The sequence below is a fragment of the Nicotiana tabacum genome, chromosome 11 (genome assembly GCF_000715075.1).
Source record: "Nicotiana tabacum cultivar K326 chromosome 11, ASM71507v2, whole genome shotgun sequence".
Taxonomy (NCBI): domain Eukaryota; kingdom Viridiplantae; phylum Streptophyta; class Magnoliopsida; order Solanales; family Solanaceae; genus Nicotiana; species Nicotiana tabacum.
The window spans coordinates 18,726,957-18,798,596 of NC_134090.1; the positions used below are offsets into that span (position 1 = coordinate 18,726,957).

At 36.8% G+C, this 71,640-nt stretch overlaps 6 protein-coding genes and 1 long non-coding RNA gene across 71 annotated transcripts in view; 4 read left to right on the top strand and 3 right to left on the bottom strand.

The window, feature by feature from the left end:
* Positions 1–12,171: 12,171 nt before the first annotated feature.
* LOC107766563 (putative bifunctional TENA-E protein) lies at positions 12,172–14,625 on the bottom strand. The gene is made up of 3 exons (XM_016585359.2): positions 14,333–14,625; positions 13,876–14,099; positions 12,172–12,810 (listed from the first exon to the last, which is right to left on the bottom strand). Exons 1-3 carry the CDS (start codon positions 14,501–14,503, stop codon positions 12,501–12,503), a joined length of 705 nt encoding a protein of 234 aa, XP_016440845.1. The 5' UTR covers positions 14,504–14,625; the 3' UTR covers positions 12,172–12,500.
* A 1,265-nt stretch (positions 14,626–15,890) lies between these two features.
* On the top strand, positions 15,891–17,945 carry LOC107766561 (uncharacterized). The gene is made up of 2 exons (XR_012696435.1): positions 15,891–16,420; positions 17,628–17,945. It is a non-coding gene; the product is annotated as an uncharacterized LOC107766561 (long non-coding RNA).
* Positions 17,946–21,229: 3,284 nt separating this feature from the next.
* On the bottom strand, positions 21,230–23,085 carry LOC107766564 (protein LURP-one-related 8-like). Its single transcript, XM_016585360.2, has 3 exons — positions 22,856–23,085; positions 22,433–22,698; positions 21,230–21,781 (listed from the first exon to the last, which is right to left on the bottom strand). Exons 1-3 carry the CDS (start codon positions 22,956–22,958, stop codon positions 21,335–21,337), a joined length of 816 nt encoding a protein of 271 aa, XP_016440846.1. The 5' UTR covers positions 22,959–23,085; the 3' UTR covers positions 21,230–21,334.
* Positions 23,086–25,714: 2,629 nt separating this feature from the next.
* On the bottom strand, positions 25,715–27,121 carry LOC107766562 (uncharacterized). The gene has a single exon (XM_016585358.2). It carries the CDS (start codon positions 27,119–27,121, stop codon positions 25,715–25,717), a length of 1,407 nt encoding a protein of 468 aa, XP_016440844.2.
* Positions 27,122–31,896: 4,775 nt separating this feature from the next.
* On the top strand, positions 31,897–34,330 carry LOC142165757 (uncharacterized). Its single transcript, XM_075224129.1, has 6 exons — positions 31,897–32,069; positions 32,636–32,798; positions 33,181–33,263; positions 33,354–33,432; positions 33,536–33,916; positions 34,037–34,330. Exons 1-6 carry the CDS (start codon positions 31,897–31,899, stop codon positions 34,328–34,330), a joined length of 1,173 nt encoding a protein of 390 aa, XP_075080230.1.
* Positions 34,331–35,618: 1,288 nt separating this feature from the next.
* On the top strand, positions 35,619–53,007 carry LOC107772567 (uncharacterized). 33 transcript variants are annotated; one of them, XR_012696445.1, is made up of 10 exons: positions 35,627–35,910; positions 35,989–36,039; positions 36,956–37,007; positions 37,677–41,315; positions 42,556–42,647; positions 49,355–49,515; positions 49,606–49,874; positions 51,016–51,056; positions 51,537–52,530; positions 52,687–53,007. XR_012696445.1 is itself a non-coding variant. In XM_075224859.1 (10 exons), coding segments are annotated over exons 4-10 (462 nt in total). In that variant the 5' UTR covers positions 35,653–36,039; positions 36,956–37,007; positions 41,040–41,315; positions 42,556–42,592; the 3' UTR covers positions 52,688–53,007. The 33 variants fall into 33 exon arrangements, 20 of the variants coding, with proteins under 20 accessions (XP_075080958.1, XP_075080947.1, XP_075080948.1 ...); XR_012696437.1 differs by having other exon boundaries at positions 35,628–36,039; positions 37,677–37,739; positions 37,825–41,315; XM_075224859.1 differs by having other exon boundaries at positions 35,653–36,039; positions 41,040–41,315; positions 49,462–49,515; ... (1 more) ...; positions 51,537–51,552; positions 52,326–52,552.
* A 6,582-nt stretch (positions 53,008–59,589) lies between these two features.
* LOC107797763 (uncharacterized) overlaps positions 59,590–71,640 on the top strand; it is a 17,390-nt gene continuing 5,339 nt past the window's right edge. For 4 of the 33 annotated variants that reach the window (XR_012696453.1, XR_012696449.1, XR_012696455.1 and 1 more), the window contains exons 1-4: positions 59,600–60,011; positions 60,928–60,979; positions 61,649–65,287; positions 66,528–66,619. Coding sequence is in view for 4 of the 33 variants with exons in the window: in XM_075224880.1 (XP_075080981.1) it covers positions 66,565–66,619 (55 nt within the window). In the remaining 29 variants the exon portion in view is untranslated. Of the gene's footprint in view, positions 60,012–60,927; positions 60,980–61,648; positions 65,288–66,527; positions 66,620–71,640 lie in introns of those variants that run through there. The other 29 variants (XR_012696459.1, XR_012696460.1, XR_012696456.1 and 26 more) reach the window with 24 other exon arrangements.

The following is a 71,640-nucleotide window of genomic DNA, read 5'->3' on the forward strand; positions in this document are numbered from 1 at the left end:
TGCAACATGATAGAGGAAGAAATGGATGGCGAGCCGTGGTTTTATGATGTCAAGGAGTACCTCAGGATGGGGATATACCCGGAGCAGGCCACCGGAGATCAAAAGAGAACCATTCGGCGATTGACCAATGGATTTTTCCTTAGTGGAGGAGTGTTGTACAAAAGAACACCAGATTTGGGATTGCTGAGATGTATAGATGCTAGTCAAGCCACGACAGTTATGACAGAGGTACATGCTGGAGTTTGTGGGCCACATATGAGCGGATATGTGTTGGCGAAGAAGATTCTTCGAGCAGGGTACTATTGGCTCACTATGGAGCGTGATTGTATCAGTTTCGTGCGAAAATGCCATCAGTGTCAGATACACGAAGATTTGATTCATTCTCCGCCGATAGAATTGCATACAATGTCAGCACCGTGGCCATTTGTCGCTTGGGGCATGGATGTCATTGGACCTATTTAACCGGCAGATACCAACGGTCATAGGTTCATTCTGGTGGCCATCGATTATTTCACTAAGTGGGTTGAAGCTAAAACTTTCAAGTCGGTAACCAAGAAGGCAGTGGTAGATTTTGTTCATTCCCATATCATCTGTAGATTTGGGGTCCCAAAAGTAATCATCACAGACAATGGTGTTAATCTTAACAACGGTTTGATGAATGAAGTATGTCAACAGTTCAAGATTACACACCGCAACTCCATACCATATCGTCCCAAGGCGAATGGAGCGGTCGAGGCGGCCAACAAGAACATAAAGAAGATACTGAGGAAGATGATAGAAGGATCCAGACAATGGCATGAGAAATTACCATTTGCATTGTTGGGTTATCACACTACTGTTCGTACTTCAGTAGGGGCTACTCCTTATTTGTTGGTATATGGAACTGAAGCAGTAATACCGGCGGAAGTTAAAATTCCATCCCTTCGGATTGTCGCTGAAGTTGAGATTGATGATGACGAGTGGGTCAAAACCCGTTTGGAGCAGCTGAACTTGATTGATGAAAAGAGACTGGCAGCTGTGTGTCATGGCCAGTTATATCAAAAGAGAATGGCAAGAGCATACAACAAAAAGGTGCGTCCCTGGAAGTTTGAAGTGGGCCAGCAAGTGCTGAAACGCACCCTCCCACATCAAGCTTAGGCAAAGGGCAAGTTCGCCCCGAATTGGCAAAGGCCATTCATTGTAACCAGAGTGTTGTCCAATGGCGCTTTATGCTTAACATATATCGAAGGGAAATGCATCGACATGGCTATCAATTCTGACGCAGTTAAGAGATATTATGTATGATTTCTTTTAGTTGTAATTGTTGTTTGTTTGTATTTGGCATTTATCGGAGAATGAAATGACGGAGGCAATTCCTTCTTCTATCCAAACACTTTAACCTTTGCTTCCCCTTTTGAGCCTTATTTGTTCTTTCATACCCCTCTTTTTGAAACATTAATGAAAAGGAAAGAAAAGAGAGGAGAAAAATAATGATAATAAAGATAAAAGAAAGTCACAAGAAAAATAAAGGAATTGGGAACTACGTTTGACCTGATTCTTCAAAGAAGGATATGTAGGCGCCTCACGACTCGGTCATAGTGTAACATAGCGCGCGTAAGGTAACATAGTGTAACAAAAAATAAAAATCCCCAAGCAAGAAAATACAGGGGCAGAAGTTTGTGTTTGTAATTTTGGAAAGAAAGTGTGATTCCAAGAGTTGTACTGTTTTACCCATCAAAATTATTTTGAACTCTTGATACCCCATTTCTTTAGCCATACACGAAACCTATATTGATGTCCAAAAAGACCTTCCGATCAGTATCCGAGAGGTGACAAGTCATGCAAACGAAAGTCAGGGATAACACCCCGATCCCCAGCAGAGAAGAGGAGCATGAACTGAAAATGAATTGATAGCCGAAAAGAATCCCCAGCAGAGAGAGTCATATCGGTAACACTCCGATCCCCAGCTGAAAAAAATAAAAAAAATAAAAAAAATAAAAATAAAAAAATAAAATAAAATGAGAGAGTCTTATCGGTGAAAACCTCCACAGGCACCAAAAGGCGACGTAAGTTGAGAAATTAAACAAGAAGAGTCTTATCGGTGAAAACCTTCACAGGCACCATAAGGCGACGGGAGTTGAGAGAAATGAGAGAGTTTTATTAGAGAAAACCCCTCGAAGGGCACTATGAGGTGACAAGACAAGATTAGCGGGAAGGATCCGCAGTTGGCAAAGAGTTGAATGCCTGTTTATCCCCAGCAGGATGAGGCCATCCGAAAGATTGATTGATACAAATAGACTAGGTTGATTAATCCGGAATGCACGACATGATCGTTGGGATCGGTTATATCATTCAGATAAGTTCTTTTCTTTCTTTTTCCCCAGCATTTGTTCAGAAAGACTTCTTCTTTTTCTATTTTCTGAAATCATCACTTTTTCATTTCTTGGTTTAAAGACTTTACCTCCCAGCAGTTTGTTTTTGAAAAGGATTTTCAGAGCTTACTACCAGTCGCCAAAATGGTGCAAAACAAAATGCGAATAGGACAGGCCAAAGATAAGGCGACAAAGCGAAAAGAAGTTGGTCGCAAGATCAAATGATGGATGGGTCTAGATCCCAAGAGGACCAAATTTCCAGGGGAAGTTGAAAAAAAACGGAAAAGCAACAGTTAAAAGGTTATGAGGATCCCCAGCAGATTTGCGAGATACAGGAACAACTCCGACAGATTCACGACCAAGTTCCGCAATACACAGAGCGGGGAAGGAAGAGAAAAGAAAAACCATCCCCAGCAGGAATATCATCCCCAGCAAATAATATCGTCCCCAGCAAGTTCTGTAGCAAAGAAGGGAAAGGAAAAAGGGAGAAACCATCCCCAGCAGAAGTGGCACGACCACTCACCACATTTTAAACTAACAAATTTTTCTTTGATTTGAAGCAGGGAAAGGAAATATTATTGACAGTAGGAAGACATGGCCACAAAGAAGATTATCAAACTGGGGCAGAAAATTTTCTCTCATTGCGAAAATTTTCTTGAAATCAGATACCCACTTGGGGAAGATGGAAGATAACACAAGTTTTGAAGGAAGTGGAATTCCCCGCAGTTTACGGGAGAAAGAATACAAGTTTTAAAGAAAGCAATCTTGGAAGAAGCAAGATAACCCAAGTTTTAAGGGTAGTGGTCTTTGAATCAGTATCATCCCCACCATTGTTAAAGGGAGGAAAGTAACTAGTCTTAAAGAAGGAAGATAATTCCCCAGCAGTGTTATCCCCGACAGGTTTCAGAGAAGTGAAAACACCAGCTTGAGGAAAGTAGCTCCAAGTGGAAGGAAGGCACCAGCTTTAAAGGAAGTAGTCTGTGAAGAAGGAAAATAACATATTTGCGAATAAAATATCGGTGTTATCCCCAGCAGTTTTCAGAGGAATAAAACACCAGTTTTGAGGGAAGCAGTTCTGAAAGAAGATGATTCAAGTAGTCAAAGTTAGGAGCCCACCTGGAGAATGGAGGTGTTACATTTTTAGAAAGTTGTTGAAGTCAGGAGCCCGCCTGGAGAATGGAGGCTGAATTATTTTTAAGAAGTCGCCTGGAGAATGGAGGCTGAATTATTTTTAAGAAGTTGTTGAAGTCAGGAGCCCGCCTGGAGAACGGAGGCTGAATTATTTTTAAGAAGTTGTTGAAGTCAGGAGCCCGCCTGGAGAATGGAGGTGTTACATTTTAAGAAGTTGTTGAAGTCAGGAGCCCGCCTGGAGAATGGAGGCTGAATTATTTTTAAGAAGTTGTTGAAGTCAGGATCCCGCCTGGAGAATGGAGGTGTTACATTTTAAGAAGTTGTTGAAGTCAGGAGCCCGCCTGGAGAATGGAGGCTGAATTATTTTTAAGAAGTTGTTGAAGTCAGGAGCCCGCCTGGAGAATGGATGTGTTATATTTTTAAGAAGTAGTCGAAGTCAGGAGCCCGCCTGGAGAATGGAGGTGTTATATTTTAAGAAGTAATTGTTGTTGAAGTCAGTAAAGCAGCGGGAAACAACAAAATCCCCAGCAGAGGAAGGCAGTTCAAGATTCGAAGGAAAATAACGCGAAGCTCACAAGAAGGAAATAAACAGTTCGAGATCGGCGATCAAGGGAGAATACAAGTCAAGTCAGAAGTAAAAGCAACATCAGAAGAAACACAAGGCAACGAGGCAACACCAGTCACATGGCCAAGTTTGAGAATAAAATTTTGTAATGCATAGATCATAGCTTAGTATAACTTCTTTATCCTTCAACAATGGTGTAATAAGGAGGTCGGTAAGCGGTAACATCAGCAACAACAGCAGTAACAACAAAATTGTGGTCCCATGGTAGTCCCAGCTACCAAAATTACCCGAACTACATTAACCTGATTCCCTTTTAGCCAGAGATATGTAGGAAACCTTTGAAGCAAAGGTTCAGTTAAATCTTTTCAAAAAATGCTTCGCACGGAGTATTCCAACGGGCAAAAAATCGCTCATATCCGCTCACTTTATCTTTGCACGAAAACTCTTCGTATTTCCGGACAAAGAGGGGCAGCTGTGAGCACGTGATTTTGCCTCATACGAATTACTCCAAAATAATTCCCAAAATTAGGTCTTTTCTTTGATTATGTGTTATTTTTAGGAAATATTATGCGATTTTCCTATTGGTTTGCATGGATCTGTGTGCATGTTTAATTTTATTAATGCATCAAAAATACAAAAAATATAGCATTTGCATTTAGGATTGGATTTTTATATTTTTTGAATTAATTAATAATTAGGTGTTTTACAAAAATGAAAATTCACAAAAAATAACATATTATTTGCATTTTTGTCAAATTGTGTGATTTTCTTTTAATTTAGTGTTTAATTATTTGTGATAGGTATTATTTAAAGTTAATTACTATTTTCAAGCTAATTTAGGTCTTTTATAATTTAATTAGGATTTTTATTTCAAATTTTGAAAAAAAGGAAGAAAAGAAAAGGGAAAAGAATTCTTGGACCAATCCAATCTAATCCTCAAGCCCAAATCAAACACACCTAATACCCAACCCAAATCAGCCCAAACCCATGCCATACCTGGTCCATTCAGTTCAGACCTCAGAGGCGACTCAAACGACGTCGTTTCAACGTCAACCAATCTCAACCGTCCATTCCCCACATCCAACGGCCAGGACATAACCCATTACCCGTTTAACCCGACCTTGAACCGTTTCCCCTTGAACCCGATCCGGCCTCTAACCTTAACAAACGACACTGTTCAAACCAATCAAACAATCCAAGCCATTGATCTCGTTTGATCGAACGGCCTGGATTTAACCTCACCCTCAGTATATATTTGTCCAAACGAACCCCGCCCCCAAACCAAGCCCCCTCTCATTCTCTCCCAAACCTCGTCTCTTTCAGAGACGAAGAACCCTAGCAGCCGCCACCCCTCCCCTTCGCCGTAAACCCGGCGGCAACGATGCCGGTGACCACCAAAAACACACCGCTGAACCCCCAGACCCTCCCCTCTATGAATCCACAACCCTTTCTCCGCGAATCATTACCAAACGTCTCGAATCTTCATATGAAGAATCGGACCAAAACCTTAGTTCACCCAATCGCCCCCAAATCAACACCCAACGTCCACCTGACTTCCCTCGTCACTAATCCCTGACCAGATTGGCTCGAATCCGAGTAAAAACTCATCGAATGGCGGATCTAGGGTTCGACAGTTCGAGATTGTTTTGAAGCTCTCAGGGTCGAACGGTTTCTGGTTAGTATTATAAGTCTATTTTTGATGAAATAGACGTATAATACTAACTGGAAATCAAGTTCGAAAGGGCATATGGTTGAAATCCGAGAAAAGAACAGTGAGTTCTTCTTAATTTTTTTTTCTTTTTCTATGTATTTGTTTGTCTGTGTGATTAGTCGTTTCTTTAGGGTTTTTAGTTTAAGTTAATCTAGTATGTATATTCTGTTTCTTTTTCTGATTTTGGTTAGATTAAATATTCCAATGTTGTTTGAGTAGTTCAATCAACTCTTGGTTTACCTAAATTAGGTTCATCGTAATTCATCTATTGTCCGTTATTTTCTCTCTTCTCCATCAGTTTATGTTCTGTCGATTAATAACATAGGTTATAAATAGTTTCGTCGATTAGTTTGTTCTTGTTTGTAAACCAATAAGCTCGTCAAATGGTTGTTGTGTATGCTTGATCTGTGGACATTAGCTTCAGGGCATTGTCAATAGGCTGACAATGAACATGCATTCATGTGCATTTTGATTCAATTTTCAATTTCAGTTTAAATGATTTTGTGGAGTTCTGTGTGGTGGTTTAAATTTAGTTCATTTGTTTCAATTGGAATTCAACCTTAGTCATTTAGCTGTCAATAAGTTTGGTTATAGTTGTTAGTCAGATTTAGTTTTTAAATCTTTGTTAGCTTGAACAGATTTTAGAATTAAAAGTTTTAATACAGTTGAATAATTGTATTAGGGGAAGTAATATTAAGGGATTTCAGGGGTGATTTGGTAATGAAACAGTTAGGATAATATTTTAATGTTAGTGTTTTGATTAGTGAGATATTAGTATCTTTAAATTAATATGGTAATGGGGAACAAAAGGGAATAAGGGGCTGAAAATAAGGAAAAGTTTTCCTTAGTGGGATTTAAAGTGAAAAAATTCAGATTTTTAGTGGAAGAAGGGGGTCGGGCAGTAAGTTGGAAAGGAGGGCAGGTCTGTATAAGAGGGCAGAGAGAGGTCTGTAGAGGAGGACGGGAATTGAATTCTGAAAGATGAAAAAAAAGTTGAAAAAGAATAGCTATTCTTTTATTGCCTGGTTTAGGATCTGAAATAGCTAGAACTTTCTTCCTTTTACTTCTGCTCTATACTTGGGGAAGTTTATAGTTGCTGGTTATTTGTTGTTGTACTGCTATTGCCACTTCTGTTTGCTACTACTGCTGCTGCTGACTCTCTTCTTCTTCTTCTTCTTCTTGTATTGTCAATACCAGGTGCATATTTCGAACTCCCTTGATGTAGTTCCTTGAAGCTCACAAAAAATGGAAATATTCACAGATTTGGGTTTAGTAGTAGGCTGTCTGTTGTTGGATGAATTGTTAGTCAGTTATACCTAGTCAATATTGGTTGTGTGTTTTGTATTATGTGAACAGTGGAGACATACGGATTGTAATTAAGAGCTAACTAAACTGCTATGTTCATGTTGACATGCTTTTTAATTTACAAATTTGAACTGCTATGTTCATGTTGACATGCTATTAGTTTACAACTTTGAGCAGCTAGGTTGTCAGTGCGCCTTACCTAAACATGATTTGAGCTAGAGTTTGTGGTTATAACTGCTGCACCAGTATTTTAGGAGTGAGTTTACTTAAAGGATGATTTTGTAATTGTTGGTATTAGAACGTATTCAGCCATTGTTTAGCGTATCTGTTTATTGGTGATCTTAAGGTAGAACTCAATTGTTATAAGGTTTTGTTGACCTTCTTGATTAGTTGGAAGTTTGATTCCTATTATGGCTCCACCTTGGTGACTGATTGAAATATGTTTGTGATTTATTGCTTACTGCTAATTGACAAAGGGTACAATCTATTGCTTCTATTTCTATACCATGTTCTTTCCAGAAGTCCAGGCAACAAAATCCATTAAAAAGGAAATATAACAACCCACTTCTTTATGCTTGAATACTAGTTGGTTATTGTTAAAAAAAAGCTCATGTCTAATAAGCTTCGAAAATAGAGGCGAACGAACTTGAGATTTTGAATGATGTCATATAATATTTGTTTGGTTGCGCTGATTTTGGTTTCGAATTATTCTGTTAATGAGCCGTTTCGAAAATAATTTAAGCCATAAGGCCATTGTGAAACAAGGAATGTATAGCCTTGCAACTCATTTGGGCCAGCTGCCAGCCCAATGCCATTTCAGCTGAACGCTTAGCTTCAATTTAACACAAGCCCAATAGTTATTAAGTTAGCTTGAACATTAGCCTAAAATAATTAGAATTCCTTTAAGCTCTCCTTAATTAATCAGGCTCTTGCGATTGGTTTGAGATGTGCCATATTAGCCAAGCACAATTATGGCCCTCACTTAATTAACTTTAATCCTTTAGAAATCGAGGTGTGCCATTTAGTGAATTTTCCATGGCCTCGCAAAGTTAAAAATGCGTAGTGGCTTTTAAGGGCAATATTTTAATAAAGTTATTTTCATAAATTTGGGTGCGCATTTATGTGACCCAAATCCAAATCTCAACAAAGTCGAAATATGTCGCTAATCACGGGTACATTGATTGTGACGTGGTTCGAGATGCATTTCCACGACGTTGCAAATTCCTTTTAAAAATAATGAATGAGACGAGCCTCGACAAACAAAAATACACAAGTTGCGGGGCCCTCTATACGTGTTGGTAAAGTTACTTAGACTTCAGGATGGGCCGTTTATTAAAATTTCACGGCCCTACCCAAAATAATGACACACTAGTCGCTTTAGGCGCGTATTTAATAATGTTATCTTCTTAAACTCGGGTGCACATTTATGTGACCCAAATCCAAATCTCAACAAAGTTGAAATATGTCAATAACCACGGATGCATTGATGTGACGTGGTTCAAGATGTATTTTCACGATGTTGCAAATTCTCGGTAAAAATAATAATAATAAAAGCGGTAAATAGTTAAAATTTTCACATAGGTTCAACATGTATTAAAACCAGATAAATAAGTCGAATATGACAGTTGAGCGACCGTGCTAGAGCCACGGAACTTGGGAATGCCTAACACCTTCTCCCGGGTTAATAGAATTCCTTACTCGGATTTCTGGTTCGCGAACTGTAATACAGAGTCAATATTTTCCTCGATTCGGGATTCAACCGGTAACTTGGGACACCATAAATCTCCCAAGTGGCGACTCTGAATCTTTAAATAAAATCCCGTTTCGATTGTCCTTTAATTGGAAAAACTCCCTTTTACGCCCCTTTGCGACGACGCGGGTAAAAAGGAGGTGTGACAAGGAGTTTTGCCTGTTCTTATATGCGGTATTCTATTTTGTAAGTGACATGCAGATAAAATAGCTTCACCCCACAAATTATCAGGAGCATTAGAACTAACTAATATAGAGTTCGTCATCTCTTTCAATGTTCTATTTTTTTTTTCTTTCAGCTACTCCATTTGACTCAGGTGAATAAGACGGAGTTACTTCATGAATAATTCCATTATTTTCACAAAATTCATTTAAAGATAAATATTCTCCACCTCTATCTGATCTAATTCTCTTGATTTTTCTACTAAGTTGATTTTCAACCTCAGTTTTATAAGAAATAAAATCATTAAATGCATCATCTTTATTTCTAAGCAAATACAACTTAGTATATCTAGAAAAATCATCAATAAAAGTCACATAATATCTTTTACCACCTCTAGTCATAGTCTGCTTCAAGTCGCCTAAATCAGTGTGAATCAAAGATAACAATTCACTTTCTCTATTTACGAAAAACAAGCATTTCTAGTACTTTTAGCTTCATCACATATTTTACACTTGTTAATATTATTTGAGTCTAGACCAGATATTAATCTTAATGACTGTATTTTCTTTATATATGTGACATTAACATGTCCTAGTCTAGCATGCCATAGAGAAATAAACTCAACCATATAAGTAGAAGTAGATACATTTCCATTGATAACATCAGAAATATTAAGTACAAAGAGTCCTTGGCTACAGTATCCCTTCCCACAAACACATTATTTTTGGTCATTATGATCTTATCAGATTCAAATGACACTTTCACTCCGGCTCTTCTCAACAAGGATACAAAGATCAAGTTTGCCCTCATAGTAGGAACATGCAGTACATCAACAAGGGCTAAATTTTTTTCCGAAGTGAGTTTCAGGATAACTTTACCCTTACCCAAGACTTTGGTAGTACTTGAGTCTCCAAGGTAGACCTCTTCTCTAGCATCTTCTACAGGAGTATAAGAGGAAAATGCTTCTCGATTTGCACAAATGTGCTGAGTAGCCCTAAAGTCTATCACCCATTCTTTTGCATGTGTTACAATGTTTACTTGAGCAATGACAGCTGCAATAATATCACCTCTTTAGGCTAAGTTAGCCTTAGGAGTATTAGTTTTTCCTTTGTCATTTCTTGCTCTGTACCTGCACTATGAGGCATGAAGGCCCGATTTTCCACAAACAAAACAAGAGCCTTTTTTTCTTTTAAGATTAGAATTTTTTGGCTTGCAACCTTGAGACTTATTCTCGTACCTTTTGCGGTTGTTGTTGCTGCTTTGCACTAAGTTTGCTTTAAGAGCTGTCATCCTAGCTTTGGCAGATTCTTTCTGTTGGAATCTTCAATTAGGATGTGGGTCATAATTTCCTCAATGGTGAAATTTTTCTGTTTGTGCTTTTAAATTATTTTTGTAGTCACTCCATGAGTCAGACAGCTTCTCAATTAGCACTCCAGCAGCAAACTTCTTTGGTAAAGATATCCCCTCGGCATTCAAGTCTTCTAACAATTTTTGAAATTCGTTGATTTGTACGTTCATCTCTTTATCATCTCTCATCTGCCACTGATAAAATTTTTCTACTATTAATTTTGTTTTGTAGCATCTTTAGCAGTGAATTTTTTAATTAAGGCTTCCCATATAGCCTTTGCTTCTTTATAACTGCTATACACGTCAAACAGTTCATTAGAAATAGTTTGCAATATGGTATAACGGCATACCTTGTTGGCGTGTTGCCATGATTCCACTATTTTATTATCATCGTCTGCACTAGGTTGTGGATGCAGCATTGCATGTGCAACACCATGGACATCAAGCAGTGAGAAAATACGTTCTTGCCAACACTTGAAATCTTCATTGGCAATAATTTCAATATTTGACACATCTGGAAATGGCCTGGCATATGGCAGTGCAACTGGGGCTGGAGCAACAGACGTAACGCCAATATTGGCGGTATCAATAGTATTTTCAGCATCAGTGTTATTTGCCATAGTTTCTTAGATTGTAGTAATTGAGAGCAAGAATTTCAATAACACTGTTTCAATATTCTTTGTAAGTAGATACACAGATTAGCTTGATCGTGCTGGGCACTGTCCTAAGAAACTATTTCAGCAGTGTGAAATATTTCTCCAGGATTAAACAAGTTTACCTCTATTTTATTTAGAGGATACATGAATCAGAAAAATATTTATATTATAATAATCTAACAAGATTGGAAAAGAGAATAGGACAAAGAAAATTAATAAGAAAAACTGGAAATAAGAGAAGCTGAGAGAGAAAGAGAAGAATGCTAAATAGAAAAGCACTTATGATGGAATGATTATTGTGCCGCCAAATGATAGCTTTTTATACTTGTAATTGCATGTACATTTGTTGTGCATGGCAAGAAAGTGGCTAATCAAATTTGCCACGTGGCATAGCCTTCTAGGGATCTGACTCCTCTCAATTTCCCTTCTCTCCATTTTTCCCAAGTTCTAGCTTAGATTAGGCACATATGGCATAAATTAAAATTATAACAGAGATAGTTTACACTATAAACATTAACCAATGCTACAATGCTTCTAGGAATAGATATGATCACTTCCTGATAAGTCTAACTTCCTTGGAACTGTTTTACCTGATAAGTAATGAACTTTTATATTCATGAACTGTTTCACCTGATAAGTCAACTTCCTTGGAACTGAATTTTCTCAGGTAAAACAGTTCATGAATATAAAAGTTCCGTAACACTGGAAAAGACTGATATGGCTGTGGAAAAAAATTAAATAGGGGAGAGAAAAAGTTTTAATTTGTTTATTAACGGACAAGTTATTAATTATCTAAATCATAGTTAGGCTTTGTTTTTAGTCAAGTTAAATCTTAGCCATTAATTTTAACTTATGACATATGTCCCTAATCTAAATTAGAACTTAGGGAAAATGGAGAGGAGTCCGATCCGCCTTCTAGAAGGCTAAGACACTTGTCTTTAAAATATTGACACACCTTCATTTGGTTCTTGCTAACATGAAGTATGAGAAATTTTGTTTAACTCTAGTGAATTGAATTTTTAAATTTTTTTTTTTCGCCCACATCCTTAATGGTGGGCTCGCTACCCCTACAATCAAAATAGAAACTGAACATTTCATGGTTCAAAATTTTCAATCCTTGTCCTAACCCAGTTTAAATAATAAACTATTTAGTTTAACCATTGTTTAAACTAAATTTATTGGAAAAACCAAGGGAAAATGATGAAAAGGGAAGCCACAACCTCACTATTAACCAACACCACAGTACACTAGTAGTATACTCATGCTCTAGTACATTAATTATACACCAAAATACATTCATTTTTTGACACGATTTGTACATGCTCTACAGGGAAATTAGTAGATCAACATATTAAGTAACAACAACTCGATAAACATTGGACTATAACGACGGCAGGGATAAGGTCTAAGGTCTGCATGCACACTACCATGGCCAGACCTCACTCGTAAATTTATACCGAGTTTGTCGTTGTTGTGAAAACCCCATAAACGTTGGACTAGTACTGAACAAAGAACTTAAATTTCACCCAAGTTTCAAACTCCAGAAACCAACAACATTCTCAAGAAACTCGAGGAATAAAACTTCAGCTTTTGAAACTTCTTCCTCTGATGCCTGTTCTAGCTTGTTATTAGCTACGGTTTCAAGGGATTGACAATGTTGTTTGAAACTCTCATTACCCCATCTCTTACAAGCTGCCTTCATTTCTTCTGGAGTAGTATTGTCTTCTTCCAAACAATGCGCAAAACCATAGTGATATACTGATTCCACTGCCCATAAAATGGTTACTGCCTCTGTATACTTCACGTCTGAGCTCGTCAAACGTTCAAAAAACCTGTCCCATAAATTTAGATGAAACCATACTTAACAAACAAAAGATGATAAAATTAACCAAGAAGTGAGTGACACATACACCACTTACTACTTATAGCCTATGTTGCACGGATTCTACATGTTGTCGGATCCTTCTAAAGTAGTGTATTTTTGGAGAGGATTCGACACGAGTACGACATTATTTTAGAGAGTTCACGCAACATAGCTAATAACCGCTACCAGTGGATAAACGCACACCACTTATCATGCCATTTGATTGTAGTTTAATAAGTTATGATAATTTTCGCCTAATTAACAGGAAATACAATATCTTGTGTTTTTAGCCTGCCCTCAATTTGAGAATGCAAATTTCAAATCTTATCCTGTAATGTCTTTCGAGTTTTTATTTTTTTTTAATTTTGTTTATTATTTTGCATTGATGTTGCAAAAACTATATAGATAATCAAATACATCACACTTATCAATTAGTTATAAGTAAATTTCTATGCCAAACATGAGTGGATAACCTGATCACAAATAATAACTAATCCACTGTCACGCTAAACTATAAGCTTTAGGTGTATATGATGTAATGCATTTCTCTTAATAACATATAAGAGTTATAGTTTTTGCCACTAGCATACTCACTCCATCCGCCATTGATACTTTTCGGATTTCAAGAGTCAAGCTTCTTAATTAAAACGATGGTGAATTCGAACATAGAATCTTTAACTTATTTAAATATAATTCATATATTTGAAATCTATATAAAAAGTAAATATTATAAGCCGTATATAAAAAGATCATAGTTTAACTTTTTGGACGGAGGGGAGGGAGTAATTATTAATATTGTTGCTGCAAGATTTCTAGTATAGTATCTTTAAGCACAAGAAGGGGAGCCTTCACGTAACTGGTAAAGTTGCTGTCATGTGAGCAGGAGGTCACGTTCAAGGCGTGGAACAACTTCTTGCATTTTTGCAGGGTAAGACTACGTACAATAGAGCTTGTGGTCCAGCCCTTCCTCGCATAGCGGGAGCTTAGGGTACCAAACTGCCTTTTTTTTAATGTTTTAAGTACTAATACATACCTAAAGTAATCAAGGATGGGCTTGTGATCAACAACGACACTGGTCAAGGAAACGTGCCACATGGGAGCTTCTTCTTTTAACCATGATATCTCGTCATTCAAATAGGGTAACCCAGCCAATATGACTTCCACATCTGAGCTATCAACCGATTCTTTCCAAGCTTTAAGCAATACACTAGCTGCAAATGGTGCCAACGCCGTTTTCACAAACACATATTCCCTTCCCTGCAGTTTAATTTGGTTCAATTTACAAAACTATCAATTTAATCATCACACACATGGGAAAAAGAAAAGGAGATAATTTTAATATCTGCTTTGATCCAAATTCACATGATTGTCTCGCATCATTAAAAGATATCTACATTTTATAAGTAGATAAACTATACTCTACTAATAATGCAAAAAAATAAAAAAAATCACACAATTATTAATATATGTAAGTTGAATTGTTAATTTACCAGCCATATCTTGAAGGAAGAGAAGTCGATAGAACCATCATGTATGCTATTAATAAAAGGGTGTTTGGTGGCTGCAGTGTACTGCAATTTGTGCTTCCTTAGCCACTTCTCTATTTGTGTTAGTTTCTCTTTTGGTTTCTCAATGGTTAATGCTTCATTCGTTTTCTCCATCTTCCTCTGTTTTTTCCTTCCTACTAACTTGGAATCTCTCGCAATTATTTTGCTCTGTTTATTCCTTGTTCTAATTGCACTCTTTACTCGTTATTTTTTGTTTTGATAAATGAGATGTTGAATGCTTCTTTTGACAAGTGACGAGCATATATAATCGGCACGTGTTATAGAAAAATTAGTGTTGGCATCTTTTTTCGAGAAGTGTCCAGCTTGCTGCTAGAGATGGGAGCTTCTAATTGCTTCTAGTTACTTCGTGCAGCGGCGGAGACAGATTTTTCGTTGAGAGGGTTTAAAAAAAAATTAAAAGAGATTGTAGTTAGAAATAATTTTACAAAAGTTTTGAACTCCCGGACTACTAAGTTATGCTTTTAGATTGTATTAAGAAAATTTAAAATATATTATATAAAAGTAAAAAATAAATTTCACCTTATATATACAGTCTATTTTTTCAGCAAAGGGGGTCGAATGAACCCCTTCCGCCCCTAAATTCGCCCCTGAGTTCGTGTTGCCATTTTTGATGATATTTTTTAATTTAAAGGGTTAAATTAAATAATAATTTGAACATCTGTAAAGAAATAATTATCTATTTTTTGGGGGGTCAGAATAATTAATGCTCATAAGTGCGGCAAGTTATTTTATCTTTACATACGAAAAGTATTTTCAATCACATCAAACAAACATTGAAAAACATGTTGGTCCATAACTTTCTTTTAATTTCTTAAAGATTTTTTTTGGTATTTATTTTATGACATAATTTCTCATCTTAAAAGGATATGATCTTTTACAGAGGACGTGAAAGTCGAGTATTAGGATTGAAGGTTAGCGGGTAGTTAAGCGTATTTTCTTTCTACACTAGTAGTCTTAGTATTCTTGTAATATTTTCTTATTCTTAGATTTCTTTTACCACATGTTGTTGCTTTTGCTTCGGCTATCTTATTATCTAGCTATTGTTACTACTTCCTTTTCTATAACTTTAACACTATAGTATTTCTATTGTATAATTGATGTGATTTTTCTTTTCTTGAGCCGAGAGTTTATTAAAAATAATCCCTCTACTTGAATAAGGTATGGGTAAGGTCTACATAGAAGATATAATCAAGTAAATAAAAGTGTATTTTCTCTAACATCTTTAGATGAGATGGTAATATACTTCAACAAGGTATCAGAGCAAGCTGCAATAGGTTCACATCTCAGCGCCACCCAATATGAAAAGTAATTTTCAAGTGCTTGGCTCATTAGAATCAAACCCGCACGTGAGGAAGCGTGTTGAAGACATCATTAAGTAAATAAAATGTGTTCTCTACGACAGCTTAAACTTTTAGATGTATGCTGACACACACTTCAACACATATTTTCCCAAACCCACTTGTGAAATTATTGTTGCTGTTAGAAGCAACATTGTAGAAAGTTATGAGGACCAAAGTGCTTAAAGAAATAATTAAAGAGGCGAAGTCGTAGTTTTAGCTTACAAAAAAGCGCATTTTTGTTCGTTCCTCTCCATTTTTCCCTGTACCTCAAATACGAGGTCCTCAATCAATCTGCTGTATTTTCATGGCAGTATCAATATCACCCTCGTATTCAAATTCACCCCCAATTCTACCAACCCCATCAATTACCAAATCCTTTTTTCCCATTTACCCCCTTCACAGTCTCAAATTTCCATTTTCACCCCTCAAATCTCAGCCCTCAAAAACTTACCCTAGAAGAAAAACCATTCTTGTTTGTGCAGCAGAAAATGAAAATAGCAATACTGCTAGCTCAGATAAAGAGGTAAAGGAAAAAAGTGATAACGGTGGAAGTAATAATAGTAGTGGTGGAAGGCCCAGATTGAATTTGAGATGGGTGGATCTGATATTGGACCCGGACCCGGATAATATTGTGGCAGTTGGATTAACGGGTCTGTTGACATGGGCTAGTGTAAGTATATTGTGGCAGCTGTTTGTTATAGCATTGGCTATTCTTCTTGCTGCTCTTAAGTACTCTTTTATTGCTGCTCTTCTTATTTTTATCCTTATTACCCTTCTTTGATCACTAGTTTGTCCAAGTTATTTAGCCATTTGGGTTATTCCCTTTTTCTGCACTAAATTTTTAGTGTAAAGCATAGTATATTCAATAGTATTTTCTTTTGTTTAGCTAAATTAGTTTGCACTCTCAAAAGTAAATTGAAACTCCATTGTATTTTTTGCACTTGCAACTTGGTTACGGAGTGAAACCATATCCATGTTTGTTACTCCTTATTTTAATAAACGGAAAAGGGCCAGAAATGCCCTTAATGTATTATAAATGGCTTAAAATTGCCCTCCTTCCACCTATTAGTTCAAATTTACCCTTAATGTTACTTTTAGGCTCGAAAATATCCCTCTCTTAACAGAAAGATGACATGAAATTGATGGGTGTTTTAATTGAACATGTGGCATTTATTTAGTGGTCAATGGAAACCAACTCATTATAGTACCGAGTTTCCACAAACTCTTCTTGCTCCGAGCTGTTATTACTTTCAGAACAGATACTACCGGTACCACCCTGATCAAAATTCAAAAGAACTTATCAGAAAGATTATAATTATAATTAATTCACATTCTATTAAAGGAATGCAAGGGTAATTAGCAGAAGGGTAGGGGCAGAGTACTTGAGATTGAAGAGATCGGTGATTGTCAAGTTCTGGAATAGGTTTACTGCGGGTTTACTTGAGACTGAATAGGTTTACTGCGGGTAGGTTTGGCGAGTCTTTTTGGTGCTTGAGCATCGAACATGGCTTTGACTTGGTTGGTGATTTGGAGCTGCTGATGTTCTAGATTTTTTCTAACCCAACCCAAAAGATCTAATCCATCTTTTAATAGTCCATCCTTCTAAAATAAACCAACGTTTCTGAAAACCCCATTGGCAATTATTTTCTTCTCTTTTGTTCCAAATAGAGTTTTTCCTCTTCTTCTTCCTTCCTTGATTTTCCATCTGCTTTCTGAGTGCAGTTTTTGTATATTTCAGTTCTTCTAATGTTTTGATACCAATTCTTTTAATTCTTTGTCTTAGTTCTTTTAATTCTTTAATTTAAGTTAATTTTCTGGTTTCAATTCGTTTAATTTTCTTTTTTAGTTCTAATATTAATGTTGCTTAATTGTGACAGTTGTTGTGTTGGTTAAATTGTGTTTAATGTATGGCTGGTTCTATTATGTTGATGGAATATCAAGGAAGGAAGAAAGAGATACTGGGTCAGAATAACGAAGCTTTTGCTTATGTTACCAGGCGAAAAGAAAATTACTGTCAAGTTCATATGCTCATTGTTTTGTTGCAGCCAAGATGTGGTTTTGATTATCTTAAAAGGATGGATTATTAAAAGATGGGTCGGATCTTTTAGGTTGGGTTAGAAAAAATCTATGTGGACCCCTAAATAAATGCCACAAGTTCAATTAAAATGCCCATCAATTCCATGTCATCTTTCCGTTAAGATAGGGATATTTTTGAGCCTAAAAGTAACATTAAGGGCAAATTTGAACCAATAGGTGGAAGAGGGCAATTTTGAGCCATTTCTAATATGTTAAGGTCATTTTTGGCCCTTTTCCGTTTAATAAATGAGAAACCTCTAGTGGCGCACGCTTCGAAAGTCGGTAGGTAATGAGCTCGTCCCTTTACACTTCTCTACCTAATTTCCAGGTTGTGATAGTTTTCGAACCCATGACATGCGCCTAATCCAAATATCACAACAAACGGACACTTACCACTAGACCTAAGCCCCGGGTTAAAGTTCTTTTTTCAGCCTCTTATTTCTGTCTTTGGTAGTAATATCATTCTCAGTTCTGTACTTGTTATTTTTTTGTTGTTTGTTTTCGTTAATTGCAATTTTACAACCAATCAATTGTTTAACAGAGGAATTACTAATTAGAAGGGGCAAATAATGGATCTCTGAGCAACCACCTTAGGAATAAGAACTCAATGACTGTTGCATGATGCAAAAAAGCATACATAAATCAGAAGAAAGCAAATATTTTAGGGTTGTTTTAATATCTGGAGAGAATACTGCAATGAGCTTCAAACAATTATGAGTTAACTAAGAGAAATAAGAAGCTTTCTTTTATCGATCGAAGATTACAACTCTGAATCATTGCAAATCATATTGCAAATTATTTTTTTATTACTACCGGCTGTTTCCCTTGCTTCGGTTATCTTATTGCTTTGTTATTTTGCCGTTGTTATTGTTCTTTATCTTCATTAATCTCAACATAGCTTCTTCACAATTGTTTTTCCTTTTCAAACCTGCTGATGAATGCTTTTCTTGAGCTGAGTGTCTATTTCAAATCGCCTCTTTACCTCCACAAGGTAGGGGTAAGGTTTGCGTACACACTACCCTCCCCAGATCACACATTGTCGGAATGCACTGGGTGTATATAACTATACGTAGTGACCTCCTGTCTGCTGCAGCATTTTGTGAAAGAAGTGCATGAATTGGAGTTGCAGTGTCGCTGTTCAAACAGGTTGTGAGCAGTGACTGCATATATTCTTATGATGCTTTCACCTTTGTATCTATTAGTACTACAACTAAGGTAAAAATGAATTGGTTGTACTACTAAGGGAGTGGGAAAATTAGTACATTTAAGCTAAAACATCACCTCAACTCGAGATAATAGTTCCATTTCTTATTCCAAAATGCAACAGAAGACCTATCTCTTGCTGAATTTAATTCAGTATGAAGTTCACTGGTCATATGAACATGTTAACATAACAAGTGAGCAAATGCTAGCTAGAAGAGTTTAGTAGGTAAACTTTTGTTTTACCCAAACCTTGGGTTCTAGCTTCTTTAAAGTCTTGATCACAAATTTATCAACGGATAAGGGTCAAATATATCCTTCTACTATGAGAAAAGGATCAAGTTTATCATCCGTTATACTTTCTATCTAAAAATACCCTTACTGTTATACAATTAGGTCAAATATACCCTTCATCCGTTAAGATTGTCCAAGGTGGATGCCCAATCCCACGTGGCACTGACATTTTGGCCACGTGGCATGCCACCTCACTCCCCTAAACCCATCTTACCCCTCTCTCTTACTTCTTCTTCTACCACTAGAAACTCCTACTCCTCCCCAACTAGTGTCACCAACAACATATGCTCACCATAATTTTGAAATAAAAAACCAAGTTGAGATTGAAAATTGTTTCCGTGTGTGAACACGTTATATTTTAATTAGTACCAAATGTAATTAAGTGGGTCACAACTTTTCTAAACAAGTTAAATGGAAATTGAACCATTTTTCCCGTCTTTCTTTTCCTCACAATTTTTCTGTATTTTTCCCTTTTACAAATTTTCGGTTTTCTGTCCTTTCATTTAAATTTTATAGACGTTCTATTTAAATTTTATTTTTTTGATAAAAATGACACATTTTATATTATAGAAACTTTTTAGATTTAATTTTTTCAATTTACCTTATAACAATCAAAACATTACGGTGTGTTAAGATCACAAAAGCTTTATAGTAATACTTTTAGCAGGTGTTAAATTCTTATATTTCTTAATTTTCATACACAATCAAAACATATTTTTAAGAAAATAAAAAAAGACGAAGATGTGAAAATTAGTAGGTAATAACGCTACTGCTACTAATATATCTTGAAAATTAAAGTTAGAAAAAATATATCATAGACGAATATATTATAAAAATAATATATAATAGTAGTGTTGAAAATTAAGATGGGTTGCTTAACAATATAGAAAAAATATATCATACACGAATATTTTCAAATTTTAATTTTCAAGATATATTAGTAGTTACTATTTAGGTTTTGGACTCAGTGTTAATGGTAGTAGTGTGGTCGAGGGGTAGAAGGTGTTATTGGAGGAAGAAGAAGTAAAAGAGAGGGGTAAGATGGGTTTAGGGGAGTGAGGTGGCATGCCACGTAGCCAAAATGTCAGTGTCACGTGGGATTGGACATCCACCTTGGATAACCTTAACGGACGAGGAGTATATTTGACCTAATTGTATAACAAGAAGGGTGTTTTTAAACAGAAAGTATAACGGAGGATAAACTTAATTCTTTTCCCATAGTAGAGGAGTATATTTGGCCCTTATCCGATTTATCAATTATCATCACGAGAAAGATAGAAAATGCTGCCACTTTTTCCAGGAGAGGAAAACTCTCTCAGACCATCATCACCACAGATGGACATATCATGTACTCTATAGCATCCAGTTTGAACGAAAAAAAATTCTATGGGATAAGGCTCGGAAATCCTACGGTGGTTGGGGTTGAAGGCTAGCTCACTTGGTGAGCTTCTTGCCTTCCACAGTTGAGGTGGAAGATTCAAATCCCATCAGTAATTTAGGCATTCTCTTCCCCTGCCCTCCTCCATGTAAAAAAAGCAAAAAAAATCCTACTCCTTCCGTCCCAATTTTTGTGGCGGAGTGTGGATTTCGAGAGTCAATCGAGTTTTTCTTTGACCCTAATTTTTTCATATGCTTTTTAGATATTTTGAATATTAATTATTGTGACTTATAGTATTTTTTATGTAGTTTTCAAATATATAAATTTTGTTTAAAAAAATTTAAAGATTCTATGTTCGAATTCACATTTAAAATTAAGAAATTTGACGTCCGAAATCCGAGCTCGGCCATATAAACTGGGGCAGAGGGGAGTACAACGGTTTTGTCAACAAACCAGATTGACTAACGTAACCCATCCTTAAGGAGGCTTTTTCCAAAATTCACTAACCAAGATAAGTTTTAGAGGCAAGAATAAAGCGAACACAAAAATTACATTGTATTTGAAGAAGCTCATTAACAGTAAATTCTTTTCTTTACAAAACCCCTTGAAATATTAGACATGAAATTCAATTACTAATTAAGAACAAACAAGGGGAGCATATGAGTTAGGATACATGCGATCCAAGATAATAACAAAAGCCATAAAAATGTGAGGTTCAAAGCCTGGTTGTACCACCAAGCTAAAAACGTCGTCGCTAATCAAAACGGTAGTGCGAGTAGTAGCGTTGGCTACTTTTCTTGATATATTGGCTACAATATGACCAGTAGAATTGGTTATGTTGCAATTTCGCCTACGGAATGAACCCTCTACCCTGTAATCGGGACGACTGACATTATCATTCTCTCCATCAGCAGTAAAGACTTGAGCCTGGCATGAGTTTGTCGCAGTTGTTCGCATCATCATAAGCAGTGATAATGGAGGTTTTCTCATTACGAACAAAGGAGGAGAGTGGTTTCCATTGTTTTCATCTTCTTCCCCTCCGCTATATACTTTCCATTCGTATTGTAATTGCATGCTCCTCATCTGTAAAATTTTTGGGATTAAGTATGATTATGTAATTTGTAATTAGTTAATAGAAGAAATATTGAGATGATCGAAGAACTGACTAATCCTAAGTCAAAGGGTCGAGAAACCCAATGTCACTATTCTTGATCAACTTGGAGTTGGGCTTTCGTTTCACACTATTACAGTTTACGGATATGAAAATAATGGTCAAAATCAAATTCACCTATTGTGATTCCTAATGCTAGAGTCAAAATAGGGACAAACATCCATATGATCCCCATAGACTTTTTTAAGGATTTCAATTTGGAAAAAGAATTAATAGTTTCTATTCTTGTTGTATTAGTTATCATTTTAACGATGAATTTCTCCCATAATGATATCTATGCTATCTGATGCGCTACAACAATGATTAATAAAGAGCCTAATATAGCTAATTTAAGAGATAATTGAGCATGCCATGATGTCGTTAGGATCTCATATAGGCCTTTATGCCCTGACCTGTAAATGGACCTTTTCATTCCTGAAGAGGTGCATAGCATGCCAGAATCCTCTTCAAAATGGTAGGAAATAATAAAATCATTGGAGTAGATACACAAATCACCTTAAATCTAAGAAGCCGAGTTCGTGAAGATATAAAAAAATTAAAGCATATGTACATGTAATTAATACCTGAGGTCTCAATGTTAAGAGAGGTTTACCATTTGCATCCATGAGTACAAGTCCACCAACACCAGATCTTCCTTTGCCAGCAGCAATGGAACGATTCTTTCTTCTGGTGTAGTTGTCTACCCGGAAAACTAATTGTCCTAGTTTATCAAACACCGTGAATCCATCTGTCCCTTGGAAACTCATACTCGATCTCTTCCACACTGTGAAGATAGACGCCGCGCAGGCAGCAGCCGGTGGCGGCCTACTTATTAAGCGACTTGCAGGAGCTGGAGGAAGAACACATGAATAATCATTTCATGATCAGGGACAGAGTTAAGAGTGCAGGAAGTAGGTTTGGCCGAACCAGTAATTTTGATTCAAAGAAATTCATGTAATATGAACAAGTTATTTATTCGATAATGCAAGAGGACTAAAATTTCGAACCTATAAGCTTCAAATTCTGATTCTGTCTCTGTTCATGATCGTCGTGTCTACAAGGTTTGCTTCGCTTTCTATGATGATCTGCTGCTGGATGAATCTTAGACATGTATTCCAATGAGATAATTTAATTAGATGATGGTTAATTTCTCCCTTTGCCTTCCTCTTAATAACGTTAGAACCAATAAAAATCTTGGAGAATATAGTCGGATAATTATTGTTTAATATGATTAATTAATCTTTCTATTTGGTTTTGATCAATATGCATAGTGGAATATGACGAGCCTTTGTCGCCTCCGTCTTCCTTGAATGGGTTTCAAACATGGTACCACGCAAAAGATTAATTATAGTTTTATCTATTAATTAATGGAAATGCTACGAGATTAATATTGTATATATGTGGAAAGAGAGACTTTTCTTTCAACTTATCATGCTTGCTTCTCTATATTGTCTTTTTGTTTAAGTAAAATTAAGAATTGTTAATGGAGGGTAGTATTAATTAGTGGTTATTAACATGTTACACATCAGGATCAGTATGTCAGGTAGGGGCGGATTGCCTGTGTCCACTTACATTCCTCGTTACATAAAATAAAAATATTCCGGTAAAGATTTTATGAACAGTTGCTATTAATCAACTTGTAATCAGGAGTAGCCCACTGGAAGAGTCATGTATATTTCAGTCGAAGAACAAAAAATCATATTTCAACGCGATGAAGGGTGGGCGTATCCCCAAAAATTTTGCTTTGTATAAATCAAATAGTATTACCTTTTATACATATATATTAAATAGTGCCAAACTTAATAAATTTACATACGTAATTATAAAAAAATTAAATAAGTATTGAATAAGCACCCATCACTAAATTTATTTTTCCTTTTCTTCTGATATTTTTACCGGTAGACATCCATAACTTTGAAATTTTGGATCCGCCACTAATATTAAATCTTGAACGCTCTTAGAAAAATTTCTATTTTCACCGTCGATTATGCCCATATGCACGTTGGTGGAGGAAAGAATGAAGAAGAGCTTTCTTTACCTAATAAATTAACCAATGAGCCAACAACCACCCTGAAGGCTAGGGTCCTGCTTTCATATTGTACCAACTCCAATTTGGATTTTATTTAGGGATGGTAATGGTGCGTTGTGAGTGCGGGGCGGTACGGGTTTGAGCTTATGCGTGACGGTGTGGGTTTAGGCATGTGCAGGTGCGGTGCGGGACGGGGCGGGTTAATTTTTCTGAAAAGAAATTTTTGCGGGTTGCGGGTCAATTTTTTCCTACTGTATATTTAGTTACTCGCATGAATCTCGTTTTCAAGCTTTTCAATATGTTGCTTATACCATTTTTAAAAGATATTCATGTGGATCATTATACTGTGTTGTCTTTAATTTCCAAATATTTTTATTTATTTTTCATGCTTCAATCTAAATACCTTTGATTATTGTATAAAGCTCGAAATGTTCAAAAATGACATTAAACATTGGAGGAACTTCACTACTCCTATATATAAACTACTTTGACTTTTTTATTTGACCCTCTCAAAATTTAAAAATAATAATATTTTCCTCTATTCTCCATATCGTGAGACTTGAGAGTTGAGAGTGCTCTTCGTCAACCATAAAAATGCATCTCTGAAGCTTTTCATGTTATGGAGAAGGTCTATATATATAGGATTACTGTTATTGAAAAACCCAGTTATGTTAATCTGTTTTGCATTTTTTAGTTATGGGCATTAAATTCCTTTTTCTTACTCTTTTGGGAGTTTCATTTGATTCTTTTCTTTACCAATGTTCTATATTGATCTTGTGGTACAACTGATTATTTTCATTATCTGTAAAGTAAATTTTGATTTAACAATTTGAGCATGAATTGGTTCTTATCTTAGCTATACTCATATAATATCCGTGTGAATATCACAATTTATTTTTCTAGTTTTCTAATTATCACATTATCGAAAATATCACAACCTTGGGCCTTGAGACAATATGAAGATGCTCCAACTGGTGTATTGAAAGTTTCTAAAAATAAGACAATTTGAAGAAAAAATGTACTGAAAAACTTAGTGGGGCGGGTGTGAATACAGGTGGGGGAACGCGGGTGAAAATGCTATGCGGAGCAGGGCGGGGCGGGTTGAAATTTTGCGGGTTAAGGCAGAACCCGCCCTGCCTCGCCCCGCTCCACTTGCCATTCCTAATTTTATTATGTTAGGGAGAAATACGAAGGATTTTTTCTGGTTCGCATACTAATTATGCGGAGATTATAATGCAATGATTGTTTATGCAAGAAGTAGCAATGAAAGGATTGTTATGCACTTATTACGAGTGAAGGATTGTTATACACGAATTACTTACTTTAAAGGACATTTTTTATCTTTAAATAGTTTAACGTAATCTTATTTCACATGTTATCCTTATAAATAATGGAGTAGATAAATTTTCACATATCTTGATGGAGGTACTATTTAATACTGCCAACCAAAAGCTTGATTACTTTTGCTTATGCCAAAAAAGCAACCAAACGCTATTGTCTTTATGAGATTTTATATGATATCAATTGTTCCAATACCATCAACAACTCCTAAGAAAACGACAAATAGAGAGCTGTGGGCGGCTTTCTCTACTTATGAGGAGGATTTGTTAACTGTTGACTCCAAATTTCAAAGATTAAAGAAGTAGTAATTAATGCAAAAACAACCAATTGGAAATCAAGAATCATGCTTGTAATCCTCCAAGATACCAACAAATGAACTATATACAATTGGATCCCTATATCGGCTAAAAATATTAGATTCATCTTTGTCCTATGACTCATCCTTTCTGCACACTTTCACTCAGTTATCTGTAAGAGCTTAGCTACTAAGAAGCCTTCAGATCATTCTTATAGAGTCAACATAAGATCCTGCTACTTGTTTCAACTTACTTAGAAATTTACTTTGATGATGACAGGAAACATGTCCAGTTTCTGAGGTAGAGGCAATTAGAACAAAGTTCTCTCCATTCCCAACATCTATCTCATACAGCCCTGCAAAAACTTCTTGAAATTCAACAATGACTGACTTGTAAGACGACTGGTCTGAAGGAATCACATTTATGATAACAACACCATCTTTTCTAAGCAATGTCCTCGCGGCCAATAACACTGACTTTTGCAAGAAATCTAAAGGAGGAGCACTCGTACCCATACTAGCATTGCTCGAGTCTAAATCAACCATGATCACATCAAACTTACCATGAAATTTATTCAAACAATCATTCCCAGTGAAATCACAATAACCACGAAAACTATCATTATCTACTTGAGTCGCGAATTTCTCAATCATTTCTATAGCATCTCCAACACAGACATGGACCAAGTCACCATGTACCAACCCGAAAAATCTCCTTGCAACCTCCAAAATAATATGATCAATCTCAACACCAAAGACTAGAAAACCTAAGTGGGAACTCAAAAAACCAAGAAGCGCCCCTCCACCAACACCCAAACACAAGGCTTTTGGCTTTATCCCTTTTCCAATTTGCTCGTCCAAATATGAAGCGATTACTGAAAGACCAGCCACCATTGGAGTCAAATAAGGATGAACTAGATCCCCATCATCAACCACCTCAAATTCAACGCCTTCCATATCAACAAAATCCACTTTCTTGGGACGGATTCTTATCTGAGTTTGTACCAAATTTGGCATTCTCTTGAATCTCAGTCTCCTCCTAAACTCTCTATCCCCATTTTCCAATTCCAACTCCACATCTTCTACCAGCATTTCTCCAACACATTGTCCAACACATCTTTCCAATACCAGACTCCGAATTACCCCATCTTCATAGCTCAAGAACGGAATTTCAGGTATTTCAGGTAGCCCATCACCTGTTCGACGAAATGCCGATGTGGGTGTCAACTCAATCAACAGAGGCAACAATTTTTCTTCAAGAACAGATGAATCAGCGGTACAATTGGAGTGCAATGTGGGATTATACGAAGTGGGGTGTGGGGAATTCGGTGAATTGCCGATGATTATGAGGCGAGAGAGATGAGAGAAAGTGAGGAGGATTTGAAGATGACCTTGTTCTGTAGAAAAAATCCAGTCTGATTCGCGGTTAATTGGAACTAACATTGCTGCGATTTGAGTCGGATTTGAAGGGAGAGGTGAATCAAGAATTGAAATGCGGAGTTCTTGAGTATGGAAGTGATTGAGATGAAGCAATGGGTTTGGGATTGTGAAGGTAATGTAGCGAGATGGGACTATGGATTTGAAGATAGTTGGATTCAGTTGCGACATTTTTGAGAAAATGGGAGGGAAGACGAAAGCTGCAATAGGAGAATGGGAATTTACCAGAATTCGTTGGGTTTAAATATTTTAAAGCAAAAGATCTCAACCATCCACGTCACCGCTGCTTCGCCTTTTTAAAATGGTTGTTAATTTCGTTAATCTGACTAATCCCTTTTTCACCAAACGACGCCGTCTTATTTCATAATACTGAAAACTATGTCGTTCGCTTCTCTCTTTCCCTATTTTAAGTACTTTGTGATGATTAAAGTAGACTGTAGACTGTAGAGTTGAATGGTGTTCACCCTTCTGTTTTCCAAATAGCCACTCCAAAATAATACGTACTATTTAGCTTTGAGAAAAAGGACTTAGATTACATTGTTTAAAGTTTAAACCCAACTTCTGTGTAGAACTCAATTAGCTCTTTGTACTGATTAAATAGGGCTTTTAACACGTTTAGTCACTCCATCAAAATAATTACAACTGCTAACCAAATATACACTGAATAACAAACGTATGTATATTCTACATCAATACACAAAAAATATAATTTTTCGGCTATTATTTTGGCGACAACCTAGACTATGTAAACCCCCATTGAAATTGGCATGGCCCCTTTTATTTCTTTGATCAAAATGGTTTATGTGGTTGGTCCTAGGATAATTGAATCGTCGGCAAGTGGCAGGTATAAAAAAATTTTTAAAAACACAAATTTGTGGGGATGAATCACAATTGCAAAACTCAAACGAGATAGAGAATCGTGATTTTTAGAAGCATGAATTATAATTTGTAGAGCATGAACTATCTTGAGTTCTAATGGCGAAATTTCAAAATATGTGGAGCATAAAATTAAAATTTAGAATCTGCCTCTTGAAACGGTGAAATCTTAAAGGCTGAACCCGTCACATTCAATATAAAATCTACCTCTGCATGCATATTGAAGTTGAGCCACTTAATACAAAAAGATCTTGAACCTCATCAGAGTAACAACAATAACAATATATATACCCAATATTATTCCACACCGTAAGGTCTGGAAACCTCATCAGAGTACAATGTACCAAAGCATAGCCTACAAAGCAACTGAAGTTCAACTCAATCATCTGAACGAATGAAGAGACTATCAGGTGGAATAAGTTACATGTTGCTTAAATTCTGAGAACACTAACAAAACTGCACAGAAACAACCTCTAATTTTGGGAAACCAATACTGTGCCAACAGAAAAACGACCAATGCTTAAACCTTAAAGGGTGAAATCAATTAGCTTGCTAATTTAGCTTAGTACCTTAGTTTTTTTTAAAAAAAAGATGCATAACTTATTCAGCTGGCTGTTATAGTTAAATGCAAGATAACCATCTAAAACATTGACTAAAGACATAAGTCACGTGAGCTAATGGAACAACTTATTACCTTGAAATAGTTAAAAAAATTATCGTTTGCTACTTGTTCCGGTTAGGGATATAGTAGATTTGCCCTAGATCCATTCTCATATTTGATGATTTGAACATATTTTTGTGAATGTTATTTGATATAAAAATATATGACATTCTTTTATCATAGTTATTATCAATTGTTTGATTCATTTGATAAGGTCCTTGATTAAATTTTGAGATTTGTCATCGTGATAAAGATCATGATAATGAGAACAAAGTCTCTTATAATTTAATCTAAATTTGTTCTTAATCGTAGGATTATTAATTTGGACATTAGTAATCCGGTTAGATCAATATTTATGTGATCGTCTTTATTGGATAAAGATTAGTTGATCTCATTAACTAAATCACATAGATAGATGATACATATAGAGATATGATCATTGAACCGACTCATTGGATAATTCCTAATGATTAGAATTACCATAACTGTCAATAGGATATTCTCTTGAAGAATGTGATGTAAATATTTTCTTTGATCTGATATCGTCATAGTAATTGACAAGTTATTTATTGTGCTTTGATACTAGATACCTATGGCCCTAGGGCGATAGTTGAAAGGATATTGGGTACGATTAAATACTTGTAAAATTTGTGATTGATCAAGATGGAATCTGTCAACTCTTGGTAATGAGTTTAAGCTCCATGTTGTCATGAATTATAAACGACCAAATTAAGACCTTGGCCAGGGCAATTGAATGAAAGAAGAAAAGAGTTTCTTAGGTCATTCAATGGTCGATTATATTTGACATGAACACATAGTTGGTCGCCTATTAGGATTTGACAGTTGAACCATATCCTAGGGTGATCCAGAGCTATAAGGACAGAAGGAATTACTACATTATTCTTCTACTGGTTCTTGAGAGTAAATTGTATACTTCATACTATCCGGTCGTTAAGGAGTGTTGCTAGACGCCACCCTTGATTAGTATATTGATGTGGTCAATTTACTACCGGCTTAGTATTGAACCTATGAGGTCACACACTAACGAGTGTTCTGATCTTTGCTAAAGGGTTAATTACTTTATTATTTGATAATTAAATTAAAGAATTTAATTAGTCAAATAAATTTAGTTATTAGTCCAAATGAAATATTATTATATTCTTTGCTAGCAAAGAGATTATAATTAATATTGTGAACAAATTAAAGTTTCTATTTGGAATAGAAAATAAATTATTTTTCTTGGTTGAAATATATATGATATATATATATATATATATATATATATATATATATATATATATATATATATATATATATATATATATATATATAATATGAATTAATATTGATTTATCTCTTGGTTGAAATATATATATATATATATAATATTAATTAATTTACCAATTTGGAATTGGAAATATAAAGTCCACAAAGGACGTATAGAATGAATCCAACATTAAGTTGGATTGACGAGAATCTAATTTTAAGTTGGAGGAATGGATTCGGCAGTCACTTTCTCATGAAGACGTGATTTATCAATTTTCCATAAAATTCGATTGAAGTTTATTTTTGGAATAAATTTTTATCCTAAGTAAATCATTACCTCAACCAAATACGTAAAGGGTTTATAGGTAATGCTATATAAAGGGTGATGAAGAATATTTGCCGCATTAAATTCTAGAGAAGAAAAACACTTTGTGAAAGTGAGAGTGCAATACAAAGCCAAGAGAGAAAATATAATTACAAGAAAAGTGTTTCTTGTTCTTCTAATTTGAGTTGAGATTTTTGAGAAAAATTTCAGCACAAGTTTTTCGTTCAATTTGTTCGCGGGTTTCATTGATCAAAGATTTGATAGCAAGGATCGGTCTCGGTGTGGATACACATAGAGTCTTTGCACTATCGAAGAAATTTTGAAACGAGACTCTCTTCACCAGGTACGTCTTTGATCCGATCTTTGACATGTAAATAAATTTTAAACACGAAAAGATCTGCCTAGGATTGTTATTGTCTTCCGCTGCGTGTTACGAACACCTATACGCAATTCTTCAATTCCATATTAGGATTCCTGTCAAGGCGAACAAAAGGGTTCAAAGAAAGGAAATCAAGCAATAACCGCCAACATTTGTTGAGGATAAAGGAGTGACTTGATTATGAGAGTAGTTTAGCTTATTTATGTGTGGTTGATTAGTTAGGAAGTTAGTGAGGTTAATGAGGTACTTAGTTTGTTACAATAGTGGTTTGTCACACGTGTGTATATATGTGTGTAAGTGTAAGAGATGCACAATAAGTGGTAAATACAATTTTTTCACTGTTTTATTCATTTCTCTTCCTCAAATAACTTCTTCCTTTTCTCTTTCTCTTCTCCCTCGTAGCTAGGGTTTCTACAGGTGATTAATCACCAAACTTCAGCATGGTATCAGAGCTCCGAGCTCGGAATTGTAGCTCAGATATTGATTATCAACTTCTTCTCAGTCTAATTTCTGGAACAAATTTTTTTGGTTCAAAATCTATTTTTTTAAAAAAAACTTGAAATTGCTCAACAATGGTAGTTGATGATTTGTTGAGAGAACACAATTGTTACTACTGAAAATGCTTCACATGCATCGTCAGATGATAAATTTGAGTAAAGAGTGACATTAGCAGTCACTCATCCTCTGTACTTAGCTCCCACCGATACAAGTGGAATCTCCTTGATCTTGTTTCAGTTAACCGGTACTAACAATGACTCCTTATGGCATCGATCTATGTGAATCGCCTTACTTGGCCGTAATAAGCTTAGGATTGTTGATGACAGGTGGCCTAAGGAGCGGTTTCGTGAGAAGTACTGGTATACATGGGAGAGGTGCAATGCAATTGTGTTGTCATGGTTGATGATCAATGGCCCCGACCTTAATTAGTGGCATTGCTTACGCTACTAGTGCACATGTAGTGTGGATAGATCTTCAAGAACACTTTGATAAGGTGAATGATACACATTGCTACAATTTGCACAAGGAAAATTGCCACCTTAAATCAAGGTACTGCATCTATCTCTGTTTACTAATCGAAGCTCAAAGATGAGACTTAATCTGTAGTACCTACTCCTGGCTGTGATTATGTTAAGACAAAAGAATTTATTGTGCATCTACGAAAACAGAAGGTGTACCAATTTCTAATGGGCTTAAATGACTCTTACTCTTAAGCTCGTAGTCAAATTCGTATGATGAAACCCCTACCTACGGTGAATCAATCTTATGCTATGCCCATGAGTGATGAAAGTCAAAGAGCTGTAGAAACCACTGCTGGAGTGTTAGGATCTGCTCCTAATGTAAACACAAATGCCTATCAGTCTACTGCTTTGTATAGTGCTAAGCCTAATTTCAATCCAAAGTTTAGGAAGAATTACAATATTTAGTGTGAGTTCTATAAAATGAAAGGCCACAGTAAGGAAAACTACTACAAAATCATAGGATATCCACAAGACTATAAGTTTAACAAGGAAATGGGAGCTGGAACATACAATGCTATAATAGAACCTAGTCATGATGTGCCTTTGCACACAAATCATGTCTCTCAGAACATGTCAATGACACCAATGCTAATGTAATCCATGTCCATGCATCATGACCATCAGTATGTGAGCCAAACTACTAAAGGATTACAAGGTCAAGGAAACTCTGGCACTCAAACTCAAGTAGGTTCTTCCTTCTCACAGCCTTAGGGATCAGCAAGTACTACTTCACAAGGAGGTGGTTTTCCCTTCACCAAGGAACAATATGATCAAATAATGCAGATTTTGAATAATAGCCCAACTCCTCCTACTCAAGCAAATGCAGCAGGTATTGATACTACCTTATTAGCATCCACTAACTCAAAAGATGGATAATTGATATAGGTGCCACCAACCATATTGTGTCAGATGTTAATTTACTGACCAAAACCTCTCTAATCATACCTTCTAAGTGTAAAAAAGTTCTACTACCTCATGGAGATATCACTCAAGTTACTCAGATTGGAGATAGTCATATTTCAGATAGAAGCACTATTAAAGAAGTGCTCTATGTACCTCAATTCAGATTCAACTTATTGTCTGTCTCTAAAGTGACAAGAGATCTAAGATGCTTTACTTCCTTTTATCCTGATTTATGTATATTTCAAGATCTCTTCAGTGGCAAGGTGAGGGAGATTGGTAGCGCAAGAGATGGGCTATATTTCCTGCAGAAACATGGGTCCAAGAAGCTTACTGCAGTCGCTTTAGTTGCAGCTGGAATAAAGTCAAGAAATACTGATATTGCTTTGTGGCATAAAAGACTAGGTCATGTCTCTTGTATGGTACTCAGAAAACTATTTCTTGCTAAACTAGCAAGTATTACTGACACTATAAATAAATGCACTATATGCCATGTGCTAAACAAACCAGGTTGTCATTCCCTACTAGTTGTATTAAGAGCACTGATGCATTTGATCTGATTCATGTGGATGTTTGGGGTCCTTATAAATATGCAACTTTTGATGGAAATAGATATTTCTTGACTGTTGTTGATGATTTACTAGAATGAATTGGTTATTTCTTCTGAAAATAAAATTTGATGTATGTGTTGTACTTGCACAATTTATTGTGTTTGTTCAAACTCAATTTAACAAAACCTTGAAGGCAGTCAGAACTGACAATGAGTCTGAATTTGTCAATTTTGTATGCAATACCTTATTCCAGAAATATGGCATTGTCCATCAGAAGACATGTGCTTACACTTCTCAGCAAAATGGAGTTGCTCAAAGGAAACACAAGCATATCCTGTAAGTAACTAGAGCCTTAAGGTTTCGGGCCAATATTTCTATTAAGTGTTGTGGTCATTGTGTTCTTGCAGCAATATATGTTATTAATAGAATGCCATCTTATGTACTCAATGGCCTGTCTCCCTTTGAATTGTTGTATGGTAGAGCACCCACTTTGGAACATTTGAGAGTTCGTGGTTGTCTGTGTTATGCCACAAACATGTTCAGGAAACAGACAAACTTCTTCGCAGAGCTAAGCCTACTATCTATATGAGGTTTCCGATACTCAAAAGGGATATATCCTGTTAGATTTGGACACTCCTTTCATTCTCATTAACAAAGATGTTTCCTTCGGGGAAGTTGTTTTCCCTTTCAAGGACTCTCCAGCATCTGTACCACCTGTGTTCTTGCCCCCTGAATCATCTATTTTTGATGCAGAACTCACCTTACCTCATTCTTCAACCATTTCTGACCATGCAGCTAGCAAATCAAGACAATACTTATCTCTACAACATCACTCACTGTCAGAAGTGGTGCCAGCTTCCTTACCTTCTAAGGATAAGAGATTCACTGGTCTGAGGAGATTATTAAGGACCAAACAAGCTCTTATTTGGATGAAAGACTTTGTGTCTTTGCCAGGACACAAGTATGTGCCTTACTCTATTATCAACTATGTGTCATATGATGGACTCTCTCCTAAATATCAGGCCTATCTAGCTGCCTTCTCCACAATAGTTGAACCTACCTCCTTTGAGGAAGCTGTTAAAGATCCTAGGTGGGTGGATGCTATGTAGGCTGAGATTCCTGCTTTAGAATCTAACCATACTTGGGATGTGGTCTCCTTGCCTGATGGCAAAGTTACTCTTGGGTGCAAGTGGATATACAAAGTAAAGTACAAGGCCTCAGGAGAGGTAGAGAAGTTCAAGGCCAGGCTTGTGGCCAAGGGGTATAGTCAACAAGAGGGTGTTGATTATCAGGAAATATTTAGTCCAGTGGTTAAAATGGTTACAGTGAGAACAGTTCATGATTTTGCTGCATCTGAGCATTGGTACATTCATCAGATGGATGTGTACAATGCTTTCCTCTAGGGTGACTTGCATGATGAGATATATATGACTCCGCCACAAGGCTTTCAGAGTCAGGGGGAGAGTAGACCAATATGCAGACTCTTGAAATCCTTGTATGGTCTCAAACATGCACCAAGACAGTGGAATGCTAAGCTATCTGAAGCACTGGTGCACTTAAGCTTCGTGCAGAGTCAACATAAGCAATGGTTTATGTGGTTGCTCCAAGGATAATTGAATCGCAGGCAAGTGTCAAGTAATAATTTTTTTTGTAAAAACACAAATTTGTGGGGATGAATCATAATTGCAAAACTCAAACGAGATAGAGAATCGTGATTTTTAGAAGCATGAATTATAATTTGTAGAGCATGAACTATCTTGAGTTCTAATGGCGAAATTTTAAAATATGTGGAGCACAAAATTAAAATGTAGAATCTACCTCTTGAAATGGTGAAATCTTAAAGGCTGAACCCGTCACGTTCAATAAAAAATCCACCTCTACATGTATATTGAAGTTGAGCCACTTAATACAAAAAGATCTTGAATCTCATCAGAGTAACAACAATAATAACATATATACCCAGTATTATCCCACACCGTAAGGTCTGGAAACCTCATCACAGTACAATGTACCAAAGCATAGCCTACAAAGCAACTGAAGCCCAACTCAATCATCTGAACGAATGAAGAGACTATCAGGTGGAATAAGTTACATGTTGCTTAAATTCTGAGAACACTAACAAAACTGCAAAGAAAGAATCTCCAATTTTGTAAAACCAATACTGTGCCAACAGAAAAACGACCTATGCTTAAACCTTAAAGGGTGAAATCAATTAGCTTGCTAACTTCAACTTAGTACCTTAATTAACACTTTTAAAAAGATGCATAACTTTATTTTCAGCTGGCTATTATAGTTAAAATGCAAGATAACCATCTAAAACATAGACTAAAGACATAAGTCATGACGTGAGCTAATGAAACAACTTATTACCTTGAAATAGTTAAAAAATATCGTTTCTACTTGTTCCATATTATGATTCCCATCAAGGAGAATAAAAGTGTTCACAGAAAGGAAATCAAGCAATAACTGCCAACATATGAGCCATAAAATTCTCTTTTCCAACCTCGTAAATATCAAGATAAGTTTGGAATTTCGCACATACTTGAACTTTTTGTCATAAGTCTACCAGTGTAACTAACATGCACAAGTTGTTGAGCCCTTTAAACGAATTCTAACAAGTCCAAGTAGTTAGATATATTCAAAGTTGGCAAGCTCACATCAGGGAAACCAAATGTAAATGGTTCTCAATATATTCTCTTATTCTATAAGAGAGAGTTAAGCTGGTCTCCGTCAACATGCTTGCTTGTGCTATGTGGGTATCTTGGTCATTTTACATTACATTCTCTTAATCTATAACGGAGAGTTATCTCTAGCCTTCCTTGTGGATTTCAAATGATGAAAAAAATCAGAAATATTCAGCTCCCAAGTACGCAACTTTTTGGAATTCCGTTTCATTCCTAATGATCAGGTTTCCCAAATTGCTTTTACTCGGTCTGCTGACTCACACTCCTGAGAGAACGTCGTCTGCTGTTTTTGCTTTTGGGTAAACGGTGGGCAATATCAGATATTACTTTTCTTCCCCTACAATTTTCAATCAGTTTACACTCTGTTTGTTGTTTAGTTTCGCTATGTTCTTCGGCTTTGTTGCTGCTACTCTTTTGATCACTTCCAGGTGAGATCAATTTACCCTAATTTACTATTTCCATTATCTCCCTGCTCTTCTCTTTCTATGTGGTAGCTTCTGTGTTTCTGTTTTAGCCTCTGCCTGTAGGTGTTTGAGAAAATTACTCAACGAATTAGGCTTTTCTTTTGTAGCGAGGTGTACTGATCAAATTTGAGGTGAAGCATTTAGACATTTCTTAAAATTTTGAACTAAAAATTAGCAAGAAATTACGTTGAAATACTAAAAATTAAAATCTTGGAGGAGAAAAAAATGAAGATTAAAAATATGAAGAAAGACTAAAATTGCAGAAGGAAAATGATAAAATAATTTGTAGGAGCCTTTGATTAAGTGATACAATGCATTTGGACTGATGTTCCATCTTACCTGTAGAGCAAATGAGTTTGCTTTTCAAATTTTCATAATTATTTAATTTTACTACTTTATATTGGTCTATTTCCAACTCTCTGTAATTTGTTTTGCTTCTTCAAGTTTGTCCACAAGTTTAGTTGGTACAAATCCTTGACAAGTCTCACTCACCTTAAATCATCCAAAGTTTTGTCTTCTCTTGAGTCTTCTTACTTTTTCTTTAAGTTGTTCCTGAAAGAAATTTAAAGAAAAATATTATAGTCGGTGATAATTAATAAGTATATAATAAAGGAAAGCAGAGCAAAAGTTTAGCACTAAATACCTGTTGAACCTTTTTAACTACTTTATATTGGAGAAATTCTTTTACATGGTGATTTCCACCAAACTCATCTTAAGTTATTGAAACGAGTAATTTTTATAGTTCAGATGATCATTGACTTTTAGCTCTGAGCGGAGTGACATTAACTTGATGGCTTTTATGAATATTCGGACAATGAATTTTTAGCGAAAAATGTGGTTTGCCTATTTTGCTTTAATGACTGATGCACACTGTTTGCAGGTTTCTGGAATTAACGTCTGATTACTCTGTCTAACTACTCCGGCTTTACGAGGTAAGCTAATAGAAAGCATCAGTTCCCCACCAAATTATTCAATTTTGCCTTTCACTTGATATCTTTTTGGAGAAAGGGTGTAGTTTATTTTTTAATACTGCTTACATTGGATGAGTATAGATGTCGGGGGATAAAAAAGATGTGCCTATATCACGTTCAGGACAAAAGAACAAAAGTCCATGCTTGGCAGATAGAAGTGCTAAAATGAAATTCAATCGCCATAAAAAATATAAGAAAATATCAGCGGATAGAAAGAAAGCATTATTGTTAAACCGCCGTACGAAAGAACTCGATTCAAGAAAACGTCTTCCAGAAAGTCGTACTCTGTATAACTCAGTCAAATCAACATCTCTAAGTAATTCAACGCTTCAAAGGGAGAGTGCTCTCATAATAAGAGATTTTTCTCTTACTTCAAATCAAAGTTAGCAAATTAAACTTTCGCTCTTTCTGTTTAAATGCAGTCAGTTTAAACTAAATATGTTTCACGCGTCTTTATTAGCTGCTAAATGTGAAGTTAGTACTTTACCTGCTGCTTCTGTGAAAGGAAAAAGTTTAGTTGGTCGTTTTTCCTTCTTCGAAACAGGCGAGTATATGAAGCATATTATTTTAATAAAATTTCTATTGTCGTAAACCATTTACTTATGTAATTCATAATTGCGTCTATATTAGGATCCACATCAGGTACATCTAATGACCGATGTGGTGTTGGTTCAGAGAATGTAGCAAATAGAGGTTTGTATCACTCTCAAGTTAGAATAGTATTCATTATCTTCCTTTGGAGTTAAAATTGACTCCTAATTATTTCCATAATATTCAGGAGTTAGACTACATAGAAGAGCCCCTCTGCACGTTATTGGTTCACAAACCGAATATGTTGCTTTCAAAGTTGTCCCAAACTGTAAATTTTGTGCTGCAAAAAGATTTCAATATGAACCCCCTGGATTCTATTGCAATAAAGGTTCAATCAAGCTTACTTCACATGAAATGCCTATAGAGCTACGAGAATTATTTTTGGGTACTACTGAAGAGTCTGACCATTTACGAACATATGTTAAGACATATAATAACATGTTTGCATTTACTTCGCTCGGGGTAAAATATGACAAAGACTTAGCTAAGAGAAATCATGGTATCTATACATAGAGTTCAAGGAAAAATGTATCACTGTATAGATGATTTATATCCTGCGAACGAGAAAGGAAGAAATTGACAGTTATACTTCTACGACAATGAAAATGAGGTAGCAAACAAAATTGCTTGTTCAACTAGAGTACATGAGTCAATGATCGGAAAATTGATGAATATACTACAAAATAATCTGTATAGTGTTTTCTTGAAATCTTTGGCAGATGTTCCGGAATTATCGAACTTTTATATTGCGCTCAAATGTGACTCAGGTTTAGATCAACGAGTATATAACTTACCTACTACATCTGAAGTTGCAGTAATAATGGTGGAAGAAGGCGTTCATATTTCCACACCTCACATTCGAATTTATACTCACAGCAATAAAAGCCAATTAGTGAACTGTTACTATGGATGTTATGATCCCTTGCAATACCCACTATTATTTTCATATATTCAAGATGGGTGGCACTGTGGTATAAAGAAAATAGTACAACTAAAGAATACTACTAGATGTCGTGTCTACTGTGAACAGGAAATTTACCAAGTGTTGCAAACATGTGTTCAATTAAACATTTTCTTGATATGGAAGCTCAGGTACTAGAACAACAAAGGAAAAAAAGAAATACTGTCTTTTGTCGTGAATATTATTGTTATAAAATTCAAATAAGAGATGATGAGACTGATGAAATCTTACATATTGGAAGGATATTCTAAAAATATGTCGTAGATGTATTCATAAAACTTGAAACACAACGACTAGACTTCTTCTCTTTCAATCCAGACTTGTTTAGAATTGAAGTTTTGCAAGGTATTCTTGATGTCTTAAGACATGGTGAAAGAGATGCTTCTAGAATCAGAAAACAAACTTTCCTTCCTGTTACATTTACAGGGAGACCAAGAGATATGCGCCGACGATATATAGATGCTATTGCTTTGGTACAACGTTTTGGAACACCTGACTTTTTTCTAATGATGAAATACAACCCATTATGGCCAGAAATAAAAGAACATTTGTTATCTACTGATGAGGCATAAAATAGACCTGACTTAGTTAGTCGAGTATTTAGAACAAAACTGGAAGAGCTAAAAAATGATATATTAAAAAGAAATATATTTGAAAAGGTTGCTGCTTTTATGTACACTGTAGAATTCCAGAAATGTGGTCTTTCACATGAACATTTGATTATTATTCTTGCTAATGAATACAAATTGTTGACACTTGAGTCTTACGACAGAGTTGTTTGTGCTGAATTACCTGATCCTGATAAATAGCCTTACTTATACTCACTTGTTGTACATCATATAATGCACGATCATTGTGGTCATTTGAATCCTGCAAATTCATGCATGAAAAATGGATATTGTAAATTTAACTACCCTAAAGATTTTGCTGATCGAACATCAAAAGGAAAAAACTCTTATCCAATTTATAAAAGACGACATACAAGTGAAGTAATAAAAATTAGAGAACAATTTCTCGATAATCCATGGGTGGTACCATATAATCCTTTTTTACTTGAAAAGTTTAAATGTCATATGAATATCGAGATATGCTCAAATATTTAAGTTGTCAAGTATCTTTACAAGTACATATGTAAAGGGCACGATAAAATTTCTTTTTCTGTATATGACAATGATAAAGACAAAGAGATTGATAAAATAAAAGAATATCAGTCTGCTAGATGGGTATCTCCACCCGAAGCTACATGGCGTTTATTTGGTTTTTCTATTAGTGAGATGACACCAAGTGTTTATCATCTTCAATTACACCTTGAAGGACAACAATATGTTTCTTTTAAAAGCACCGAGAGTATAAATGCAATTTAAAAAAAAAAATCCTATGATTAGAAAAACAATGTTGACAGAATTTTTTGTCATGAACCAAACAGATGATTATGCTATAGAACTTAAGCTACTATATAAAGAGTTTCCAGAATACTTTGTCTGGTCAGTTACAGACAAGACGTGGACACGTCGAAAACAACGTACTATTATTGGACGCGTTGTGACATGTCATCCAACAGAAGGTGAGAGATATTATCTCAGGCGATTATTAATGAATGTAAGAGGACCAACATCATATGAAGATCTTCGTACTGTAAATGGAAGAAGTTATATTATATTTAGAGAGACTGCTGAAAAAAGAGGATTATTACATTCTGACAATAGTTTGCTTGACTGTATGATTGAAGCTGCAAGCTATCAATTGCCATATAGTTTAAGACGATTATTTGCTACGCTATTGGTATATTGTACTCCTACTAATCCAAAAGAGTTGTGGGAACAATTTGAAGACTCAATGTCCGAAAACTTCAAACGCTTGCCAAATAATAAATTTTAAGATATTCATCATAGAGTCCTGAACCAGATCAATGACAAATTACACTCGATAGGACACGACATTAACGAGTACAAGCATGTTGCAGAAAACATTAGAGCTTCTGCAGTTGCAAAAGAGGCAAAAGAAGTTCATTTTGAGAGAAACCTAAGAGTTTTCGAAGAAGATTTGTTATTAGAAAAAAAAAACTAAATACAGATCAACGAAGAGCATACAATATGATTGTTGATAGAATATTTTCCAACAAATCGGGAGCTTTTTTTATTGACGGGCCAGGAGGAACTGGTAAAACTTTCTTATATCGAAGTTTGTTGGTTACGATAAGATCTAAGGGATTTGTAGCACTAGCAACTTCAACTTCTGGTGTTGCAGCTTCTATTCTTCCTGGAGGGCGAACAACTCATTCACGTTTTAAGATCCCTATTGATATTGATGAAAATATTGGTTGCAATATCAGTAACCAAAGTTCACTTGTATGTTTAATTAGAGACATAAAATTAATTGTATGGGATGAGGCATTAATGGCTAAAGGGAAAACGATTGAAGCTTTTGATTTACTTTTGAAGGATCTAATGGATACTAAGATGCTCTTTGGTGGAAAAGTAGTTGTTTTTGGAGGTGATTTTAGACAAACTCTTTCAGTTGTTCGAAATGAAAAAAAGAAGACTTCATTTCTGAAAGTTTACTATACTCTGAAATTTGGAATCAACTAGAAAAACTACAGCTGTCAGAGAATATGCGTGCAAGAACAGGTCCTAGCTTTTGTGAATACTTGATGAGAATTGGAAATGTTGATCATTCCTTTTACAACTGAAGAAGAATCCTTGAATGAGTTATTTGAGGTAACATATCCCAATAAAGATTCCTTATTTGATGATTCTTCCTCCATAGCTTCTCGTGTGATCTTGACAACAAAAAATAATTTTGTTCATGAAATAAATGACATGCTCATATCTAGATTCCCAAAAGATGCTAGAACATATGTTGCAATTGATGAAACTGTTGAACCGAATGACCAAGGTCAATTCGAAGATTATTTTCATACTTTAAATCCTGCTGGTTTGCCTCTTTACAGATTAACTTTAAAAGAAAATTGTCCAATAATGTTACTACGAAATTTAAGTCCTTGTGAAGGTTTATGTAACGACACACAGTTAACATGTTGTAGTTTTAAACACACATGTTATAAGTGCCAAAATTGCTAACGGTGATTTTCAAAATAGACATGTTTTTATTCTAAGAATACCACTTAAGCATCACAAGATGAAAAAATTCCAATTGCTTTTAAAAGAATACAATTTCCAGTACTCTTATGCTTTGCTATGACTATAAATAAAGTTCAAGGTCAAACTTTGGATTTTGTTGAAATTTATTTACGTGAACCAATTTTTCCCATGGTCAACTTTATGTTGCTTTATCAAGAGCTAAAAGTTCAGAAGGTGTGAAATTATTAATTTGACCGCTGACATCAGACATTGAGGATAATCACTCAACGTATAACATAGTTTATGATGAAGTTATTCAAAAAGCATTCAATTAACTAATGCCAGGTAATAATTTTTATGCTTCACATGCCGCAAAAATAATTGTGATGTTCACTCTATACAACTCTGTTAAATTCTAAAGTCATTTATACCTATTTGGCACTTTCTATTTTAATAATTGTTACTGTTGACGGTTTAGGTGTATTATTTGATGGAAAACATGTGATATTTGTAGCAAAAATACTCAATTAATAATTCTAAGGGGCAACAGTTGAAAGAGTAATAATTTTGGCTATTTCATTTATATTCTCTGTAGAGAACTACTTGGTTCTTTTAAAAGAAATTAAAGGTTTGATTCTTTGTCAGTAAAGAATATAGGTTTTTAACTTGATTTTGGTGAAATAAGAAAGTTTATAAAAAAAAATGAATAATGTTTTCTCTAATGTCTAGAGTTACCATTTAGCATTGCCCTGCTATTATCTGCTTTACTACTCTTATTACTTGTAGCCGAATTTTCTTATTTATGTTTCTTATGATGTATTGCTCCAGTGCCATCCGCACCACTGTTCATTTTTTCTATGTTTTACCCTCCTTTCAGTACTTAGCAATGCCATCCTGACCTATTCAATTTTGTAATGCTTCATCATTTGGAGTCAAGATATCCATCAGTTCAGCAAGACAAACATGAAGGTGAATTTCCCTGTTAGAAGTTGAATTATATACTCATGCTTTGTAGCTTTTGATATAATTTCTTCATTAGTTGCCTACACGAGGAATGTTTCTCTGTTATTCCCTTGGACAAATGATTTTAATAACAAGGTCTTGCTTTAGACCATATAAGCATCATCAGATAATATATTTGAAAAAAGTATAAAAGGAAAACAAAGAAATTATAACAGCTTGGTTCATGCTATGATGTATGCTTTGAATCTCTAATTTATAGATAAATTTGTGTTTTACCAGTCTTTTATTTGGTGATGTGCTATACGATGAATTGTCTCTCATTATTGTTGATCGCTATCTTGTCGCGACCCCAAACCCGGACCCGGTCGTGATGGCGCCTCTCGTGAAGACAAGGCCAACCGACAAATTTTCAATTCAGTTTTAAGCAATTAAACAATAAGCATTTAGTCTTAAACATGATATAAATTCAAAAGTAACGGTGACAATACAAAGCAATTTGCGGAATACAACCCAACACAGCCCGATACCGGGGTATCATTAGTCATGAGCATCTATCAATTCCAACACAAGTCTGAAAAATATATAAGCTATTACAGAATAACTGATAAAGAGATATAAATAAGATAAAGGGGTAGAAACACGGGATTGCGGATGCCAAACAACTACCTCGTGGACTCCGAAGTCTGCCAGGAGCTCTCAACTCGCACTAGCAGGATCAACAACGCCTGAATCTGCACACGGGGTGCAGGGAGTAAAGTGAGTACTCTAACTCAGTGAGTAATAAACATAAATAAATGATTGAGAGATATGAAAACACGTAAGGCACATTACATACTATAATGAAGCAGTAAAACCAGTAAAAATAGTGAATCAGTCAAGAAATATAAAATCATTTAAGTTCAGTTTATAATTCATGGAATGCCTTTTCAACAATTAAACAGGTAAATGACGAAAAAATAAGAAAGATAAACACATAAAGGTTCGCCCTTCGGGTACAATGTCAACAATTCCGCCCCTCGGGCAATATCTCAGATCAATACCAGCCCTTCGGGCTACATCTCACATCACAATGGGTATCCGCGCTCACTGGGGGTGTGCAGACTCCTGGAGGGGCTCCTTACGGCCCAAGCGCAATATCAAGCCATCTCGTGGCATCATCACTAGGCCCTCGGCCTCATATCAACATCAATGTTTCCTCACAACATAGGCCCTCGGCCTTACTCAGTCAGAATCTCACAGCCGCTTGGGCAATAGTAAAACATAGTGCTCAACCCAAAATATCATTTAAGTGTTAAAGTAGTGTAAACATGGCTGAGTTATGAAAAACAATAGAATATAACATGATTGAGTTCAAGTATAAAGTCAAAACAGTGAGGAAATATCAATAAAAATCCCCTAAGGGTTCAAATAATTGGCACGAAACCCAAATATGGTGTTCAGCCCAAAACATGATGATAACAAATAGTTTTCAGTCAAATACGCGGTAAAACAGTCATTCGGGACGGACTAAGTCACAATCCCCAATAGTGCACGACCCCATGCTCGTCATCTAACGTGTGCGTCACCTCAATATAGCACAACGATGTGCAATCCGGGATTTCATACCCTCAGAAAATCATTTACAATCATTAGTCACCTCAATCCGGTCCAAACTCTAGCCCGCGAGGCCTTTGCCCCTCGAATCGGTCTTCACTCGCGTTGAATCTATCCAAAATTAGAATCATGACGTCAAAATATGCTAAGGGAATGAAGCCCAAGCGAAAATAATCATTTTACAACCTAAGTCCCGAATTACTAAAATTCGACCCCCGGGCCCACGTCTCGGGATTCGATAAAATTCACATCAATAGATTCCTCATCCCACCACGAGTTCATACATATCAAAAGTACCAAAATCTGACCACAAATGGTCCCTCAAATCCTCAAGTCTGGGTCTCCAATACCAAGCCCTAGTTTCCCCAATTTTAACCCTTAATTCCATTAATTATAGCTCTAATCCGTGAAATATTACAATAGGAACGAGTTTTAGGTCCAAAATCGTTACCTCAATAAAGTTCCCTTGAAATCCTTCTTCAAAATCATCTAAAAAGCTCCAAAGCCAACGTAGAAATGGTGGAATGGCTCAAAAATCGCGAAGGAAACAATTTATACTTTCTGGCCCAGGGATTTCGCATCTGCGGCCCAATTCCTATTTTTGCGGTACCGCTTCTGCGTCAAGACCACCGCATTTGCGGTCCTCACTTAAGTCTCAACTTTTCACATCTGCGATGAACATTCCGCACCTGCGCCTTCGCAGGTGCGATCCAACAACCGCTTCTGCGGTTCTTCCTTTCCAGCCATTTTCCGCTTCTGCGACCAATCGTCTGCATCTGCGGCATCGCACCTACGGTCCCCAATCCGCAGGTGCGGAAATACCAGAAGTAGAAAATCTGCAGCTTACCAAAATTCCAAACTTCTCCATCAACCATCCGAAGTCACCCCGAGGCCCCCGGGACCTCAACCAAAAGTACAAACATATCCCATAACCTTATTCAAACTTATGCCAATCTTCAAAACACCTCAAACATCATCGAATCAACCAAAATACATCGGATTCAAGCCTAAGTTTTCCAAATTCTTCCGAATTATGCCTTTGATCAAAAACCCAACCAAACCACGTCCGAATGACCTGAAATTTTGCACACACATCCTAAGTGACACAACAGAACTACTACAACTCTCGGAATTCCATTCTAGACCCTATATTAAAATCTCACCTATCAACCGGAAAACGTCAAAAATTCACTTTCGCCAATTCAAGCCTAAATCTACTCCGGACCTCCAAAACTCATTCTGATCACGCTCCTAAGTCCCAAATCACCTCCCGAAGCTATTTGAACCATTGGAACTCACATCCGAGTCCTCTAACACATAAGTAAACATCTGGTTGACTTTTCCAACTTAAGCTTCCTCAAAAGAGACTAAGTGTCTCAAACCTTACCAAATCCTTTCCGAACCCGAGCCAACCAACCCGATCACATATAGAATCGATAGACAAAGTAATAAGGAGCAGAAATGGGGGAAATAGAGCGGTAACTCATGAGACGACTGACCGGGTCGTCACATACTCCCCAACTTAAACAAACGTTCGTCCTCGAATGAGTTAAGAAACATACCTGAAGCCTCAAACAGGTAAGGATATCTGCTCCGCATCTCTCGCTTGGTTTCCCAGATAGCCTCCTCCACGGGCTGACCTTTCCACTGCACTTTCACTGAAGCTATATCTTTTGACCTCAACTTTCGAACTTGACGACCCGAAATAGCTACTGGCTCCACATCATAGGTCAAATCATCATCCAACTGAATAGTGCTAAAATCCAAAACATGAGACGGATCCCCAATATACTTTCGAAGCATGGACACATGATATACCAGATGTACACTCGACAAGCTGGGTGGCAAAGCAAGCTCATAAGCCACCTCCCCAATCCTCCGAAGCACCTCAAAAGGTCCAATGAATCGAAGACTCAATTTACCTTTATTCTCAAACCTCATAACACCCTTCATGGGCGAAACCTTCAACAGAACCTTCTCACCAACCATGTAGGACACATCCCGAACCTTCTTGTTAGCATAACTCTTTTGCCTCAACTGTGCTGTACGAAGCCTATCCTGAATCACCTTCACCTTTTCTAAAACATCCTGCACCAAGTCTGTCCCCAATAGCCTAGCCTCACCTAGCTCAAACCAACCAACTGGAGATCTACACCGCCTCCCATACAAAGCCTCATATGGAGCCATATGAATACTCGACCGATAGCTGTTGTTTAAGCAAACACTGCAAGTGGTAGAAACTGATCCCATGACCCTCCGAAATCAATGACACAATTATGCAACATGTCCTTCAATATCTGAATAGTGCGCTTGGACTGCCCGTCCTTCTAAGGGTGAGAATCTGTGCTCAACTCGACTTGAGTACCAAACTCTCGCTGTACAGACCTCAAAAACTGCGAAGTGAACTGAGTGCCCCTATCTGAGTTGATGGAAACTGGGACACCATGCAAACGAACAATATCCCGGATATAGATCTCTACCAACTGCTCTAAAGAATAAGTAGTACACACAGGAATGAAGTGCGCAGACTTGGTTAGCCGATCCACAATCACCCAAATAGCATTGAACTTCTTCAAAGTCCATGGAAGTCCGACTACAAAGTCTATAGTGATCTGGTCCCATTTCCACTTTGGAATATCCATCTGCTGAAGCAAGCCACCCGGTCTCTAATGCTTATATTTCACCTGCTGACAATTGAGACACCGAGCTATAAATCCCACAATATCTTTCTATATTCTCCTCCACTAATAATGCTGCCTCAAATCCTGATAAATCTTCGCAGCACCCAGATGAATGGAATACCGCGAGCTATGGGCCTCCTCCAGAATCAACTCCCGAAGCCCATATACATTAGGCACACAAATCCGGCTCTGCATCCTCAACACCCCATCATCACCAATGGTCACATCTCTGGCATCATCATGCTGAACTCTGTCCTTAAGGACAAGCAAATGCGGATCATCATACTGGCACTCTCTGCTGCGATCATATAAGGAAGACCGAGAAACCACACAAGCCAATACCCGACTGGCCTTGGAAATTTCCAACCTCACAAACCGATTGGCCAAGGCCTGAACGTCAAGTGCAAAAGGTCTCTCCCCAACTGGAATATATGCTAAACTCCCCATACTCACCGCCTTTCGGCTCAAAGTATCGGCCACCACATTGGCCTTTCTCGGATGGTACACTATAGTGATATCATAATCCTTTAGCAACTCCAAGCACCTACGCTACCTCAAATTGAGATCATTCTGTTTGAACAAGTGCTGGAAACTACGATGATCAGTAAACACCTCACAAGACACACCATACAAGTAATGCCTCAAAATCTTCAACGCGTGAACTTGGCAGCCAACTCCAAATCATGAACGGGGTAGTTCTTTTCATGGGGCTTCAACTAACGAGAAGCATAAGCAATAACTCTACCCTCCTGCATCAAAACGCAACCAATACCAACTCTCGAAGCATTACAATACACGGTATATGAACCTGAAGCTGATGGCAAAACTAACACTGGAGCTGTGGTCAAGGCTGTCTTGAGCTTCTGAAAGCTCTCCTCACACTCATACGACCATACAAATGAAGCACCCTTCTGAGTAAACTTGGTCAAGGGCGATGCGATGGATGAAAATCCCTAAACAAACCGGCGATAATAACCCGCCAAACCAAGAAAACTATGAATCTCTGTGGCTGATGACGGTCTGGGACAACTCTAAACCACTCTATCTTCTTCGAATCAACCTGAATACCCTCGTTCCGACCCCTATATCTAAATATCACCTATCAACCGAAAAATGCCAAAAATCCAATTTCTCCAATTCAAGCCTAAATCTACTCCGGACCTCCAAAAATCATTTCGATCATGCTCCTAAGTCCCAAATTACCTCCCGAAGCTATCCGAACCATTAGAACTCACATCCGAGCCCTCTAACACATAAGTCAATATCCAGTTGATTTTTACAACTTAAGCTTCCTCAAAAGAGACTAAGTGTCTCAAACCTTACCAAATCCTTTCCGAACCCAAGCCAACCAACCCGATCACATATAAAACCGATAGACAAAGCAATAAGGAGCATAAATGGGGAAACAGAGTGGTAACTCATGAGACGACTGGCCGGGTCGTCACATAAATGCTATTGAGATTATTTTAATTTAGACGGATATATGTTACAAGATTATGGTTATCTACTGAGATTATGTTGGATCTCTGGCCTTTTCTAAAATTGTTCTTGATAAATAAAAAAGCTTATTAGTGGATATTTGTTTGATGAGTAGTGCAAAACAAATCAACCACGAAAAAATGGTAGCAGCTGCAACCTACAGGTGAGCTTAAAGAATGAACACAATAACAAGTAATTTGTTTGATGGAGTTCAAGAGTTTTGAAGAACTATACAGATAAATTTGTTCTTGTCAATAGCTACAATTAACTATGTATACCTCAAATTTGACAGCAATATTAGCAAGAATCTCAGTCTCCTCTGTTTATAGTAAATAACTATGACATCATCTTTGAAATCTTCACAATTATATGATGTTCTAACTACTACATTATCACCATATGAATATTAGTCGATGTGTTTCACGAGGACCGACCACTCCTGTAAGTTAATATGTTTTGAATATTATTATTTCTTTTGTTTTGTTTGTTTACTCTTTTAACAACTATATGTATTTTGCATCAGTTCATTTTGTTAGTTGTCTCTTAGATTTTTGAGGATGATATGATCTATAACGTTTATTATGCTCAAATCAGTTTGCAAAGCCTATATGAGTTCTTTTATATGGATTTGCAAGACAAACTTCATGCTTTGAATGTTCTCACTCTTGAACTTATACTGACTTTTTGTCTTCATCTGACGCTTCTATCTAAATCTACTTCACTCGCTCCACCACGAAAGAAAGGGATGCGTCTTTTTTGTACTTATTACTCATTTTATTTAACAAAATTTCGTTCTTGCTATTAAGCTAACTTGGTTTTATAATGTTTCTATTAGCTGTTCTGTTCAATGAAACTCTCTGATGTGCTCTCTCGATAAATTTATCTTACACAGTAATGGTGCTCAAAAGTTGTTGGATATCGTGATTGTTATTGGCGAGGCACTTACTTATGTTCTGTCAGGGATTTATGGCAGTGTTAGCCAATTGGGTGTTGGAAATGCTATCCTAGTTATCCTTCAACTCTTCTTTGCTGCTATCATCCTTATGTGCTTAGATGAACTTCTTCAGGAAGGATATGCTTTTGGCTTCTGGAATTTCCTTGTTCATACTTACCAATATCTGGTAAGTTTGTTACGGGCCACCACAAAGAATGTCTTGTGTTCCTCAATACAATCTTGGAGCTTTTGATTTCTCGTTTATTATATTTTGCAGTGAAAGCATTATCTGGAAAGACTTTAATTCCACAACCATCAATACCAGGCGTTACGCCAAATTTGAAGGTGCTATTATTCCTCTGTTCCATCATACTATTACGAGAGCATATAAGATCGGTGCCATTCGAGAGGCGTTCTATTAGTAAAGTCTCCCCAATGTGACAAATCTGCCTGCAACTGTGCTGATCTTCCTTCGTGATGCTAATAAAAAAATTATGCTTACACTGTGATACAACTCAACCCACGTAATGTACATTTAACTATCAAGTTAGTCTCATTTGAACTTTCAAACCTATTGTACTTGCAATTTACGATTCAGCTGTTTAGCAAATAATGTTCGGAGTCTTGAAAAAGAAGAAAATAGAATATTAAAGTGATAAATTGTAAGTAAGATACCGCCATATTGTTATCTCCTTCTACTCCAAGAGAGAAGATGAAACTGTAGATAAGCAGTAATGAAATGATCAGAACAATAGATTACTTTTTGACCTGTGAATCTTTTGTGTTTACATATCTTTCCACACAAAGTCGTCATTAGAGATTTCTCTAGTATTTTATATAATGGTAATTCCAACTTTGGGATTATGCTGGATTTATTGTGAAAGAGTTCTTAAGGACTCATGACCTTATATTGTGATGTATAGCTTTTAAATTTACAGTTTTGGAGGAAACAATTATACTACATTCAGAATTGGTTAGTTGGGGATGAGGTGAAGTTATTCGAATGGGAAAGATAAGCAATATATACATATAATATCTTGACTTTCACATAGATGTCGGGATAGAATTGTTGGATTTTGTTATTATTTATTAATAACAAAAGAGGTGTGAATGGAAAATGGTGGGAAAAGAAATGAAGTGAAGCAAAATTTTGAATGAGTTCATTTATCTAATGCACGTTGTCCCTCATTGGTAGAAGCAAAGAAAATCTTTGTGTATATATAGAGAAGCTCATCTTTTAGCTCTTAAAGAGTTAAGAAGAAGGCAAGCCTCGCATCGTCGTCATCGTCGATCGCTTGACTCGGCTTCAGCTTCGGTCAAAGATTGATTGATTAATCTTTTTGGACAAAATTCTTTTCAAATATTTAATTAATTAATTAAAAAAAATTCAATCCGATATAACCCATGACCCGCGACCCGGTCGGGTTCGACCCGTTTTCTTTTTCGGATTATTTTAAATCCGTTTTAATTTTCCCGCAATATTTCCAACAGCTATGGCTGTTCTGAAATAGTGTCAAACTTGTTCCAACAGCTATGGCTGTTCTAAAAGGTTGCAAACCTTTTCAGAAACAATACCAAATTGGCTATAAATATTTCTTCAAATCTCAGAATATTTACTCTCTGATTGCGCATAAACTGAACAAGTAGGTACATGCTACTTACCTTAATTTCAATTTTTTTAACACAGGACAAACACAAGGCCTACATCAAGTGCTACTTAGTTCACATGTAAGAGTATATTCTCATGATTTCTCACAAGATACTAGAGTGTTTGACTAGGTATTTGTTCTTTTCACCATAATTTAGATCTACTAAGAGGGTATCTATGAATTAAATAATCAAGTGAAAGATATAAGAGTCCTCTGTGGAGAGTGGTTCCCAAAAGAGAATGGACTGTGTCTAGTAAGTAACCTGCAGTGATCAATCCAACGGTAGCTTTGGTTGAGAAAAAGGCATAAAAGAATGCAAACAAGTTCACCTAAGGTTTGTGTCTGCTGATCATCTTGTGAGATTATACACTGCATCAAAGTTTCTGATTAAAAAACCTAAGGTTTAAAGCCATGAAAACTGTTGTGAAACATGATCTAATCGTAAAAACAGAAAGAAAAATAGACATTATGGTCCTTTATTCAACTTTGTCACATTAATATTTTTAATAGTTGAAACAATAATATTATTAAGCTAGATAATCATATACTTTTTCTGCAGCATCTTTGTTGATCAGGTTTGTCAAATTGCTCCTACTCAGTTTGCTGACTCACACTCCTTATAAAGGCCATCTGGTATTTTTGCTTTTGGGTAAATGGTGGGCAATATCCGATTTCACTTTTCTTTCCTGTACGATTATTCAGGTCACACTCTATTTATCTTTCTATTTAGTTTCACTCTGTTCTTCGAGTTTCTTACTGCTATAAATTTGCGTTTGATCACCTTCGGGGTGAGATCAGTTTATACTGTAATATTTCCAATGCCTCCATGCTCTTCTCTTTCTGTGTGTGTAGCTTCTGTGTTTCTGTTTTAGCCTCTACCCTTAGGTGTCTGACAAAATTATTCAATGAATTAAGCTTTTCTCCTGCAGTGGGGTACAAGTACAATGATCAAATTTGAGGCGAAGCATTTAGACATTCCTTAAATTTTTTAACTAAAAATTAGCAAGAAATTACATTGACCTACTATATATTAAAATCTCGGAGGAGAAAAAATAAAGATAAAAAATATGAAGAAAGATTAAAATTGCAGAAGGGAAATGGTAAAATAATTTATAGGAACATTTAATTAGGTGATACAGTGCATTTGAACTGATGTTCCAACTTATGTGATGATGAAAATATATAAATTATTCGAAATATATATGCTTACAGATAAAAAATCCCACAACACCAGCTTGATGACATTAGCAAATAAGATTGTTATAATGTAATCTAAATAAACTCTGTCAATATCTCCATTCTTTCTAAAAGTCGCGTATTTTTTTTGCTTTTGCTCATATATTGGTAGGAACTGTGTAAACACCGTGCTCTTCAACTGAAGTTTCTGTATGGAATTGGCTACTGTCCTGTTGGTGCTCTCTCATTGGTGATAAACAACTTCAGTAAAATGTGTCCTATTACTCATTTCAAGACTTCTCAAAATCTCTTCGGAAACAGAACAACACAGCCTTATCTTATTCAGACCATTGTGTACAATAATGGCAGTGATGAATGTAAGATGGGGCATTTTCTCTGGTGTGACCCTACTCTGGACTTCCATTGTGTACTATAATTTCAACAAAAAGTTTCATGTTGAACAAATTTACCTAAGCACAACATATTTGAGATTAAGGTATAGTTAATGACGATCAATACTCTTTTGAATGCAGATTTTTTATGAATAAGGTTCCAATAAGGGTATACAAGAACGCGAATCAGACGAACAATTTCTTTTCCAATTGACAGGCCAATGTAAGTACTTTCTAGCACATGGAATGCAGATAACTGGGCTACTATAGGAGGCTTGGACAAGATAAACTGCATAAGTGCACCATTTTGTAGCATGTTATACGAATTTTAGTTTAGATGCTTGTCAATGGAAATCCCTTTTCTCTGCTCGTGTTTCCACCACTATCCATTGTTGGGATCAGTATAATGCTTGTTGCTTTCTGTCATAATCAAGGGTCAAACCAGTTTTGGACTTACAATTATACTATTGCAACAAATAAAGTAGCAAACATAATTGCTCAGAAAATTGATACTTCAGCTGTAAACTGCTTCATGCAACTTCTTGAATCAACTGCTTCAAATAATCATAGAGGAGATGCGAAAACTTTACAGAGGTTCTTATCATGTACAAGGTAGAAAACTCTCGAATTTCAAGTGTTTGATAGATGTTCCGAAACTCTAGAGTTCATCTAAAGTTCTTTCGTAAATGATATTTGCTCACTATCCCGTTTTCTCATTCCTGTGCTCCAATGCATTTCTCTCTTTTATGACTTTTATCTACTAACAGTGAAGCCGTTGTTCCTAGAAGTTGAAATAGGTAATTCTATTTCAATTTCTGAAATACAGTTAATATAAATATATCAGAATGTTGCCTGATGGTTCTACTTTTTCCATTCTGATAACTTGTATTACACACATGTGCTAAGATATTTTTTGCTTGTATATTTTTCAGATTAGCTTGTTGTCTCGGCCATAAGGCAAAAATATTCTACTTCCTAATAACACAAGAATTAGGGAACTGGTAGAATTGTAGCACTTTGTACTCTTCGTTTTGAAACATTTTGAATCAAATTGTATAGATTTCTTCCAGCTTTGTTTCATGACTTGTAAACAAATGTTTTTTTATGTTAAATAAAAATTAATAAGGTTCTTGGGCCCGGGCACAACCCGGGCTACCTCCAACTAGTTCTAATACTAAGGGATCAAAAGAAAGAATAATGCCTTTGCTCCAAGGATGGTCCCATATGGGGTCAAGAGGGTTTATATGACCCCGCTTCTTTGAAAAATAAATTTTATCTTTCATATAAAAACTATTGCTACAAAAAATATGTTGACCCCGCTTAATACAAGCACAACGAAAATCGATAACCTTCATCACCATCACCATTTGGTACTCTCTCGATAGCTTCAATAGTTTACTGAAAGCCCGATACCGGAGTGTCACTAGTCATGAGCATCTATCAATACGCTACAAGTCTGGAATGCCTACTAAACCATTACAGAATAATTGATAAAGAGATATAAATAAGATAAAAGGGGAGAAACACGGGACTGCGGATGCCAAGCAGCTACCTCGTGAACTCCAAAGTCTGCCGGGAGCTCTCAACTCGCGCTAGCAGGATCAGCAACGCCTGAATCTGCACACGGGGTGCAGGGAGTAAAGTGCGTACTCTAACTCAGTGAGTAATAATTAAAATAAATGACTGAGAGATATAAAAACACGTAAGCCACATTACAGGCTATAATGAAGCAATAAAACTAGTAAAACAGTGAATTAGTAAAGATATGTAAAATCATTTAAGTCCAATTTAAACTTCATGAAATGTCTTTTCAACTATTAAACAGGTAAATGACACACAAATAAGAAAGATAAACACATAAAGGTACTCCCCTTGGGCACAATGTCAACAAATCTGCCCCTCCGGCAATATCTCAGGACAATACCAGCCCTTCGGGCTATATCTTACATCATAATGTGTACCCGCGCTCACTGGGGGTGTGCAAACTCCTGGAGGGGCCCCTTATGGCCCAAGCGCAATATCAAGCCATCTCGTGGCATCATCACTAGGATCTCGGCCTCATATCAACAAGCCACCTCATGGCATACATATCTCAGGCCCTCGGCCTCATAATCATAGTCAGTGTTTCCTCACAGCATAGGCCCTCGGCCTTACTCAGTCAAAATCCTCACAAGCCACTCGGGCTATAGTAAAACATGGTTCTCAACCCAAAAAATTATTTTAAATATCATTTAAGTCTTAAAACAGAGTAAACATGGCCGAGTTATGAAAACAGTGGAATATAACATAACTGAGTTCAAGTATAAAGTCAAAACAGTGAGGAAATATTATAAAAATCCCCTAAGGGTTCAAATAGTTGGCACAAGGCCCAAATATGGCATTCAACCCAAAACATGATGTTCACAAATAGATTTCAATCAAATACGCGGTAAAATAGTCATTCGGAATGGACTAAGTCACAGTCCCCAACAGTGCATGACCCCACGCTCGTCATCAAGCATGTGCGTCACCTCAATATAGCACAATGATGTGCAATCCGGGGTTTCATACCCTTAGGACATCATTTACAATCATTACTCACCTCAATCCTGTCCAAACTCTAGCCCGTGACGCCTTTGCCTCTCGAATCGACCTCCACTCGCGTCAAATCTATCCAAAATCAGAATCATGACGTCAAAATATGCTAAGGGAACGAAGCCCAAGCGAACATAATCAATTTACAACATAAATCTCGATATTACCAAAATCGAACTCCCGGGCCCATGTCTCGGATTCCGATAAAATTCACATCAATGGATTCCTTATCACTCCCCGAGTTCATTCATACCAAAATCATCAAAATCCAACAACAAATCCCAAATTCTAGGTCTCCAATTTCAAGCCCTAGTTCTTCAATTTTAGGCTTAATTTGCATGATTAATTAGGTAAATTTCACATTAGAATCGAGTTTTAAGTCCATGAATCTTAGATCCAAGTGATTCCTCTTGAATCCCTCTTCAATCCTCTTCAAAAAGCTCCAAAAAAGTTTAACAATGATGGAAATAAACCCCAAAATCGCGGACAAGACGACTATTTAAACATTCTGCCCAGGCCTCATTTCCTTCTTCGCGAACGCGGTCAACGCCTCGCGTTCGCGAAGCACAAAATAACTTTGACCAAAAATTCCTCTTCGCGATCGCGACCTGCCCATCGCGAATGCAATGGTTCCTCAAAAAAATCTTCGCGAACGCGCTCCATCACACGCGAATGCGATGAACAAAACACCTCAAACCCCAACTGACCAATTTCCTTTGCGCGAACGCGGTCCCCTTCACGCGAACGCGATGACCAAACACTCAGCCCTTTGCTAACACGGAGCTTTCCTTACGAACGCGAAGGCTTAAATCCCAGCCTTCACCAACTGACCCTTCGCGAACGCGAGGACCCACTCGCGAACGCGAATGTCCAAATCCTCTGCAACACACAACAATTTTCAGCAACTCTCGGAGTTCCATTCCGACCCCTATATCCAAATCTCACCTATCAACCGGAAATCACCAAAAATCCAATTTCGCCAATTCTAGCCTAAATCTACTCCGGACCTCCAAAACTCATTCCGATCACGCTCCTAAGTCCAAAATCACCTCCCGAAGCTAACCGAACCATCGAAACTCACATCCGAGCCCTCTAACACATAAGTCAAAATCTAGTTGACTTTTCCAACTTAAGCTTCCTCAAAAGAGACTATGTATCTCAAACCTTACCAAATCCTTTCCGAACCCAAACTAACCAATCTGATCACATATAGAACCGATGGACAAAGCAATAAAAGGCAAAAATAGGAGGAACGGAGCGGTAACTCATGAGACGACTGGCCGGGTCATCATATCCTCCCCAACTTAAACAAACATTCGTTCTCGAACGAGTCAAGAAACATACCTGAAGCCTCAAACATGTGAGGATATCTGCTCCGCATCTCCCGCTCGGTCTCCCAGGTAGCCTCCTCCACGGGCCGACCTCTCCATTGTACTTTCACTGAAGCTATATCCTTTGACCTAAACTTTCGAACCTGACGACCCAAAATAGCTACTAGCTCCATATCATAGGTCAAATCATCATCCAACTGAACTGTGCTGAAATCCAGAACATGAGACGGATCCCCAATATACTTCCGGAGCATAGAAACATGAAATACTAGATGCACACTCGACAAGCTGGGTGACAGAGCAAGCTCATAAGCTACCTCCCCAATCCTCTAAAGCACCTCAAAAGGCCCAATGAATCGAGGAGTCAATTTACCTCTCTTCCCAAATCTCATAATACCCTTCTTGGGCGAAACCTTCAACAGAACCTTCTCACCAACCATGTAGGACACATCTCGAACCTTCTTGTCAGCATAACTCTTTTGCCTCGACTGCACTGTATGAAGCCTCTCCTGAATCACCTTCGCCTTTTCTAAAACATCATGCACCAAGTCTGTCCCCAAAAGCCTAGCCTCACCCGGCTCAAACCAACCAACTGGAGATCTACACCACCTCCCATACAAAGCCTCATATAAAGCCATCTGAATACTCGATTGGTAGTTGTTGTTATAAGCAAACTCTGCAAGTAGTAGAAACCGATCCCATGACCCTCCGAAATGAATGACACAAGAACGTAACATGTCCTCCAATATCTGAATAGTGCGCTCGGACTGCCCGTCCATCTGAGGGTGAAAAGCTGTGCTCAACTCAACCTGAGTACGCAACTCTCGCTATACAGACCTCCAAAACTGCGAAGTAAACTGAGTGCCCCTATCTGAAATGATGAAAACTGGGACACCATGCAATCGAACAATCTCCCGGATATAGATCTCTACCAACCGCTCTGTAGAGTAGGTAGTACACACAGGAATGAAGTGCACGAACTTGGTCAGCCGATCCACAACCACCCAAATAGGATCGAACTTCTTCAAAGTCCGTGAAAGTTCAACTATAAAGTCCATAATGATCTGCTCCCACTTTCACTCTGGGATATCCATCCGCTGAAGCAAGCCACCAGGTATCTGATGGTCATATTTCACCTGCATTTAATTGAGACACCGAGCTACAAACCCCACAATGTCTTTCTTCATTCTCCTCCACCAATAATGCTTCCTAAAATCCTGATACATATTCGCGACACCCGGATCAATAGAATAACGCGAGCTATGGGCCTCCTCTAGAATCAACTCCCGAAGCCCATCCACATTGGGCATACAAATCCGGCCCTACATCCTCAACACCCCATCATCACCAATGGTCACATCTCTAACATCATCATGCTGAACTGTGTCCTTAAGGACAAGCAAATGCGAATCATCATACTGACACTCTCTGATGTGATCATATAAGGAAGACCGAGAAACTACACAAGCCAATATCCGACCGGGCTTCGAAATATCCAACCTCACAAGCCGATTGGCCAAGGCCTGAACATCAACTGCAAGAGTCTCTCCCCAACTAGAATATATTCCAAACTCCCTATACTCACCGCCTTTCGACTCAAAGCATCGGCCACCAGTGAGAAGTTACTCTTGGGTGCAAGTGGATATACAAAGTAAAGTACAAGGCCTCAGGAGAGGTAGAGAAGTTCAAGGCCAGGCTTGTGGCCAAGGGGTATAGTCAACAAGAGGGTGTTGATTATCAGGAAATATTTAGTCCAGTGGTTAAAATGGTTACAGTGAGAACAGTTCATGATTTTGCTGCATCTGAGCATTGGTACATTCATCAGATGGATGTGTACAATGCTTTCCTCTAGGGTGACTTGCATGATGAGATATATATGACTCCGCCACAAGGCTTTCAGAGTCAGGGGGAGAGTAGACCAATATGCAGACTCTTGAAATCCTTGTATGGTCTCAAACATGCACCAAGACAGTGGAATGCTAAGCTATCTGAAGCACTGGTGCACTTAAGCTTCGTGCAGAGTCAACATAAGCAATGGTTTATGTGGTTGCTCCAAGGATAATTGAATCGCAGGCAAGTGTCAAGTAATAATTTTTTTTGTAAAAACACAAATTTGTGGGGATGAATCATAATTGCAAAACTCAAACGAGATAGAGAATCGTGATTTTTAGAAGCATGAATTATAATTTGTAGAGCATGAACTATCTTGAGTTCTAATGGCGAAATTTTAAAATATGTGGAGCACAAAATTAAAATGTAGAATCTACCTCTTGAAATGGTGAAATCTTAAAGGCTGAACCCGTCACGTTCAATAAAAAATCCACCTCTACATGTATATTGAAGTTGAGCCACTTAATACAAAAAGATCTTGAATCTCATCAGAGTAACAACAATAATAACATATATACCCAGTATTATCCCACACCGTAAGGTCTGGAAACCTCATCACAGTACAATGTACCAAAGCATAGCCTACAAAGCAACTGAAGCCCAACTCAATCATCTGAACGAATGAAGAGACTATCAGGTGGAATAAGTTACATGTTGCTTAAATTCTGAGAACACTAACAAAACTGCAAAGAAAGAATCTCCAATTTTGTAAAACCAATACTGTGCCAACAGAAAAACGACCTATGCTTAAACCTTAAAGGGTGAAATCAATTAGCTTGCTAACTTCAACTTAGTACCTTAATTAACACTTTTAAAAAGATGCATAACTTTATTTTCAGCTGGCTATTATAGTTAAAATGCAAGATAACCATCTAAAACATAGACTAAAGACATAAGTCATGACGTGAGCTAATGAAACAACTTATTACCTTGAAATAGTTAAAAAATATCGTTTCTACTTGTTCCATATTATGATTCCCATCAAGGAGAATAAAAGTGTTCACAGAAAGGAAATCAAGCAATAACTGCCAACATATGAGCCATAAAATTCTCTTTTCCAACCTCGTAAATATCAAGATAAGTTTGGAATTTCGCACATACTTGAACTTTTTGTCATAAGTCTACCAGTGTAACTAACATGCACAAGTTGTTGAGCCCTTTAAACGAATTCTAACAAGTCCAAGTAGTTAGATATATTCAAAGTTGGCAAGCTCACATCAGGGAAACCAAATGTAAATGGTTCTCAATATATTCTCTTATTCTATAAGAGAGAGTTAAGCTGGTCTCCGTCAACATGCTTGCTTGTGCTATGTGGGTATCTTGGTCATTTTACATTACATTCTCTTAATCTATAACGGAGAGTTATCTCTAGCCTTCCTTGTGGATTTCAAATGATGAAAAAAATCAGAAATATTCAGCTCCCAAGTACGCAACTTTTTGGAATTCCGTTTCATTCCTAATGATCAGGTTTCCCAAATTGCTTTTACTCGGTCTGCTGACTCACACTCCTGAGAGAACGTCGTCTGCTGTTTTTGCTTTTGGGTAAACGGTGGGCAATATCAGATATTACTTTTCTTCCCCTACAATTTTCAATCAGTTTACACTCTGTTTGTTGTTTAGTTTCGCTATGTTCTTCGGCTTTGTTGCTGCTACTCTTTTGATCACTTCCAGGTGAGATCAATTTACCCTAATTTACTATTTCCATTATCTCCCTGCTCTTCTCTTTCTATGTGGTAGCTTCTGTGTTTCTGTTTTAGCCTCTGCCTGTAGGTGTTTGAGAAAATTACTCAACGAATTAGGCTTTTCTTTTGTAGCGAGGTGTACTGATCAAATTTGAGGTGAAGCATTTAGACATTTCTTAAAATTTTGAACTAAAAATTAGCAAGAAATTACGTTGAAATACTAAAAATTAAAATCTTGGAGGAGAAAAAAATGAAGATTAAAAATATGAAGAAAGACTAAAATTGCAGAAGGAAAATGATAAAATAATTTGTAGGAGCCTTTGATTAAGTGATACAATGCATTTGGACTGATGTTCCATCTTACCTGTAGAGCAAATGAGTTTGCTTTTCAAATTTTCATAATTATTTAATTTTACTACTTTATATTGGTCTATTTCCAACTCTCTGTAATTTGTTTTGCTTCTTCAAGTTTGTCCACAAGTTTAGTTGGTACAAATCCTTGACAAGTCTCACTCACCTTAAATCATCCAAAGTTTTGTCTTCTCTTGAGTCTTCTTACTTTTTCTTTAAGTTGTTCCTGAAAGAAATTTAAAGAAAAATATTATAGTCGGTGATAATTAATAAGTATATAATAAAGGAAAGCAGAGCAAAAGTTTAGCACTAAATACCTGTTGAACCTTTTTAACTACTTTATATTGGAGAAATTCTTTTACATGGTGATTTCCACCAAACTCATCTTAAGTTATTGAAACGAGTAATTTTTATAGTTCAGATGATCATTGACTTTTAGCTCTGAGCGGAGTGACATTAACTTGATGGCTTTTATGAATATTCGGACAATGAATTTTTAGCGAAAAATGTGGTTTGCCTATTTTGCTTTAATGACTGATGCACACTGTTTGCAGGTTTCTGGAATTAACGTCTGATTACTCTGTCTAACTACTCCGGCTTTACGAGGTAAGCTAATAGAAAGCATCAGTTCCCCACCAAATTATTCAATTTTGCCTTTCACTTGATATCTTTTTGGAGAAAGGGTGTAGTTTATTTTTTAATACTGCTTACATTGGATGAGTATAGATGTCGGGGGATAAAAAAGATGTGCCTATATCACGTTCAGGACAAAAGAACAAAAGTCCATGCTTGGCAGATAGAAGTGCTAAAATGAAATTCAATCGCCATAAAAAATATAAGAAAATATCAGCGGATAGAAAGAAAGCATTATTGTTAAACCGCCGTACGAAAGAACTCGATTCAAGAAAACGTCTTCCAGAAAGTCGTACTCTGTATAACTCAGTCAAATCAACATCTCTAAGTAATTCAACGCTTCAAAGGGAGAGTGCTCTCATAATAAGAGATTTTTCTCTTACTTCAAATCAAAGTTAGCAAATTAAACTTTCGCTCTTTCTGTTTAAATGCAGTCAGTTTAAACTAAATATGTTTCACGCGTCTTTATTAGCTGCTAAATGTGAAGTTAGTACTTTACCTGCTGCTTCTGTGAAAGGAAAAAGTTTAGTTGGTCGTTTTTCCTTCTTCGAAACAGGCGAGTATATGAAGCATATTATTTTAATAAAATTTCTATTGTCGTAAACCATTTACTTATGTAATTCATAATTGCGTCTATATTAGGATCCACATCAGGTACATCTAATGACCGATGTGGTGTTGGTTCAGAGAATGTAGCAAATAGAGGTTTGTATCACTCTCAAGTTAGAATAGTATTCATTATCTTCCTTTGGAGTTAAAATTGACTCCTAATTATTTCCATAATATTCAGGAGTTAGACTACATAGAAGAGCCCCTCTGCACGTTATTGGTTCACAAACCGAATATGTTGCTTTCAAAGTTGTCCCAAACTGTAAATTTTGTGCTGCAAAAAGATTTCAATATGAACCCCCTGGATTCTATTGCAATAAAGGTTCAATCAAGCTTACTTCACATGAAATGCCTATAGAGCTACGAGAATTATTTTTGGGTACTACTGAAGAGTCTGACCATTTACGAACATATGTTAAGACATATAATAACATGTTTGCATTTACTTCGCTCGGGGTAAAATATGACAAAGACTTAGCTAAGAGAAATCATGGTATCTATACATAGAGTTCAAGGAAAAATGTATCACTGTATAGATGATTTATATCCTGCGAACGAGAAAGGAAGAAATTGACAGTTATACTTCTACGACAATGAAAATGAGGTAGCAAACAAAATTGCTTGTTCAACTAGAGTACATGAGTCAATGATCGGAAAATTGATGAATATACTACAAAATAATCTGTATAGTGTTTTCTTGAAATCTTTGGCAGATGTTCCGGAATTATCGAACTTTTATATTGCGCTCAAATGTGACTCAGGTTTAGATCAACGAGTATATAACTTACCTACTACATCTGAAGTTGCAGTAATAATGGTGGAAGAAGGCGTTCATATTTCCACACCTCACATTCGAATTTATACTCACAGCAATAAAAGCCAATTAGTGAACTGTTACTATGGATGTTATGATCCCTTGCAATACCCACTATTATTTTCATATATTCAAGATGGGTGGCACTGTGGTATAAAGAAAATAGTACAACTAAAGAATACTACTAGATGTCGTGTCTACTGTGAACAGGAAATTTACCAAGTGTTGCAAACATGTGTTCAATTAAACATTTTCTTGATATGGAAGCTCAGGTACTAGAACAACAAAGGAAAAAAAGAAATACTGTCTTTTGTCGTGAATATTATTGTTATAAAATTCAAATAAGAGATGATGAGACTGATGAAATCTTACATATTGGAAGGATATTCTAAAAATATGTCGTAGATGTATTCATAAAACTTGAAACACAACGACTAGACTTCTTCTCTTTCAATCCAGACTTGTTTAGAATTGAAGTTTTGCAAGGTATTCTTGATGTCTTAAGACATGGTGAAAGAGATGCTTCTAGAATCAGAAAACAAACTTTCCTTCCTGTTACATTTACAGGGAGACCAAGAGATATGCGCCGACGATATATAGATGCTATTGCTTTGGTACAACGTTTTGGAACACCTGACTTTTTTCTAATGATGAAATACAACCCATTATGGCCAGAAATAAAAGAACATTTGTTATCTACTGATGAGGCATAAAATAGACCTGACTTAGTTAGTCGAGTATTTAGAACAAAACTGGAAGAGCTAAAAAATGATATATTAAAAAGAAATATATTTGAAAAGGTTGCTGCTTTTATGTACACTGTAGAATTCCAGAAATGTGGTCTTTCACATGAACATTTGATTATTATTCTTGCTAATGAATACAAATTGTTGACACTTGAGTCTTACGACAGAGTTGTTTGTGCTGAATTACCTGATCCTGATAAATAGCCTTACTTATACTCACTTGTTGTACATCATATAATGCACGATCATTGTGGTCATTTGAATCCTGCAAATTCATGCATGAAAAATGGATATTGTAAATTTAACTACCCTAAAGATTTTGCTGATCGAACATCAAAAGGAAAAAACTCTTATCCAATTTATAAAAGACGACATACAAGTGAAGTAATAAAAATTAGAGAACAATTTCTCGATAATCCATGGGTGGTACCATATAATCCTTTTTTACTTGAAAAGTTTAAATGTCATATGAATATCGAGATATGCTCAAATATTTAAGTTGTCAAGTATCTTTACAAGTACATATGTAAAGGGCACGATAAAATTTCTTTTTCTGTATATGACAATGATAAAGACAAAGAGATTGATAAAATAAAAGAATATCAGTCTGCTAGATGGGTATCTCCACCCGAAGCTACATGGCGTTTATTTGGTTTTTCTATTAGTGAGATGACACCAAGTGTTTATCATCTTCAATTACACCTTGAAGGACAACAATATGTTTCTTTTAAAAGCACCGAGAGTATAAATGCAATTTAAAAAAAAAAATCCTATGATTAGAAAAACAATGTTGACAGAATTTTTTGTCATGAACCAAACAGATGATTATGCTATAGAACTTAAGCTACTATATAAAGAGTTTCCAGAATACTTTGTCTGGTCAGTTACAGACAAGACGTGGACACGTCGAAAACAACGTACTATTATTGGACGCGTTGTGACATGTCATCCAACAGAAGGTGAGAGATATTATCTCAGGCGATTATTAATGAATGTAAGAGGACCAACATCATATGAAGATCTTCGTACTGTAAATGGAAGAAGTTATATTATATTTAGAGAGACTGCTGAAAAAAGAGGATTATTACATTCTGACAATAGTTTGCTTGACTGTATGATTGAAGCTGCAAGCTATCAATTGCCATATAGTTTAAGACGATTATTTGCTACGCTATTGGTATATTGTACTCCTACTAATCCAAAAGAGTTGTGGGAACAATTTGAAGACTCAATGTCCGAAAACTTCAAACGCTTGCCAAATAATAAATTTAAAGATATTCATCATAGAGTCCTGAACCAGATCAATGACAAATTACACTCGATAGGACACGACATTAACGAGTACAAGCATGTTGCAGAAAACATTAGAGCTTCTGCAGTTGCAAAAGAGGCAAAAGAAGTTCATTTTGAGAGAAACCTAAGAGTTTTCGAAGAAGATTTGTTATTAGAAAAAAAAAACTAAATACAGATCAACGAAGAGCATACAATATGATTGTTGATAGAATATTTTCCAACAAATCGGGAGCTTTTTTTATTGACGGGCCAGGAGGAACTGGTAAAACTTTCTTATATCGAAGTTTGTTGGTTACGATAAGATCTAAGGGATTTGTAGCACTAGCAACTTCAACTTCTGGTGTTGCAGCTTCTATTCTTCCTGGAGGGCGAACAACTCATTCACGTTTTAAGATCCCTATTGATATTGATGAAAATATTGGTTGCAATATCAGTAACCAAAGTTCACTTGTATGTTTAATTAGAGACATAAAATTAATTGTATGGGATGAGGCATTAATGGCTAAAGGGAAAACGATTGAAGCTTTTGATTTACTTTTGAAGGATCTAATGGATACTAAGATGCTCTTTGGTGGAAAAGTAGTTGTTTTTGGAGGTGATTTTAGACAAACTCTTTCAGTTGTTCGAAATGAAAAAAAGAAGACTTCATTTCTGAAAGTTTACTATACTCTGAAATTTGGAATCAACTAGAAAAACTACAGCTGTCAGAGAATATGCGTGCAAGAACAGGTCCTAGCTTTTGTGAATACTTGATGAGAATTGGAAATGTTGATCATTCCTTTTACAACTGAAGAAGAATCCTTGAATGAGTTATTTGAGGTAACATATCCCAATAAAGATTCCTTATTTGATGATTCTTCCTCCATAGCTTCTCGTGTGATCTTGACAACAAAAAATAATTTTGTTCATGAAATAAATGACATGCTCATATCTAGATTCCCAAAAGATGCTAGAACATATGTTGCAATTGATGAAACTGTTGAACCGAATGACCAAGGTCAATTCGAAGATTATTTTCATACTTTAAATCCTGCTGGTTTGCCTCTTTACAGATTAACTTTAAAAGAAAATTGTCCAATAATGTTACTACGAAATTTAAGTCCTTGTGAAGGTTTATGTAACGACACACAGTTAACATGTTGTAGTTTTAAACACACATGTTATAAGTGCCAAAATTGCTAACGGTGATTTTCAAAATAGACATGTTTTTATTCTAAGAATACCACTTAAGCATCACAAGATGAAAAAATTCCAATTGCTTTTAAAAGAATACAATTTCCAGTACTCTTATGCTTTGCTATGACTATAAATAAAGTTCAAGGTCAAACTTTGGATTTTGTTGAAATTTATTTACGTGAACCAATTTTTCCCATGGTCAACTTTATGTTGCTTTATCAAGAGCTAAAAGTTCAGAAGGTGTGAAATTATTAATTTGACCGCTGACATCAGACATTGAGGATAATCACTCAACGTATAACATAGTTTATGATGAAGTTATTCAAAAAGCATTCAATTAACTAATGCCAGGTAATAATTTTTATGCTTCACATGCCGCAAAAATAATTGTGATGTTCACTCTATACAACTCTATTAAATTCTAAAGTCATTTATACCTATTTGGCACTTTCTATTTTAATAATTGTTACTGTTGACGGTTTAGGTGTATTATTTGATGGAAAACATGTGATATTTGTAGCAAAAATACTCAATTAATAATTCTAAGGGGCAACAGTTGAAAGAGTAATAATTTTGGCTATTTCATTTATATTCTCTGTAGAGAACTACTTGGTTCTTTTAAAAGAAATTAAAGGTTTGATTCTTTGTCAGTAAAGAATATAGGTTTTTAACTTGATTTTGGTGAAATAAGAAAGTTTATAAAAAAAAATGAATAATGTTTTCTCTAATGTCTAGAGTTACCATTTAGCATTGCCCTGCTATTATCTGCTTTACTACTCTTATTACTTGTAGCCGAATTTTCTTATTTATGTTTCTTATGATGTATTGCTCCAGTGCCATCCGCACCACTGTTCATTTTTTCTATGTTTTACCCTCCTTTCAGTACTTAGCAATGCCATCCTGACCTATTCAATTTTGTAATGCTTCATCATTTGGAGTCAAGATATCCATCAGTTCAGCAAGACAAACATGAAGGTGAATTTCCCTGTTAGAAGTTGAATTATATACTCATGCTTTGTAGCTTTTGATATAATTTCTTCATTAGTTGCCTACACGAGGAATGTTTCTCTGTTATTCCCTTGGACAAATGATTTTAATAACAAGGTCTTGCTTTAGACCATATAAGCATCATCAGATAATATATTTGAAAAAAGTATAAAAGGAAAACAAAGAAATTATAACAGCTTGGTTCATGCTATGATGTATGCTTTGAATCTCTAATTTATAGATAAATTTGTGTTTTACCAGTCTTTTATTTGGTGATGTGCTATACGATGAATTGTCTCTCATTATTGTTGATCGCTATCTTGTCGCGACCCCAAACCCGGACCCGGTCGTGATGGCGCCTCTCGTGAAGACAAGGCCAACCGACAAATTTTCAATTCAGTTTTAAGCAATTAAACAATAAGCATTTAGTCTTAAACATGATATAAATTCAAAAGTAACGGTGACAATACAAAGCAATTTGCGGAATACAACCCAACACAGCCCGATACCGGGGTATCATTAGTCATGAGCATCTATCAATTCCAACACAAGTCTGAAAAATATATAAGCTATTACAGAATAACTGATAAAGAGATATAAATAAGATAAAGGGGTAGAAACACGGGATTGCGGATGCCAAACAACTACCTCGTGGACTCCGAAGTCTGCCAGGAGCTCTCAACTCGCACTAGCAGGATCAACAACGCCTGAATCTGCACACGGGGTGCAGGGAGTAAAGTGAGTACTCTAACTCAGTGAGTAATAAACATAAATAAATGATTGAGAGATATGAAAACACGTAAGGCACATTACATACTATAATGAAGCAGTAAAACCAGTAAAAATAGTGAATCAGTCAAGAAATATAAAATCATTTAAGTTCAGTTTATAATTCATGGAATGCCTTTTCAACAATTAAACAGGTAAATGACGAAAAAATAAGAAAGATAAACACATAAAGGTTCGCCCTTCGGGTACAATGTCAACAATTCCGCCCCTCGGGCAATATCTCAGATCAATACCAGCCCTTCGGGCTACATCTCACATCACAATGGGTATCCGCGCTCACTGGGGGTGTGCAGACTCCTGGAGGGGCTCCTTACGGCCCAAGCGCAATATCAAGCCATCTCGTGGCATCATCACTAGGCCCTCGGCCTCATATCAACATCAATGTTTCCTCACAACATAGGCCCTCGGCCTTACTCAGTCAGAATCTCACAGCCGCTTGGGCAATAGTAAAACATAGTGCTCAACCCAAAATATCATTTAAGTGTTAAAGTAGTGTAAACATGGCTGAGTTATGAAAAACAATAGAATATAACATGATTGAGTTCAAGTATAAAGTCAAAACAGTGAGGAAATATCAATAAAAATCCCCTAAGGGTTCAAATAATTGGCACGAAACCCAAATATGGTGTTCAGCCCAAAACATGATGATAACAAATAGTTTTCAGTCAAATACGCGGTAAAACAGTCATTCGGGACGGACTAAGTCACAATCCCCAATAGTGCACGACCCCATGCTCGTCATCTAACGTGTGCGTCACCTCAATATAGCACAACGATGTGCAATCCGGGATTTCATACCCTCAGAAAATCATTTACAATCATTAGTCACCTCAATCCGGTCCAAACTCTAGCCCGCGAGGCCTTTGCCCCTCGAATCGGTCTTCACTCGCGTTGAATCTATCCAAAATTAGAATCATGACGTCAAAATATGCTAAGGGAATGAAGCCCAAGCGAAAATAATCATTTTACAACCTAAGTCCCGAATTACTAAAATTCGACCCCCGGGCCCACGTCTCGGGATTCGATAAAATTCACATCAATAGATTCCTCATCCCACCACGAGTTCATACATATCAAAAGTACCAAAATCTGACCACAAATGGTCCCTCAAATCCTCAAGTCTGGGTCTCCAATACCAAGCCCTAGTTTCCCCAATTTTAACCCTTAATTCCATTAATTATAGCTCTAATCCGTGAAATATTACAATAGGAACGAGTTTTAGGTCCAAAATCGTTACCTCAATAAAGTTCCCTTGAAATCCTTCTTCAAAATCATCTAAAAAGCTCCAAAGCCAACGTAGAAATGGTGGAATGGCTCAAAAATCGCGAAGGAAACAATTTATACTTTCTGGCCCAGGGATTTCGCATCTGCGGCCCAATTCCTATTTTTGCGGTACCGCTTTTGCGTCAAGACCACCGCATTTGCGGTCCTCACTTAAGTCTCAACTTTTCACATCTGCGATGAACATTCCGCACCTGCGCCTTCGCAGGTGCGATCCAACAACCGCTTCTGCGGTTCTTCCTTTCCAGCCATTTTCCGCTTCTGCGACCAATCGTCTGCATCTGCGGCATCGCACCTACGGTCCCCAATCCGCAGGTGCGGAAATACCAGAAGTAGAAAATCTGCAGCTTACCAAAATTCCAAACTTCTCCATCAACCATCCGAAGTCACCCCGAGGCCCCCGGGACCTCAACCAAAAGTACAAACATATCCCATAACCTTATTCAAACTTATGCCAATCTTCAAAACACCTCAAACACCATCGAATCAACCAAAATACATCGGATTCAAGCCTAAGTTTTCCAAATTCTTCCGAATTATGCCTTTGATCAAAAACCCAACCAAACCACGTCCGAATGACCTGAAATTTTGCACACACATCCTAAGTGACACAACAGAACTACTACAACTCTCGGAATTCCATTCTAGACCCTATATTAAAATCTCACCTATCAACCGGAAAACGTCAAAAATTCACTTTCGCCAATTCAAGCCTAAATCTACTCCGGACCTCCAAAACTCATTCTGATCACGCTCCTAAGTCCCAAATCACCTCCCGAAGCTATTTGAACCATTGGAACTCACATCCGAGTCCTCTAACACATAAGTAAACATCTGGTTGACTTTTCCAACTTAAGCTTCCTCAAAAGAGACTAAGTGTCTCAAACCTTACCAAATCCTTTCCGAACCCGAGCCAACCAACCCGATCACATATAGAATCGATAGACAAAGTAATAAGGAGCAGAAATGGGGGAAATAGAGCGGTAACTCATGAGACGACTGACCGGGTCGTCACATACTCCCCAACTTAAACAAACGTTCGTCCTCGAATGAGTTAAGAAACATACCTGAAGCCTCAAACAGGTAAGGATATCTGCTCCGCATCTCTCGCTTGGTTTCCCAGATAGCCTCCTCCACGGGCTGACCTTTCCACTGCACTTTCACTGAAGCTATATCTTTTGACCTCAACTTTCGAACCTGACGACCCGAAATAGCTACTGGCTCCACATCATAGGTCAAATCATCATCCAACTGAATAGTGCTAAAATCCAAAACATGAGACGGATCCCCAATATACTTTCGAAGCATGGACACATGATATACCGGATGTACACTCGACAAGCTGGGTGGCAAAGCAAGCTCATAAGCCACCTCCCCAATCCTCCGAAGCACCTCAAAAGGTCCAATGAATCGAAGACTCAATTTACCTTTATTCTCAAACCTCATAACACCCTTCATGGGCGAAACCTTCAACAGAACCTTCTCACCAACCATGTAGGACACATCCCGAACCTTCTTGTTAGCATAACTCTTTTGCCTCAACTGTGCTGTACGAAGCCTATCCTGAATCACCTTCACCTTTTCTAAAACATCCTGCACCAAGTCTGTCCCCAATAGCCTAGCCTCACCTAGCTCAAACCAACCAACTGGAGATCTACACCGCCTCCCATACAAAGCCTCATATGGAGCCATATGAATACTCGACCGATAGCTGTTGTTTAAGCAAACACTGCAAGTGGTAGAAACTGATCCCATGACCCTCCGAAATCAATGACACAATTATGCAACATGTCCTTCAATATCTGAATAGTGCGCTTGGACTGCCCGTCCTTCTAAGGGTGAGAATCTGTGCTCAACTCGACTTGAGTACCAAACTCTCGCTGTACAGACCTCAAAAACTGCGAAGTGAACTGAGTGCCCCTATCTGAGTTGATGGAAACTGGGACACCATGCAAACGAACAATATCCCGGATATAGATCTCTACCAACTGCTCTAAAGAATAAGTAGTACACACAGGAATGAAGTGCGCAGACTTGGTTAGCCGATCCACAATCACCCAAATAGCATTGAACTTCTTCAAAGTCCATGGAAGTCCGACTACAAAGTCTATAGTGATCTGGTCCCATTTCCACTTTGGAATATCCATCTGCTGAAGCAAGCCACCCGGTCTCTAATGCTTATATTTCACCTGCTGACAATTGAGACACCGAGCTATAAATCCCACAATATCTTTCTATATTCTCCTCCACTAATAATGCTGCCTCAAATCCTGATAAATCTTCGCAGCACCCAGATGAATGGAATACCGCGAGCTATGGGCCTCCTCCAGAATCAACTCCCGAAGCCCATATACATTAGGCACACAAATCCGGCTCTGCATCCTCAACACCCCATCATCACCAATGGTCACATCTCTGGCATCATCATGCTGAACTCTGTCCTTAAGGACAAGCAAATGCGGATCATCATACTGACACTCTCTGCTGCGATCATATAAGGAAGACCGAGAAACCACACAAGCCAATACCCGACTGGCCTTGGAAATTTCCAACCTCACAAACCGATTGGCCAAGGCCTGAACGTCAAGTGCAAAAGGTCTCTCCCCAACTGGAATATATGCTAAACTCCCCATACTCACCGCCTTTCGGCTCAAAGTATCGGCCACCACATTGGCCTTTCTCGGATGGTACACTATAGTGATATCATAATCCTTTAGCAACTCCAAGCACCTACGCTACCTCAAATTGAGATCATTCTGTTTGAACAAGTGCTGGAAACTACGATGATCAGTAAACACCTCACAAGACACACCATACAAGTAATGCCTCAAAATCTTCAACGCGTGAACTTGGCAGCCAACTCCAAATCATGAACGGGGTAGTTCTTTTCATGGGGCTTCAACTAACAAGAAGCATAAGCAATAACTCTACCCTCCTGC

Coding starts and splice junctions, on each gene's coding strand:
- LOC142165757 (XM_075224129.1), top strand. CDS start 31,897: ATGAAAGGCCACAGTAAGGAAAACTACTACAAAATCATAGGATATCCA. Junction 33,264..33,353: donor AGGAAACACAAGCATATCCT/GTAAGTAACTAG, acceptor TGTTATTAATAG/AATGCCATCTTATGTACTCA. Junction 33,917..34,036: donor CTTACTCTATTATCAACTAT/GTGTCATATGAT, acceptor GATGCTATGTAG/GCTGAGATTCCTGCTTTAGA.
- LOC107766562 (XM_016585358.2), bottom strand. CDS start 27,121: ATGTCGCAACTGAATCCAACTATCTTCAAATCCATAGTCCCATCTCGC.
- LOC107766563 (XM_016585359.2), bottom strand. CDS start 14,503: ATGGAGAAAACGAATGAAGCATTAACCATTGAGAAACCAAAAGAGAAA. Junction 14,100..14,332: donor CTTCCTTCAAGATATGGCTG/GTAAATTAACAA, acceptor ATTAAACTGCAG/GGAAGGGAATATGTGTTTGT. Junction 12,811..13,875: donor CCCATCCTTGATTACTTTAG/GTATGTATTAGT, acceptor TTTATGGGACAG/GTTTTTTGAACGTTTGACGA.
- LOC107772567 (XM_075224846.1), top strand. CDS start 49,448: ATGAACTTCTTCAGGAAGGATATGCTTTTGGCTTCTGGAATTTCCTTG. Junction 49,516..49,605: donor TTCATACTTACCAATATCTG/GTAAGTTTGTTA, acceptor TATATTTTGCAG/TGAAAGCATTATCTGGAAAG. Junction 49,674..51,536: donor GCGTTACGCCAAATTTGAAG/GTGCTATTATTC, acceptor CTTTTTCTGCAG/CATCTTTGTTGATCAGGTTT.
- LOC107766564 (XM_016585360.2), bottom strand. CDS start 22,958: ATGTCTAAGATTCATCCAGCAGCAGATCATCATAGAAAGCGAAGCAAA. Junction 22,699..22,855: donor TCAGAATTTGAAGCTTATAG/GTTCGAAATTTT, acceptor TTCTTCCTCCAG/CTCCTGCAAGTCGCTTAATA. Junction 21,782..22,432: donor TCTTAACATTGAGACCTCAG/GTATTAATTACA, acceptor AAAATTTTACAG/ATGAGGAGCATGCAATTACA.